General features: G+C 39.9%; 2 protein-coding genes and 1 pseudogene across 3 annotated transcripts in view; 2 read left to right on the top strand and 1 right to left on the bottom strand.

Annotated features, from left to right (window-relative positions):
- Atp6v0d2 (ATPase H+ transporting V0 subunit d2) overlaps positions 1–6,944 on the top strand; it is a 73,824-nt gene extending 66,880 nt beyond the window's left edge. For both annotated transcript variants that reach the window (XM_059255660.1, XM_059255659.1), the window contains exons 6-8: positions 2,160–2,336; positions 3,564–3,638; positions 5,352–6,944. In XM_059255660.1, the coding sequence (XP_059111643.1) occupies positions 2,160–2,336; positions 3,564–3,638; positions 5,352–5,513 (414 nt within the window). In that variant the 3' untranslated portion in view covers positions 5,514–6,944. The remainder of the gene's footprint in view (positions 1–2,159; positions 2,337–3,563; positions 3,639–5,351) is intronic.
- Positions 6,945–43,399: 36,455 nt separating this feature from the next.
- Positions 43,400–60,393, bottom strand: Slc7a13 (solute carrier family 7 member 13). The gene is made up of 4 exons (XM_059255657.1): positions 59,703–60,393; positions 55,630–55,761; positions 47,294–47,655; positions 43,400–44,004 (listed from the first exon to the last, which is right to left on the bottom strand). The coding sequence occupies exons 1-4, from the start codon at positions 60,391–60,393 to the stop codon at positions 43,750–43,752; spliced, it is 1,440 nt and encodes a 479-aa protein (XP_059111640.1). The 3' UTR covers positions 43,400–43,749.
- Positions 60,394–60,777: 384 nt separating this feature from the next.
- Positions 60,778–62,287, top strand: LOC131904556 (voltage-dependent anion-selective channel protein 1-like; annotated as a pseudogene).
- The last annotated feature ends 9,802 nt before the right edge of the window (positions 62,288–72,089 follow it).

Below are 72,089 nucleotides of genomic sequence, written 5' to 3'. Positions count from 1 at the left end.
GTTATACACATGAACTCACCGCAGCTGTGGTTACCTACACAAGACTTGCGTGAGATCATCTCAATTTAAAATCCCAGGGTGGACACAATAGACTGCTGGCAATGGTCGAGAGACAGCCCGAACTGACCTGCTCTGGTGATGGAATGGCCAAACACCCTAATTGTAGTGCTAGAAACCCCATCCAACCTCTGAGGGATCTGGATGCAGAGATCCACGGCTAGGCCCCGGGTGGAGCTCCGAGAGTCTAATTAGCGAGAAAGAGGAGGGTTTATATGAGTGAGAATTGTTGAAACCGAGGTTGGACAAAGCACGGGGACAAATAGCCAAACGAATGGAAACACATGAACTATGAACCAATGGCTGAGGGGTCACCAACTGCATCAGGCCCTCTGAATGGGTGAGACAGTTGATTGGCTTGATCTATTTGGGAGGCATCCAGGCAGTGGGACCGGGTCCTGTGCTCATTGCATGAGTTGGCTGTTTGAAACCTGGGGCTTATGCAGAGTCGCTTGGCTCGGCCTGGGAGGAGGGGACTGGATCTGCCTGGACTGAGTCTACCAGGTTGATCTCAGTCCTCGGGGAGGCTTTGCCCTGGAGGAGGTGGGAATGGGGGGTGGGCTGGGGGGAAGGGGAGAGGGGCGGGAAAGGGAGAAACAAGGGAATCCATGGCTGATAGGTAGAATCGAATTGTATTGTAAAAAAAAGAAAAAAAATCCCAGGGTTGAGTAGAGAAGAGTACCTGAGGTCCAACCCCTAGCTGAAGAGCTATTGGTGGTTGATGTGGCTGCTGGAGAATAGAGTTACTTTTCTAGAGGAGTGTGGCGTTGCTACTGGTAGGTTCCCAATGCCCTGGTGGATGACCTCACATCTATTCATATATGGAAAGCACGAATTGGACTCAGCAGTTCGAAAGGTAAATGTGTGTGTGTGTGTGTGTGTGTGTGTGTGTGTGTGTGTGTGTGTGTAGATATATATTTCAGGATAAAAAGAATAGAGGAAGATGGAAGAGTTAATGTGGATATAAGAAAAACTGAGAAACATGGAGAACAAAGGAATAGGAAAGAAATCTCAAGAAAGACAGCATGATTACAGGAAACAGGACTGATGGAACAGGAGCTTAGCAGCCTATGGTATTCAACATAGGTCATCAGTACACACTAACCTACTTAAGGATCATAAAGAATCAGGCCTTACAAACAAGATAAATCATCCCAAGCCATATGTTTCTTAGCTACAGAATCAGAGATGGTGGGTCATTAAAAAAAATTCTAAACCATGAAAATAAAGATGGTCTATAGTATAAAGTTTTATTCTATAAAATGAATAGGACTAGGGATATGGTTCAATGGTAGAGCTGGTATGACATGCATGAAGCCCTGGATTGGATGAAGGATAAAACACTGTGAAGTGGGTACTGTCAATGGGCCCTGCTAAGGTATGCCACTACGAGAACACACCACATGCAGCAGAGTTAGTGCAAGATGTTTGTTGGGAGAGGGGGGATGAGGATGATGAAAGAGAAAAAGGCTGTCTCAGATTGCGGACATGAGAGAGACAGGCAAGCAGACAGACAGACAGACAGAACAGGCAAGAGGGCAAAAATAGAGAACTGTGACTGACTGACTGACACTTTTAAGGGGTGCACAGGTTGCATCAATGAGCCAGCTTGGCAGGAACTAACATTGGCATCATCAGCATCACAAACAGTAACAATAACACCAACATAGTGACAGGAACAATTAGAAGGGGTTACTAATATGTAGTGATGCACATTTTTGTTGTTCAAACACCCTGGCAGACATTTTTACCTGCATTGCTTTATCCCTTCCATGGCTGCACTTGAGTTGCACTATTACCACTTTTATGGAAGACACATTTATTACTCTTGTGACCTACATGAGAGAGCAACATGTAACTCATTGCAGGAAGCCTGGGAAATAAAGCTTGGTAGGGTTTCAAGAGTCATAGGCCATCACAGGGCTGTGCAATTTTCCCCCAGCAAACAAATTACTCCCTTTCAAGACTACAGGGACATTAGTAACACATGCCTACACTGTAATTAGACATGGGAAGTGGATCACTTCAGAGATGCAAGTCTGCATGTAGCATGTGGTGTAAAAGATTATTAGATTTGCTGCTCTCGTGTCTTTTCCTTTCAGTTTGAGGCCGACAGACGTGCTTTAATCATCACTCTGAACTCATTTGGCACTGAATTGAGCAAAGAAGACAGAGAGACCCTCTTCCCCACCTGTGGCAAGCTCTATCCTGAGGGGCTGCGTTTGTTAGCTCAAGCTGAAGACTTTGAGCAGATGAAGAGAGTAGCAGATAATTATGGAGTAAGTGATTTCACCAGCACCCTGAGTGCCTTGCATTTCTTCAGCACAGGCCCTTTAGAAGCTCACACATCCATTCAGACACCTCATCCAAAGTGATATCCAGATGGCAGCAAGCAGTGCCTCTCGCTGTAATTATGCCTCCCAGAGAAACACTTCAAGTTTCCAGTCCAAGCTGGTGCCTTTTAAGAGTCCTGCCAAGAAAGCCCTGGTTTAAATCTCCCAGGAGTGGTTATCTGAGCACGTCTTGAAGTACCTTATAATGCAACTTCCCCAAGAGACTGCAGCAATTTCCTAGAAGTGAGAGTTCATGTCAAAGTTGCATAAAACAGCCTGACCTCAATGTTCCTTTCAAGTACCCACTGGGGAAACAGAGTCAGAACAGAACACAAGACTACATGAGCAGGGACTATATAAGAATATGGAATACGTGTGGGTTTTCGCAATCCCTTTGCTGAGTGGCAGAAACGGGGAGAGGAAGAGAACCGCTCTCTTGCTTTTCCTTCTCCTGCTCTCCTCAGCACTATAAGACAGGCTGGAGTTCCTCACACATGCCTATTCCTCTCACCCAGACCCACTTCCTCAGCTTTGCGGGTAGTCACGTGTATATCCTGCAGTTCACTTCCTCAGTTTAAGAATGACCCTGGTGTTTCCTTGTGGGTTTCTGAATCCTTCCAGTAAAACAGTCAGCAAACAGTAGACATAAACCTCCTTAGTATTTCATCTATAATTGTGGGCAACGCTTTAGTATAATGTTAAAATTGGAGCTTCTCCCGAGTTTTCCACTCTTTCTGCACTTGAGATTCCATGACGTGTATCAGTTGCCATCTCAAGGAACTCACAAACCTATACTGATCAAACTGTAAGAGTTCACTGAGTTCAATGTTTTTATGTGTGAAAATGACAATGTATATTGAGAAAAACATAGCTTTTTCCCAGTGCTTGTAGTCCATTCAGCCCACAAGTGAGAAAGTGAGAACTTTATTCACCTCTTTGGTTGTTTGGATTTAGGGAGAGGGGGAATAAGAGGTGTCAGAAAGTGAAAGCCTTGACCAAAAGCATTCAGTACAAATTTTCTTTAAAGCACACACACACACACACACACACACACACACACACACACACATACACACACACTACCAATATCTATATTGCTAAGAAAATGTGTTTCTATGCATTTGTAAGAAATGAAATAGCCTTTACATTTAAACTCCTGTCTTTGTTTTTCAGATTTACAAGCCTTTGTTTGAGGCTGTAGGTGGCAGTGGGGGAAAGACATTGGAAGATGTGTTCTATGAGCGAGAGGTATGGCAGAAGTGGAAATGTTATGGTTTAGATGCTTTTGTTGTTTTTATCATGGCTTTTAAATGTTTTCTCACTTGGAGTTTCTTTTTATACTTCATCAGGACAATTGATGCTTTTCAGTTAACACTATGCATTATCACTTCCTTAGAGGGTTAGAGCCTTGCAGCTCATATATAGTTTCCCATAAATATTCCCGGATAGAATGTATGTTTAGTGGAAGCTTTAGAAGTGACTTTTCCATAGTTAGTAGCTCCAAAAGGAAAGCAAGAATGTCCTCACAGATATTAACTCCTCTCAGTTTAGTTCTTCTCATGCCCTAATCCATGTCACCTGTAGGAAGCATTTATATATAGTTAAAATGCAGGCACAACTGTACCTACTTGGGAATTAGTCATATGGCAATGCAGAGCCTAGATTATTCCCTTTCCCTAAAAAATGCAGATTACTTAATCACTTGTAGTCAAGTCCTTAGCTACTGTACTATTTTATAAAGAAAATTTTTATTTTTTCCCAATCAACTTGGTTTCCATAAATCTAGAGAATTTTTCTAGTATATTCACTTGATGGCCCACCTATGCCTACCTGATTGAAATTAATAAAGAACCAGACTTCAGAGTTGGGATGTCACTGTGTGCATCTTGGGAACTTTTTCTATACCTAGACTTTGGGCATTTTCCAACAGCCCACTTTCATAGAAAGAAATAGAAACAAGACAAATAATCCAACATATTAGAGTTTTTTGGGTTTTTTTTGTTTTTTTGTTTGTTTGTTTTTTTTTGTTTTTCGTGACAGGGTTTCTCTGTGTAGCTTTGCGCCTTTCCTGGAACTCACTTGGTAGCCCAGGCTGGCCTCGAACTCACAGAGATCCGCCTGGCTCTGCCTCCCGAGTGCTGGGATTAAAGGCGTGTGCCACCACCACCCAACCATATTAGAGATCTTTAAAAATTACACAGTCTGTACCAGTACCACAAAGGGGCCATCAAGGAATCTGCTCTTCTCAGGAAAAATGAGTGTCTGTTGTACAGAACAGGGGTGGCCTCCACTTCTCACTGTGTTGCTTAGGGTTTGCAGAGCAGCAGGATGGACCACCTACCTCTTCTGCTTTCTTTCCATCATAATATCATAATGGAGCAAAGTGAAAAAACTGTTCAATTTGCAACTTTATTCTGGTCTTCAGGAATTTCATTTTCTTTTGCTTACTTAATTTTGTAGAACAAAGCAATGCAGTTGCATGGACTGTAGTTACAGAGCACCTAAAAATAAAGCTCACAATGTCAGACTGAATTCAGAACACTGTCACACTGCCCTGAGAGGCAGACAACCTTAAACATCTCTTCAGATTTTTTAAAGTAGTGTCCAAGAAGGAATACTTTACCTAAATTAGGTTAGCCCACCAACTGAAAGCCAGATATATAATACTGCAAAGTTAACATACATTCCCCAAACATACCTTTCTTGCTTGCAGTGCTAGGAAGCAAAGCTTATCTTGTTAGTCCATAAATTTACTTTTTAAGTTGATACCTTCTACATTTGTCCATGTGACACTTCCTTAAGATGTGTTAAGTTACCTCTGTTCCCACTATTGGTCTAACTTACACTTAAGAACAAATGAGCACCATAGAAACAGAAAACATTTCTAGCTTGTGTGTTACTTCATAAATGTAGTATGTTGTAGACCAGCTGATGGTCCATGTCATCTTTTTCCTTCCTTAGGTGCAAATGAATGTGCTGGCATTCAACAGGCAATTCCACTATGGTGTGTTTTATGCATATGTAAAGTTGAAGGAGCAAGAGATGAGAAATATCGTGTGGATAGCAGAATGCATCTCACAGAGACATCGAACTAAAATCAACAGTTACATTCCGATTTTATAAGCCAGTGATGAGGCCCCAAATGTAGAAACTTATGCCTGTTGAAAGGAAGTTATTGAGGGAGGAAAAGGGATTGTGTCTTACATTATCTAGATTATACAACAGTAAGTCTTACCTATCTCCTCTCCATGAATTGCACGTCCCCTGGAAGTCTAGTAAACTGAACTTAAAACAAAATATTCTCTTTTTATTTTCAGCAAACCTGAATCATTTTTGCACATTTATGTCTCGTTGCTCACTGACCTTACACAGTCATTTTAATTGACCCTGTAGTATTTTTCCTACTCTCATTTAGTTATGTTAAAATTCTATCTAAATGGGTATTTCACTCTTCCTTTTTGATTCTTCTCCCCAAACTCAAACACTGAGTGCCTGATCTACTTTTTAACTGAAGGTTCCCCTCCTTGTAGTCACAAAACTGCAAAGCTGTGTGTAGCCAACATATACCACATTTGGTGAATAACATTATCTTCTTTTCCCCCCAAGACACTTGAATTAGTAAGCCTGAAAAAGACAGAGTTCCAAGATGATAGAGTTGCTAAATTTGCTAATATATATATATATATATATATATATATATATATATATATATAGAGAGAGAGAGAGAGAGAGAGAGAGACAGAGACAGAGACAGAGACAGAGACAGAGGCAGACAGAGAAGCAGAGAGATAAGCAAAATATATGGATATCTATACCTGTGGTCTGTCACACTGTTTTCAAGAGGAAAATTCCACAAATTATATTTTGTTCCTTTAGAAGAAAAAAGTCACAGATTTAGTATGGTTGCTTCATAAAACCTGGAACCAGTGGAGAGGGCTGCTCAGAAAAGTAAAATAGTAAAATATGTCCCCAATCTTTTCTCTAAATAGCAAGAGTGTTCTTAAATATAGTCTGTATTTGCTATGCTTCAAGAATTAAATATGCTCAGTCAACAAGACAACTCGGCCAGTAAGGGAGCATGCTGTCTACCTACCTGAGTTCAATCCCTGGGAGCTCACATGGTAGAAGGTAACTCGGTACTACAAGATTGTCTCTAACCTTTATATATTCAACACACGCACACACACACACACACACACACACACACACACACACACACACGAAACAATTGTAAAAATAAAATAAAATAAACATGCTGAGCTAATTTGAACCTTCTTTGTATAAGCATACTTAACAAAGTATATAAACGTACTGTCTAGAATAGCATGCATTAACTAAGGAGCACAATATTTTTCTGTAGAAAAATCATCTATAAGTATAAGGAAAAATAATGATTTGTTGAACTAAGAAGAAAGCCAAGTTGCCTACTTCCTGACTGCAGGTGCAATGTATCCAGCTGCTTCACGCTTATGTCACCATACCTTCTCAACCATGGTGGACTGTACTTTCAAACTGTAAGCCAAATAAACCCTTCCCTCTCTAAGTTGTTTCATTGGGTATTTTGCAACAGCAACACAATGAAGTAACTAATATAGAAAATTAATACTGAAGTGGCTATGATAAGCTTTATTATGTGATTCATGGGCCTTTAAAGTTGGTTTGTGGGAGAAATAGATTTGGGAAGTTATGGATGCATCTCACAGAGACATCGAACTAAAATCAACAGTTACATTCCAATTTCATAAGCCAGTGATGAGGCGTCAAATGCAGAAACTTATGCCTGTTGAAAAGAAGTTATTAAGGAAGGAAAAGGGATTGTGTCTTACATTATCTAGATTATACAAAATCAGTCATATCTATCTCCTCTCCATGAGTCTCTCCTCTAGAACAGCCCCAGAATATTCTAAGCAGCACTTAATAGGCCATTCTGATATGAGTTTGAAAAAACAGAATGCTCAGAGAAATCCAGACTGTAGAGTCCTCATCTCACGTGGTTTCTAATGAGTACTTGGCTAGAAGTCATTCATGTGGATATTGTTTTAAGGAATCTGGCTCTATTCTGCCTGTGTCATAAAAATGTGACAGAAGCTGAATTCAAAGGGACTTGACTGTTCGCTTGGTAGGAGAAATTTCAGGAAAGTACAACATTCAGACCATGTCATGGTTACTACTCATTGCTCTTATCAGGGTCTACAATGAGAGAAAGCAACAAGAACAGAAAGACATGAAAACATGCATTCAGGGTAAAAAGGAGTATGAACAAACTGGAAATTACAGACAAGATAGGTGTAGACAACACAGCTATATTTGCTAAAAAGAGTAGCACCATTAAAGGGAGCCCTCTTGCTCTACACTAGGACAATTAAAAAGGTGCCCTGAGGGCAAGATCCAAATGGTCAAAGGATCCCATCTGTGAAAATTAAAGTTAATTTGAAAGGAATATGTTTGGCTGAGAATTCCAGGAGAACTGAAGGGACTCTATGCTCAAACCAATTCCCTGGGGAACTGTTTGGGTTCTCTTGTTGTTGTTTTTGGTTTTTTGTTTCTCAGGATCAATCTCAAAGGTACAGAGATACTGGTGCAAAAGTGGGCCAGAGATTGCCAGGCAGGATACTTCATAAGCTAGCAGAAATCAGTTTGCATGCATGAAATATATAAAAGTGATAGAGCCAGGGATTCTTGCACCAATGATCTAGAAATCTACTGAGGCCAAGCAAAACTTTGCAGGGTTGCATTCCCCTACAAGGAGGTTCTGAGGGACAATTGTGTGAAAGGAAGGTAAAGGTGAGGTTTTAATGGGGTCACTAGAATGTTATAGATTCAAGGATTATGGGATATCTGCTGAAGAAAGCTATAGACACAAAGTGCAACCAGTCAGAGATCATAGGTGCTGGAGACAGCAGAACGGGAGAGGCAGGGATGCCAAAGGCCATTGGAGCCCAAATTATTCTATCATGAGCCTCAGATGCTGGATATGGGGAAACAGTGGTTGGCATTTTCCCTTCTGAATTTCAGCATTTCTTTTATATACTTCTGTTCTTCATTTTTGAAATGGAAACATTTATTCCATGCCATTAGATACTGGACATATGTAACTTGATTGTTTTATTTTGTAGGGCTTACAATTAGTAGATTGTCTTGAGTCTTGAGAAGAGAGTGAACCATAGCAAACAAGAAGACAAGAATTTATTTCCTGTTCTAAGCGAGGGATTTTGGTTGGCTGCATAGGCTTTTTATTTCCATCTTTGTGCTTGTTTTAAGACAGTCTTGATATGGCGCCATGGCTTGCCCTTGATCTCCATGCCTTCGGATCCTAGTATTCAGATTACAAACGTATGCCACTACAACTGATGTAGTCTGTTTTTGGAGCTGTCACCTTTACCATTCTTCTCCCTGTGCTGCTGCCAACACTTCATTAACCTCTCGGTTTCCCTCTCTGTCATCTGCTGCACCTCACCTTGCAGTAGTGCAGTCTAGTGAATTCCACCCTCAGATTCCTTTCAATCAGCAGCCAGCCCTACCTTCTGATTCATACCTTCTGCAGACTACTCACACCCTGTCTCTCCTCGCTCCTTTTAGCATTGCCATCATGACTTTACAAGACCTCCTTCCAACTATCTGTGGTCAGAAACCTGTTAGGACTAAAATGAGGTTTAGCAGTTGTGCATGTAAAGATATTTACTGAACATCGAAAAAGAAACACCATCATATAATGTGTTCTGGTGCTTCAGGGTTGCACAACAATGAATGAGGCAGTAGAGGAGGCCTGAATCTGGGGAAGCTTGACTTAAGGATGGTGTTTTTGGCAAGGGAGGCATTTGTTTTGTTTTGTTTTTGTTTTGTTTTTGTTTTGGTTTTGGTTTTTGTTTTGGTTTTGGTTTTGGTTTTGGTTTTTTTCGAGACAGGGTTTCTCTATGTAGCTTTGAGCCTTTCCTGGAACTCACTCTGTAGACCAGGCTGGCCTCGAACTCACAGAGATCCACCTGCCTCTGCCTCCCAAGTGCTGAGATTAAAGGCGTGCGCCACCACTGCCCAAATGGAGGTATTTGGTTGGCCATTCTAAAGCAACCAGGCTAATGTGCCCCATCTCACCGGCTGCTCAGCACAGTGGCAGTGTAAGATGACATGGAGAACAAGAGAAACCTTTGGTCAGTGATGACTGCATGCTAATCAGCTCTGAAGGCTTCTTTAATATTAACACTTGGGATTACCACTTTGAAATGTTTTAGATCCACAGAAAAGAAAGACATGGGATGCATTGGACTATAGTTCAGCTGTAGTTATCTGTTTGGCTTTGTTACTTTCAACCAAAACTCTCCTTATTATGAGAATCATATTATGATTTATTTTTAGTCATTTTTTTCTCCACACACACATTGCTAGGAAGTATATATGATCTTATCAGAGGACATCATTTTAAGTGATTTCATCCTTTATACTTTACAACAGTTGAGTCCAGGACTTTCAATGTCATTTTGGATGATAACATTGTCATAAAACATATCTTCTATATACACAAAAAGAAAACACAAAACTTACACTAAGGGACAAATCTTCTTTCCTAAATCATTTCTTCTTCACATCTCATTATTTCATCTGGGCTCTCATCAGTTATTTCCCACCTGCTTTTCTGTCCTCAGTCACCTTGTGATGTAATTTCCAGTTTCTACCACTGACTAAGGGTTTGACTGCTAACTGAAGTCCAACTCACTAGAAAGTGGATCAGTGAGGATGATGCCTGGATGCCTACACTAGGGAAAGTGAATTGGAACTGTTTTTATAAAGGAAAGAGAATAAGTAAGAAGGTCCATGTGAGACCACTATGGGCACTAGTACCTTACAAAGGAGATGCTCCTCAGACAATGATGAGTCTACCAGATTCACAAGTACCATTTAATACCTGTAATCACTGACCACATGGGAAGCAAAGTAGGAACTCCTCAATAATAGCTGACTTCGGCACCTGAAAGATTAGTTGTCCTAGTGGTTAGTTACAAACTGTAGCATGCATGTACCTTTCTTATAAACAATAACATGCACATGGCTTTCTTACAAAACAGCACAAGATTTATAAACAATAACATGACTGTAGCAGAGCCACTAATACTACTCCTAATCTTCAGCCGTGAAAGTCATCATTAACATCTATTTTGTCAGTGCTGGGAATTGATATTATATGCTAGACATATGCTCTACCACTGAGCTACACACCTTTCTTACCCTTTTGAGCAGTAATTTCACATTTTCAGTAATTTATACATTTCTATTTTGTAAAGGGCATGGGGTCCTCATGCCCATAGATAGCACTAGGGAATGTTTAACATTTAGACTTGTCTCCATGGAAAAGATGTGCATACCTTTTCCACCTAGAAGGCTGGGAGTGGATGTAGTTAATAGGTAATCTGCTATATGTAGGGCCAGGCCACGCCAAAATCCAGAAACTATTAAGTTTATTTCATACTCTTCCTCCCTGTACCTTTATCTTGAGCATTGCTTCTCAGTCAATAGAGCCCAAGCTTAGGGGGTGTGTCACATGTACTTTGTAGCTTGGTGAACTCTACCTCTATACTATCTGTATGACTGAGACCACACAACATCCTAGGTCCTTAAGCTATAGAACTCATCTTTATGGAAGAGGTCACATGTGCTTTGCAAAAGAGTTTTGATATAGTCATGCCTTAAACTTTCTTGTGCACATGGGGTTGGGATAATTGTCACTAGGAAGCTTTTCTCCAAAATTGTGCTGTACTTCAACATGTCTAAAATAAACTGCCTGGCCTCAGACTCTAAAAGTTAGAACCAACAAGGACTAACTAAGTAGTATTGAACTGGATTCCCTTCTTGCCTCTTGCAGATCATTACGCTGCTGGCCATGGTGTTTACAGAGACCCCCCCCCGCCCCCCCTCCACTATTTGCTTTTGTAGGTTTTCTAAAACTAAAGCATTCAATTATCCAAAGTGAACTTGGCTATTAATGCATGACTCACCATGTATTATGCTGTCTGCTTTACATTTGGGGTTGTTTGAATTTAGACTTTAAAACGATTTTGTTTTTTAAGAGAGGTTACTAATGTCTTTTGGGTTATCTCTGTAATATCATCACGAACTTTTAAAAATTAAGAAAGTTTAGGAGGCCAGGCCTCTGTCCGTTAGGTCACTGGGCAAAAGATATTTTAAAAAGAGAAAGGAAGCAGAGCTGAGGGTTTGCAGAGTTTTGTTTCATTTTGGATTTTATCTGTTGCTTTGTTTTGTCTTGGTATGGCCGTGCAGGAGAGCAAACTAGCTTTGTGCGTGTGAGGCAAGCGCTGCACCACTGAGCTGTATCCACAGTCAGACTTTAGTAACGTTCATGATAGATTTTTAATTCATTAGCATATTTCACAATATTTGAAGAGACCTGGAAGACAAAGGACCATGACTCTCACTCCAACAGTCTAGATCCTCTGATTTACTCTGATGGTATGATATCTGTAGTACATGCTGAATAAATCATTCAGAGCCTCAGAAACCTGTTATGAGAAGAAAAATGTGGGGAGGGCAGAGGAAAGGACAAAATCATGTACATAAATATAAAGTGTGTGCTTTAAGGAATCAACACTACAGTTTACGCCCTGTGCTGGGTGTAATTTGTGAGATATTAGCCTTACATTAGCAATGAACATTTTAACATCAGTCCTTAGAATAAATTTAATAATTTGGATTCACGTGTAGTTTAGGAATCTGATGACAACTAAGACATAGTCTCTTAGAATAATGAATATCTTCTTTATAGCCACAAATTTTTGCCTAAAATCTTTGACCTGTTTATGCACTCTAGGGTACAAAACTCAATTGCAGAGGCTGAAGAAGGAAGAAAAATCTCACTTTAGGAAGAAGTGGATGGAAAGGATTTTAGTTGTAAAACCGTCGGCCTGTGAGAGAGCTCAGCAGGTACAAGGGCGAGTTCAATGCCCAGGCCCCACTCGGTAGGGAGAGAGCAGGCTCCACAAGCTGTCCTTCGACTTCCATGATTGCACCGTGGCGTTTGTAACCCCCACCCACCCAAAAGTACATCAAATGCAAGCACTCCATATACTCTTCTTAACCGAGGGTAAGATGCTCTTATCTACTGAGCACTCCGTATACTCTTCTTAACCGAGGGTAAGATGCTCTTATCTACTGAGCACTCCGTATACTCTTCTTAACCGAGGGTAAGATGCTCTTATCTACTGAGCACTCCGTATACTCTTCTTAACCGAGGGTAAGATGCTCTTATCTACTGAGCACTCCGTATACTCTTCTTAACCGAGGGTAAGATGCTCTTATCTACTGAGCACTCCGTATACTCTTCTTAACCGAGGGTAAGATGCTCTTATCTACTGAGCAGAGCAAGCAGGCTTCAAGGAGGAAACCCCTGTGGAGGTGGAAAAGTACTCCACACCTGGCCAACAAAGTGAAGCACGTCAGTCAGGAAGAGGGCGGAGGGTGGAGGTCACAACCGTTTTGAGCTCAAACTAAATTGAAATTATGATTCAAAGTACCTGTAACTTAAAATTGATGTATACACTGGTCCTGGTTTTGGCAAGAATAACAATGAAATTTTGTGAATTGGTTAAGATAAATGCTCATAAGAGATATTTCCTGAAGCTTATCTCTAGAACTGAATAATAAAGTGGGTAAAATTACTTTCAGGGCTTTATTGTCGGTAGAAAAAGAAAGTTGCTTTCCCCTACTGCCTCGTTTTAACCTAGAGATGAAGCAGTTCCATCTTACAGTCATCTATTTGCTTAAAGCTGAGCAAAATGTGTCAAGTGGGAGAGTAGGACACGGTCTGGTCAGACACGGGACCTCCTCAATAAACACTAGAAATCTAGGAAAAGCAGTTAGAAACTTCAGTCCATCTATTTCCAGAGGGCAGCATAAGCCTCCGTGTTGAGGAAGTGGCCTCTGCTGTTCTGGGTGAGGCCACTTTCAGGAAAGACTGCAGAGACAGTAATTGGTTCAAATCGGTAGCAGCTGGACACTGCTGACCCCGCCTGAGCCCCACAGAGAGGCTGAACTAAACACAGGAGTGGTTTGAAAATGTGGAAACTCAGCAGGAAGGAAAAAAAGGAAAGCCTCTGTAAAAACAAAACAGAAAGCAGAGCTCAGTTCAGAAGAAACCTCAGCAGAGCATGACTCAAAAAACAACAAGAACAAAAACTCCAGCTCAGATCCGTGAGAATTGCCCACTTAAAGAGATAGTTTAAGAAAAGTAGGCAAAAATCTATCTCATTGATGTCAAATGAAAAGCATTAATCTCTTTTAAGTCAACTTAACACTTTAATAATTTCCCCCTTTTCCTTTTTCTTACAGTTTTGGGCTTTTCCTACGTATTTATCCACCAGGCTATAATTATTACAGTGTAAGCACTTTATGTAATTAGGGAAGAATATACTCGGAACAAGAAAATAAAGGCTACCTTTAAATGTAACTCAAGGGCACTGTCAGAGCAAGCAGACTCAGCCTCTGAGGAAGTCAGTGTCAAGGCTGTGGCTCAGCATCAAAGGGCCCCTGAAAGCAAGGACTTGAGCACTCTGCTGGGCTTGAAAGACTCACCTCAGATCCAAAACCCTAACAGAAAGTCATTTCCACCTCTGTGGATACGGTTATAGACACAACAGAACAGCACTCTCTTCAAATAGAAAGTGTCTACTTACTGCATAAACTGATATAAATTGAGAGGTTTTCTTTTTAGACAAAAAAAAAAAAAAGTGAAAACAGCCCCATTAACTTTTAGGAATCAAGTAATACTGTCAAGTGTAAGCCCAGATCCAGAATTTAAGAAAAGGGCTTTTTAAATATTCATTAAAAAAACAGTAATGGAAAATACATGACACATTTATTTTTAAATCCAGAGTATTTCAGCTGTTGTGTCAAAGCACACAGCTGTTCCTCCTGTGGGTTGCAGGGTGCAGAGATGTTCATCTTGCAGCCCTCAGGATGCTATTGCCTTTAGTATCCACCAACCTGAATTACCTTCTCTGTCCACCCGAGAGTGCTGGACCAATGTATCATTTTATTCATATGCAATGATGTGGAAAACATCCAAGCCATTTCAACCAAGAAAGATAAGAAATTAATAACAAGGCTTTCTCCCAAGAGATTGATATCAGGACCAGCAGAGGCCATTTTTATGTTCTTATTATACCCTTTGTGGACTTCAAAACACTCGTCCTTCACAATGTGTTTGCACATTCTTGAGATTAGCATTCATCACATTATCTGTATCAAAATGAGGCACTCTTTGTCTTATAGCAAAAATCAAACTAAAAACCAACAAAATATCTCCATGAGTAAATTAACATACATGATTTCATCTTAAAAATGATTTATTAGCTGGGAAGTGATGGCACACACCTTTAAGCCAGCACTTGGGAGGCAGAAGCAGGCAGATCTCTGAGTTCAAGGCTGGTCTGGTCTAAAGAATGAGTTCCATGACAACCAGAGCTACACAGAAAAATCCTGTCTCAAAAAAAAAAAAGATTTATTTATTTTTACTTCATGTGTATGGGTATTTTTACATGCATGCTTGTGCACCATGTGCGTGCAGTGCCTCTACAAACCAGAAGAAGGCATTAGATCCTCCTGAACTGGAGTTACACACAGTTGTAAGCTGCCATGTGGGCGCTCAGAAATGAAGCCAGGTCCTCTGAAAGAAAAACAAGTGCGCTTAACCACTGAGCCATCTCCCCATGCCCAATATACATGATAGCTTAATGTTTCTATTATCCACCAGTATGCTCCCATGGTCATATCTTGAACTAACAAACTTAGTATACTACTCCCAGTATCTTTTGTTTCTTTATTCAATATAGCTTGCAAAAAACCACTTTATTTCCTCATTACTATCTTTCATAACAAAAATCAAGAAATAAGTTGTGTAATTGAATTAGGATGCTGGAATATAGGCACAAATGGATGTTTAGAAATGTAGAGAACATCTCACTTAACAATGCTCAACTTAGAATTTTCACCTTTTGCCCTACTTAAGTATTATTGGAATAGTTTAAAAATACATTTCCATTTTTTCTAGAACTTCAGTTGTTTATTCCACCTGACTTTGAAAAATTGATTGCAGAAAATGAAATACAGTTGTCTAAGTAATATAGTATACAAAAATAACATCTTGATTTCTGAGAAAATGCACTTCTCTGCAGTTCCTGAGTAGATCCAAATTATGCTACTCTAGGCATCAGTGTTTACTCAGGGGTTTAGCTGAAGGCTTTGAAAACAGTATGTTCTAAACCTCTGCCATCATTTGTGTCCCACATCAAGGCTGCAATGATTCCGACTCCTCTCACCTGGCATTTTCCTTGCATGTTTGCTTTTCTGATTTATTTACCACCACTAAGCTGCATTTTCTATAAAGACCTGGGACATATGTTACTTGTTGTTATTGAATAGCTACTCGAAGTCAGACAACCCAAGGCCACCATTATGCTAAACTTGGGTTATTTATAGAAACCCATAGATTCACAGTTGGTTTTACCTCCTACATAGGAACATAGTCAAGAAACACAGAACTGGCTACTGGCCTGATTCAACTCTTCTCTTCTCATTCAAACTCTCTGTTCACAGTGGGACAGAGTGGAACAAGAAAAGTCAGGCTCCCCTTCCCTTTCCTGTCTTTACATTGCAAGTAAAGTCCACAGACCTGAATAAAGCCTCTCTCTCTACTGAACTTCAACCAGTGAGCAGGATTCAATGACAACAGCATGATAAAATACAATCATCAGTCAGAAATATGAGAGTAGCAAAGGAAAATAATTAGCCTATAGTCTCAATTGTGCGTTCTAGTTCAAGGTGCCCTAACTTACCACATTGGTAGCACGGAGTCATTGATGGCTCCTTGCTCCATTACCCCACAGCCACAGCACTTCCCTTTGGTTCAAAGTTTTTAAATGTGTATAAATTCTACATGAGAACAGCACTTCTGCTCATCCATGTGGTCAAGACTATGAACCAGATGGATGGGCTCACTACAGTTGTGGCAATCTTTCCTTTCTCTTGAGTTCTTTGTAGTCCTTGACAATATGACTGCCTCTACCACATTTAAAGCAGGCATCTTCCAAAGGATCACAGTCCTTGGCAAAATGACCAGCTATCACTGCAATAAGAGTGTTCTGGAAGAGAAGAGAAAGTAATGTGGAAAGCTCTGCTATGGTTTTTCATTCCATAACTCAAACCTCCATGAATAGGGCATTCCCTAGCTCACTAGCAAGATCATTTACATTGGAAGTTCTTGTAGCTTACTGATTATGACTGCAGTCGGAACTTCTGAATGACCTATCCAAATGGCCTGCAGCATTGGAGAGTCAGATACAGTACCAAGGAAGGAGTTATTTCCCATCTTTATGAGTGATATGCAATCAGGAAAAAACAGAGTTGGGGGCTAGAGTATGTCTCAATGGTAAAACCCACACCTAGTCTACACGAGATCCTGGGTTTGATCTCCAGCACAGCAAAAAAAAAAAAAAAAAAAAAAAAAAGAAAAGAAAAAAGAAAGGAAGCCATAAACCAAATTTTGAATTTTGGCATTCTCTCAGGCAGGGTGATAACTTCTCATGATGCCAGACAAGGTACAGAACTAGAGCTCCCAGTCAGCATTGTCAACAGCCAACACTCTACAGGAATTGTGGCTAAGCCACATTGTTCAGATACATTTTGCTTTGTAGTATTTTCAATTTAAGATTGGTTGAATGGGACATAATACCATTAGAAGCTGACGAGTGTCTTTAGGATATCATAGCTAGAAACGATAGTACACTGGGGTAATTTGACAGCCATTGGAGTATTTAATATGACCTGAAAAAAGATCCCTGTGAAATAAGTTGAAGCTGGTCACCTGGATGATTGTCTCTGGGAGTCTTTAAGAGTGTGATTCTCTAGCTGAAGAGAGTCAGGATGAGAATCCTGATTGGAAGGTAGTAGAACTTTTTGTAATATAATGTGTTTTGTTTTTTGTTTTTTTTGGTTATACTTTTATCCTGGGTATTTATACAAAATACCTTTTTAAAAATTCATATAAAAACTTAACTAGTATGGTCAAAGCTTCATATGTTATAGTGGAAACCAAACTCCTGCCTTCTAGAAGAGCAGTTAGTATTCTTAACTACTGAGCCATCTCTCCCACCCCATAGGGAATACAATGTTAAAGAAAACTGACTTTCTTTCTCCTAGCACCTATCAACTACCAGTAATTCTCAACCAGTTATAGTTCCCATGCTAGACAGACAGACAGACATACAGACAGAGAGTTAAAATGGAGTAACCCTTTAGCTGTGTACAGTGGCATATATCTTTAATCCTAGAACTTGGGAGGCAGAGGCAGGTAGATCCCTGGGTTTGAGGCCAGCCTGTCTACAAAGGAAATTTCAGGACAGCTAGGGCTACACAGAGAAACCCTGTCTTGAAAAATAAAATATAAAAACAAAAAACATGAAAGAAAAGAAAAAGAAAAAAAAAGACAGAGAATGAAGTTGCCCTATAACTGGGCAACAAGACCCCTACTAAACACCACAGGCTAACAGATGAAAATCCCAGTGCTGGAAATGGGTTGCCTACTTCAGAGACATCAGCCAATGAGGATTCCCAGACTTTGCAGACTATTATCAATGCTTATTGGTTATCCAGAATATGATAGTAAGACCCTACTGCTAAAGACACCACATATTTGAATCATAGAACATGGACGAATCAAGCTAGTACTGACCAGGAAGCTTCATCACTATTGGCTAGCTTCCATCATATCCTTGAGATATGATATCCCTTCACAGGGGCCATGCCTATCCAGGATTCCCATGCTGCCACCCAGGACCATGGTGACATCTGGCCCAGACTGCTGCTGGGGGCCAAGTCTGGGTTCATGGCCCTGCTGTAGCTCTGAGTTCATGTCCATGGCTCCTGTTGCCACCAAGGGCTATGCAGAGGTATGCTGTCCAGGCCAACACCTGAGGCCATGTTGGTCTAAGAGGGTCAGGCTACCACTGGGGCCATACAGACCTGGGTGGCCTGTACTGAGGTGTTGTCCAGGCCCTAACTGCAGCCATAGGCCATGTCTGGGTCCAGGGCTTAACTGCAGCCAGGGTCTATATCGATGTCCGTGGCTTCTGTTACCACCAAAAGCAGAAAGGATAGGGTTGCACAGAGTTGGCTGCAGCATTAGGGAGAACTGGCCTTGCCCCTCACCAACTGCACCACTCTGGAGAGCAGTCCCCCCTTCCTCCCTCCCTCCTCACAACCTGTGGCAGGTGGGAGAGCTGGTCCTGAGGTCATGAGAATGGGAGAATTGGCACTGCCTGCCGTTGGCAGCAGCATTCAGGAGAGCAGGCCCTGTACCTCAGCTAACCCTGTTGTACAGTACAGCTGACCCTGTTGGCAGGGGCACAGATGAGCCAGGCTTGGGGGCGTGAGAGCAGGAGAGCTGTCCCTGCCCCCTCCTTCACATGCCATGGGGTAGCAAGGATAAGGGAAATATGCCCCCCCCCCAAACCACCCCTTGCTACCTTGGACAGAAGGAGAGCTGACTTCAGGAGCATGAGAACCAACCTCAGCAATCCAGAGAGGGGGCCCTACACCTCACCTGGGAAAAATGGTGGAGCTGGCCCTATGTGGTGGCCCTAATTACTCAAGGTCAGAGAATCTGAGCTTGCTTTACCCAGCAGAGCTGCATAATGGAATGATTTGGTCAGGGGCGTAGTTACCACGTGTTTTGAAGGGTCTACACTTGGGTGTACATTGTGCTTTGATCTTGAAATTGGGAGGTCTTTTGCCTCTCCCCTTGACATTATACAAGAACCCCTTTGGAATAAACCTCAAGGTGACTGGCTTTTGACCCAGGGCCCTCCTGAAGCTATCCTATGTCTCTGCCTTTCTTATCATCTCTTTCTATCTTTCTATCTATCATTTCCTCATTCTCTCATCTCCCCAAGAACCCTTCGACAGGTCGGAGCTGGACTCCGACAGACTGGACCACCACAGTCCTGGTGGTGTGAGTGTGATGAGCGGGACCTGAGGGTGTGAGAGCAGGAGAACTGGCCTGCTCCTTGCTGTCTGCTGCACTTGGTGAGCTAGCCAAGGCAGTGCTGGAGAGCTTGCCTGGGTGGTGACAATAAGGAAAAGCTAGCAGACTGACCAACCCAGCTACCACTCAGGCTCAGATCCAGGACTTTGAGGAAGCCTACCCCAACATCCACCTGATCTGTGAGCTGCTGGAGTATGTGAAGGGGCTGGACCTGCAGATCAAAAGCTGCAGGATCTCCATGACACAAGGCATGACACATGACATAGGATATCGAAGAGGAGTCCCAGTGAGAACGAGAAGGTGTAGCAAAAGCCAGACCAATGACTCATTGCAATGAGCACTTACAAGTAAAGATGTATAGACTAAGGGAATATTGTGTGACTCACTATGCCACACTATGGCTTCCATGCCGAGATTTCTTTCTAATTTGTTCATTTTGTTTTCTCATTTTGGTTTTTTGGTTTTATTTTTAAATTTTGGGTTTTTGCTTGAGGGGGGTGGAATTGCAAGAGCAAAGGGCAGAAGCAAGGGGACAGAGAGATGGGTGGGATCTGGATGTATGATATGAAATCCACAAAAATCAATAAAAAAATTTTTAAAGGTAACTAAGACAGGAGCCAAACCAACACTTCTTTTGTTCTGTTGTCAGTCAGGTCTCCAAGAGCGGTTACTGTTGGGAACCCATATTGGCTCCTTTAATGCTTCCTCCACTAGTCATGCCATTGACTGGAATGGATCAGCAGTTTGCTGACCATGTGGTTCACCTTGGGATGGGGGTGCATTTCTCCCTCCAGAGACTGGTTTTCAGGGTATGCACTTGTAAGTTCAGCCTCTGGGGTCTCTACTGCCTCTCTGGTGAAATCAGAATTTTAGGACCCCTTTAGAGGAGTTCTATCATCTCCTGGGTCCCTCCTATTTTTACAAGGAAAGAGGCCAAGTACTGGCTATCCTTCCAGTCCCTTTATCCTGTTTGACTTCCAGGATTTGGCCCTTGAACACTCAGAAGGAGAGTTTCACCAGACAGCACAAGTAGTGAATGTTCACTTTAACCTTTACATAACATTCAGACAAAGGTTAGACGAAAATAAACAGATTTTTTAATTAACATGAAATTAGATGTCAAGTGTTTTGACTCTTACATATATAAATATTAATATAGTCTTATTAATGTAGACTTCATCTGTAAGTCATAGCCTCCAAAGATCATTGATTCTGTGAAAAATCAGACATCCTATTAGATGAACCTAAAGTAAAAGAGGAAATTGTTTTCTCGTGTCACAGTTGGACCTAGGCTTCAAAACTATCATCTCTGCCTTTCCCACGCAGTGTCAGGGAGGTCAGCAGCAGTCCAGCTCACAGTCTCCTGAGGACCCAACCCAGTGGGATGAGTCCCTTTCATCCAATAGCAACAAAAATGCAGATTTGCTGGTAATGGGGCTGTCAAAGCATCTCAGATAAGCCTTGCCAATTGTGATATTTATTAGTCCACTAATATTTAAGAAATCAGGAAAAATTATTTAATATGATCTTAACTTTTTCTTGTAAATTACTAGAGTGATAGGAATATTACCAACTTTAATTATTCACCTCACAAATATTTGTGCATTTGCTGAGCACTGGGTCATATGCCAAGTGTAACTGAGGACTTCTAGTTCAGAACAATGTTCTAACTGCTCAACCATAATTTTTTGTGTGATGCTAGCTACAAAAAATGGTTTATTGACAAACTCAAAGAAAAAAAACACATGATCATCTCACTAGATGCTGAAAAGGCATTTGACAAAATCCAACACCCCTTCATGATAAAGGTCTTGGAGTGATCAGGAATACAGGGAACATACCTAAACATAATAAAGGCAATTTACAGCAAGCCAACAGCCAACATCAAATTAAATGGAGAGAAACTCAAAGCAATTCCACTAAAATCAGGAACGAGGCAAGTCTGTTCACTCTCCCCATACTTATTCAATATAGTACTTGAAGTTCTAGCCAGAGCAATAAGACAACATAAGGAGATTAAGGGGATACAAATTGGAAAGGAAGAAGTCAAGCTTTCCCTATTTGCAGATGACATGATAGTATACTTGAGCAACCCCAAAGATTCCACCAAGGAACTGATACAGCTTATAAACACCTTCAGCAACATAGCAGGATACAAGATCAACTCAAAAAAATCAGTAGCCTTCCTATATACAATGGACAAAGAAGCGGAGAAGGAAATCAGAGATACATCACCCTTTACTATAGCCACAAATGACATAAAATACCTTGGGGTAACGCTAACCAAGCAAGTGAAGGACCTATATGGCAAGAACTTTAAGTCCCTGAAAAAAGAAATTGAAGAAGATATCAGAAAATGGAAAGATCTCCCATGCTCATGGATAGGCAGGACTAACATAGTAAAAATGGCAATCTTACCAAAAGCAATCTACAGATTCAATGCAATCCCCATCAAAATACCAACACAATTCTTCACAGACCTGGAAAGAATAATACTCAACTTCATATGGAAAAACAAAAAACCCAGGATAGCCAAAAGAATCCTGTACAATAACACAACCTCTGGAGGCATCACGATCCCTGACTTCAAGCTGTACTATAGAGCTACAGTAATAAAAACAGCTTGGTACTGGCATAAAAACCGACATGTGGACCAATGGAATCGAATTGAAGACCCTGACATTAATCCGCACACCTATGAACAAATAATTTTTGACAAAGAAGCCAAAAGTGCACAATGGAAAAAATAAAGTATCTTCAACAAATGGTGCTGGCAAAACTGGATATCAACATGTAGAAGGCTGCAAATAGATCCATATCTATCACCGTGCACAAAACTTAAGTCCAAGTGGATCAAGGACCTCAACATAAATCCAGCTACTCTGAACCTGCTAGAAGAGAAAGTAGGAAGTAGTCTTGAACGAATTGGCATAGGAGACCACTTCCTAAATAGAACACCAGTAGCACAGACACTGAGAGAAACAATCAACCAATGGGACCTCTTGAAACTGAGAAGCTTTTGTAGAGCAAAGGATATGGTCAACAAGGCAAAGCGACAGCCTACAGAATGGGAAAAGATCTTCACCAACCCCACATCTGACAGAGGACTGATAACCAGAATATATAAGGAACTCAAGAAATTAGACATCAAAATGCCCAACAGTCCAATTAAGAAATGGGCTATAGAACTAAACAGAGAATTCTCAACAGAGGAAACTCAAATGACTGAAAGACAGTTAAGGAATTGCTCAACATCCCTAATCATCAGGGAAATGCAAATCAAAACAACTCTGAGATACCACCTTACGCCTATCAGAATGGCTAAGATCAAAAACACTGAAGACACCTTATGCTGAAGAGGATGTGGAGCTAGGGAAACTCTCCTCCACTGCTGGTGGGAATGCAAGCTTGTACAACCACTTTGGAAATCAATATGGCGCTTTCTTAGAAAATTGGGAATCCATCTCCCCCTAGATCCAGCTATACCACTCTTGGGCATATACCCAAGGAATGCTCAACCACACCACAAGAGGACTTGTTCAGCTATGTTCATATCAGCATTGTTGGTAATAGCCAGAACATGGAAACAACCTAGATGCCCTTCAACTGAAGAATGGATAAACAAAATGTGGTACATATACACAATGGAATACTACTCAGCAGAGAGAAACAATGACATCATGAGGTTTGCAGACAAATGGATGGATCTAGACAAAATCATCCTGAGTGAGGTAACCCAGACTCAGAAAGACAAACATGGTATGTACTCACTCATAGCAGGATACTAGATGTGGAACAAGGATGACTGGACTGCTACTCACATCACCAGGGAGCTACCTGGAAAACAGGACCCCAAGAAAGACACGGGGATCGCCCAATGACAGAGAAATGGAATGAGATCTACGTGAACAGCCTGGACATGAGTGGGGGTAGTGAAGGGCGAGGGTCGAGAGAAAGAGAGCTTGGGGGAGCGGGAGATCCCAGCTGGATCAACAACAGAGAGGGAGAACAAGGAATAGGAGACCATGGTAAATGAAGACCACATGAGAATAGGAAGAAGCAAAGTGCTAGAGAGGTCCACAGAAATCCACAAAGATACCCCTACAACAGACTGCTGGCAATGGTGGAGAGACAGCCCGAACTGACCTACTCTGGTGGTGGGATGACCAAACACCCTAATTGTCATGCTAGAAACCTCATCCAACTACTGAGGGATCTGGATGCAGAGATCCATGACTAGGCCCCGGGTGGATCTCTGGGAGTCCAATTAGCGAGAATGAGGAGGGTTTATATGAGCGAGAATTGTTGAGACTAAGGTTGGATAAAGCACAGGGACAAATAGCCAAACGAATGGAAACATATGAAATATGAACCAATGGCTGAGAGGTCACCAACTGGATCAGGCCCTCTGAGTGGGTGAGACAATTGATTGGCCTGATCTGTTTGGGAGCCATCCAAGCAGTGGGACCGGGTCCTGTGCTCATTGCATGAGTTGGCTGTTTGAAACCTGGGGCCTATGTAGGGTCGCTTGGCTCGGCCTGGGAGGAGGGGACTGGCCCTACCTGGACTGAGTCTACCAGGTTGATCTCAGTCTGTGGGGAAGGCTTTGCCCTGGAGGAGATGGGAATGGGGGGTGGGCTGGGGGGAAGGTGAGGGGGGCGGGAGGGGGGAGAACAAGGGAATCTGTGGCTGATATGTAGAACTGAATTGTATTGCAAAATAAAAATTTTAAAAAAATGGTTTATTGAGTTTTTAAGTTATAAATATTAAGAATTATGCTATGACATAGATCTCTCTTACTAACCATATGTCTTAGTTATGGTTTCTATTGATGAAGTAAACTCCATGACCAAAACAATTTGGGAGGAAAGGGTTTATTTTATTTCAACTTCCAGGTAACAGTCCATCATTGAGGGAAGTCAGGGCAGGAACTCCAGCAAATCAGGAACCTGGAGACAGGAGCTGTTGCAGAGGCCATGGAGGAGTGCTGCTTACTGGCTTGCTCCCCATTGCTTGCTCAGCCTGCTTTCTCATAGCATCCCAGACTACCTGTCCATGGGCGGGGATGCCTGCAGTGGGCTGAAGTCTCCCACATCAGTCATTAAGAAAATGCCCCACAGGCTTGCCTATAGACCAGGCTGATGAAGATATTTTCTCAATTAAGATTTCCTCTTCCCAGATGACCCTAGCTTATATCACATTGACAAAATGTCAACAATAAACACAACATACAAAATCCACCGTGCTCTCAATTCTACTAACAAAAAAAAATTTTCGTTTTTAATTGTTTTTTCTTTGTTTTTTTTTTTTTCTTATGCGTATGGATGTTTTGCCTGCAAGTACAGCTGTGCACTGTGTATGTACAGGGACCGCAGAGGCTAGGAGAAAGCATCAGATCACCTGGAATTGCAGTCATAGATGGTTGTGGCCACCGTGCGGGTGCTGGGAATCAAACCCAGGTCCTCTGCAAGAGCAGTCACTGCTGAGCCATCTTTTCAGCCTCCAAAATGTTTATCTAATCTAGCACCTAAATCCAATTCTTTACCATCTTTTGCCTAAATTAGGGCCACAGAATTCTAAGTAGTGTCTATTCTTTCTTTTTTCAACACATTGTCCTCTTTACACCCGAGAGGAATTTTAAAAAACCAATATCCTGTCACTTCCTTATTTAAAATTCTTTCATGGCTTCCCATTTTATTTAACATCAAATCAAATATTTATCACAATGCACATGGCTGAGAATAGTCAGTTCTTTGCCTGCATTTTTATTCTCTTCTCCGCTTGGCTTCCCCATGCCCATACCTTCACTCTTACTGGTCTTTTCTGAGATTGACAATCCCCTGAGCTCATTTTGTGGCTATCATACATGTTCTTTATCACTTTTCTGTTGGAATTTCTTACTCTGGATTCTCCCCACTTTTAAGGGGTTTTTGGTGTGTGTGTGTGTGTGTGTGTGTGTGTGTGTGTGTGTGCATATGGCTGTGCATGGGTGGATGGCTATACCTGCCGGGGAAGTGTGTGGAGGTCAGAACACAGCTTCATGGGATTGTTTCTCTCCTTCCAGCTTTATACACAGACCCTAGTAGTCAAACACATCACCCAGGTTTGTACAGCAAGCAGCTCTATCTGCCGAGCTGTCTTCCCAGTCCTCCCCTTAGGTTTTAGCGTCACTGAGTTACCATGCTGCCCAACTCTAGAGGATACCACTCATGTCTCGGAATTGTGCAAGTCTCAGTTACATAACAACACTGCATAACGCCCACTCAAAAAGTCCTCCAATCTTAAGGAGGTATTTTGTACTCACCTTCCTCAGAACACTCTGTCTTTGACTAATAATTCCAACCTCAGTTTGTAAAAGCTGATATTTTGCTTTATAATGTTGGTCTTGCTTATCTAACCATGTTCTTTGAGAGAAGAAAATATATATTCTAGATTACTACTGTACACTCAGTATTTGGCCCAGAACCTGGTATCTGGTAGCATTTAATATATATTTTAATGAACAATGGACAGATTATTCCCACTATAAAGTTTAATTTAAATCATAGAAGAAAAGGCAAAAGCATAGCTAGGCAAATGGACCTATACATTTCTATTGGCATACAAATGTTTTGCTGCCCCCATGTAGGGAAGGCAAAGGAACTGAAACCCAAAGATTACCACTCTCCTACTCAGTGCCCACAGAGAAATACATCCTCGGGACCCCAGGATGGTTTGCCATAGGACCCCACTGTTTTCTTTACTGATGAATAACTGCAAATTACTACACTGCTCACCAAAAAGTAAGCATCTATCATGTGTTTGTTGAGTGAACAAATTCCCATCTGGGCCAATTACTTCACCAGCATCACAACTGACCACTGCCTCAAGCATCTCCCTTAAGCATGGTATTCATTGAGTGTGGGGGTTGGGGATAACCAGGTCACTCTGTATCTACAGGGACATTTGACAGCATCCTACCAGTCAAGATTCAATAGAAATGAGTTAGCTAGAAACTATTCAACTAAGTAAAGCCTTATTCCCATGATCTACAAACACAAGCATCTGCAGAAGATCATTGAAAGAACAGGTAAATTCATTGAAAGTGCTTCATGATGTCTCACCCCTTCTGCAAATACCAATCCAAAACTGACAAGGACCCTCAATCTAGTTTGCTTGCCTGTTCAAACACTCAACATCCACCACAAAAAAACTGATGGGAGCAGACACAAAGACCCATAGCCAAATACTAGGCAGAGCCAGAGGAACCCCACAGAAGAGGCAGGATTGTAGGATCCAGAGGGGTCTAGAATACTAGGAAAACACAGCCCACAGAATCAACTAAGCAGGGCTCATAGGGGCTCACCAAGACTGAAGCAGCAACTATGGACCCTCTAGAGAAACAGAGGGGGAATTGATGTGGGGGAAAGGGGAGGGAAGGGGAGGGACTGGGAGGAATGGAGGGAGAGGAAACTGTGGTCTGATATAATTAATGTATGAGAGAAGAGTACAAGCTAAAGAAAAAAGAAAAAACCTCACAGGACTCTAAAATATGTAAATAACTGGTTAACTCTCCCTCTGATTGAGTCCATTTAAAGTGGGGAAGGGGAAGAATGAATTTTCAAGAGAGATTTACATTGCCTGCACTGTCTGTTTATTCAGTGAATTATATTATCTCTCTTTCAAAGTGTTCCAGGCAAGCAGATTGGAGCAGAAGCTTTCAGTATTAACAATTAATGAATATATTAAGGAGCAAAAGACAAATGATGTAAGAAAAAAGAGAAGGATAGACATTATTTCAAACATTTGCAAATGGCATTTAAGGTTAATTCCAAAGCCCTTGACATCACTTAGTCCAATGTTTGTGCACCAACTCAAAGCCACAAACCTTTCCTTCCGTCAAAAACAGATGTACAGACAGGATGCTCTTGAGCTAGAGGAATATGTATCAAGATTTCCATAGATAAGTGTTCTGGGAGTCTCATGTTTACTATGTGCTGTGAATCTCTTTTGATTATTAGGTAACATTTAATCATTTTTGTTTGTTTGTTTGTTTGTTGAGTAAACAAATTCCCATCTGAGGCAATAACTTCATCAGCACCACAAATGACCACTGCCCCAGAGGAGGCAAAAGTGGGACTCAGGGCCTGCCTTAAGCACAGTAGTCTCTGGGTAGGAGTGGGGACAATAGCCCAATCACTCTGCATCTGCAGTAAATTTGACATTACCCTGCCAACTAGGATTTTGTGGAGAGATGTGTTAGCTAGAAACACATCAATGAACAGTTTTCTTCACTTAAATATGGAGCTCTTGGGGCAGGAGGGAAGGGAAAAGGGAGGGAGATTTCAATATGGACTCATTTAGGCATAGGCTATGATTAAAAAGCAATGTTCCAATACAAGCTGAACGTCACATGGATGCAGTCCTGTGAACTCTGTAACTGCAATTCTCTTTCAGGGTAAGGAACGCTTGAACTACACAGATCATGTATCAGCACTATTTTCTCAATGGCATCCTCTTTGCTTAAGCACCTTAATAATAAACCAGTTCCATAGGCCTCATTGCAAGCCAAGAGCTTCGAGAAGGCCATTCCCTAATGAACCAGCTGAGTGACTCCAATTCTGTGGTATATACATAAACAGGAAGGCCTATGGAATGGGACCTGAATTGTAAAAGATGAAAGTATTTTGGATGTGTGCTTATATATCTATTCATGTACTCACTAGAATCTACTTGATAGCCATGGCAAAATATCCCAATAGGGGAATACCTCAAAAACATTGTTTTCTTCGTTATATAGAAGAACAGAGGTTTGAAAGACCAAATTACTGATTACTTCAGAGATCAGAACCTTTCTTCACAGTCTCCTTTTGCGGTAACTGGAAGATGTCCAATCTCAGAGCAGCCTCTCGCTTCTCAGCCTCTCACTGATCTATCTTTCAAAACGAACTGCCCTCACTCTGCCAGGCTAAGCCCAACTGATAAAGTCCTTATAATAAATACTTCAACTCATGTTGGCTATGAAGCAAATAAATACAATCAAACTCTAATAAATTAATTGATTAGAACAGAAAGGAAAGCGAATCTACGAATCAGAGGAATTTGGATCTTTCACTTCTGATTTTAGTAGCCATGAGGCCTAAGGAGAGTTATTGAATATTTTGGATTCAGTTTCTCCATCTGTGAAAGTGACATAAGTATGTACAGGTTTTGAGATTTCTAGCATATCAGAATTAAATAATATGTTTAAAGGCTAGAACACAGCCTAGTATAAAGTAGGTGCTCAATAAAGGACCCATTTGTACCCACTTGGGATAGCCTTGCATTACAAGGACTTGTGGCAATTTCACTCATTCAGCTAAACATACCAAGAAAGGGAACATTGCCTCCTTTCTGCTCTGTACCTCCTCTAGCTCATAGCATGGCACTGCTCAAAGAATTATACCTACTTGTTAAGAAAAATGGTAAGCTTGATGTTGATATTGCAAATAGACACATACATAATTGATATATATGATTGGTTGGTCGAATGATTTATTTAGAATAAAATTATTTCAGTTTATTCCAAACTTACAGGTATTGCAGATTAATTCTAAACAGTGAGAACTCCATCTTCCTTATCCACCTGCATCACGCTGCCCGGTTCCCTTTGCACAATGATTTTTCCTGTCACTAGTCTAGGCCTCCTTTCCTAAACATCCTGGGGCTGTTTCTGAGCTTTTCTTGCAATTCCAGTTATTTATCTTCCAATTCTCCTTCCTCTCTGCACTCTCAAGTCCTTCATGACACTATATGCTACCATGACAACTAAGCCCTTAGTTACATCTGTTTTATTTCCTGGGACTCATGGCTCCTTTTCTTTCACTCTCCTTCCCTTCTATGCCTCAAATAAATCTGATAGAATTTTAAATATAGTGTATTCTCATAGAAATTTAAGGGTTTTAATTTTTTTAATTTATGTGTGTATGTACACATGCATGTGGGTGTCCACAGAAGCCAGGGAGTGGGGAGGATCTTAGGCGCTGGGGTAGCAGGCAGTTGTGAGCTACCTGACATGGGTACTGAGAACCAAATTTGTGTCTTCTGAAGAGTAGCAAAGGCTCTTGACCGCTGAGCATCTCTCCAGTCTCTCTCTTATAAAAATTTAAATGACTGTCTCATTACTTTCTTGAACACAAGCCTCTACACAGAGTATGAATTCTTCCTAATGGGTCAGTGTGCCCCACTCACATAAATAAAACAAGGTTGCTTCTGAGTTTACTAAGCTGTCCACAGCAGCTTGCTTGTGTCTAAATGACTGTGGACAAGCACTCATTTGTCTACGAAAGTAGTCTAATCCATCTTTTTAAAAGTGTTATCAGTGGATCCTCACTGTCAGTGTTACAGTAGTTAACTGTTTATAAGTTTTCTCCTTCCCTTTGCCAATTGCATCCCATTAGATGTTGTTTACTGGGTGCCATAGACTGAGTTTTTACTTAGAATCGTTTCTAAAATAAGAGTGCCTGGGGACCAGAGCAGGCTATAGCACCTGCACTTTGTCATGTTGCTTTGAATTCTCAGTGTACTTTTTAGCTTGATGGATTATTGTTTCTTGGGAGTTGCATTTACTTTGTTAAATAGCTGCTGAGTATGTGAAGAATTGGAATAATATCCTTGTTGACAGGAAGTAGAGGAGCTGAATCAACAGACAGATATGTCCTCTAAATAGGTCTTTAAAAATATCTTGTGACAATATATAGCAAGCTTGGGTGTCGGACGTCCCCTACTGCAAACTGTATTACAAAACCTTGGATTGCTTCTGTCTGCTGAATATGTGTGTGATATCAAAAGAGTGGAAGATATTTTCTTCCCAATGTTCTGCCAAATCTCAGCTTGAAGTTAACAATTTGTCTGAATGCGTTTCTCCTTTCTCTTTTATTTGGATAAATATGGAGGTTCCTATTTGTTCTAGTTTGCTTTATACAGCTGTGATAGAACGCATAACCAAAAACAACTTAGAGAGGAAAGAGTTTATTTGGATTACACATCCTGGATCACTGTCTACCACTGAAGGAAACCAAGGCAGGAACTCAAGCAGGGCAGGAAGCTGAAAGTAGGAACTGGAATAGAGGCTGTGGAGGAATGCTACTTATTAGCTTGCTTCTCGTGGCTCACTCAGTTTGTTTTTCTATACAACACAGTACTGCTTGCCAAGGGAAGTCATAGCTCCCAGTAGATCAGGCCCTCCCACGTCAATCATTAATTTAAAAAATGCCCCACAGGTCAGTCTACAGGTCAATCTGGTGGAGACATCTTCTCAATTGATAATCCCTCTTCCCAGATGACTCTAGTTTGTAGAATGCTGCCAGTACACTATCACACATGGTTATGTTTACAAAGGACCATATCTTAAAACCTCTCCTTATTGTGTAGAAGGAAAAGTCACAGTGCTCCTCTAAGCTAGTTAGTGAGGAAAGGCTCACTGCTGGCTCTTACGGAAAGATCAGAGACTATGTAAGTCAGACTAACTTGTCCTGATTGTTACTGAGAGACCAATATAAGCCAAAATTATTTGCTAAGTTGACATAGAACATTAAATTTGAAATGGAAAGTCTATTAGTATCTTTCTTCCTCCCCCTCCCACTTTTTTGGGGACAGGATCTCTCTATATAGCCACAATGTGGCCTCAAACTCATAAATCACTACCTCAAACTCTCAATCTCCCTCCCAAGTGCTAGAATTACAGGTATGCCCAAATAGAAAGTCTATTTTCTGAAAGGGAAAAATGGATTCTTTTGTGAAAATAATTAAATAAATGACACTTAGAATAAACTATTCAACTTGAGTCTGTGTGATTTGTGGGGAAATACTGTTGTGAATTTCTACCTGTGCTGTGTTTCTGTTAAATCTAATTTAATAGATATGAAATCTCTGCTCAATGAGCTTCACACTATAGGTTAATAAGACTCTAACACTAATCCTCACAGCACAAAATCAGCCAGTGATGTAGTTCTTTTGTAGTTAATGCTTAGATTAAGATTGCTTCATCTGTAAGCCAAAGAAACTGACTTTAACTCAACTTAGGGAAGCAAGGGAGTGTGCTAAAAAGGGCTGCTTTCAGAATGATTGGTTTGCAGTGCCAAACAGTCAGCCCTGAAAACATACACACAAGTGACATCATATGGACTCAACAGTTCCTATTTGGGAATATATATTTACATGCAAATAAAAATTGATGAAAATAACAGTTGATGAAAAAAGAGGTCATGAATTTGAAGTTTAGTGGGGAAGAGTATATGGGAGAGTTTGGAGGGGGGAAAGGAGAGGAAGAAATGTTGTAATTAAATTACAATCTCAAAGGTAGACAAACAATTTTTTTTAAAAGGAAAAGCAGGATACATAGTCAATGAAGAGAAAAGAAATGGAAACAGATCTAGAGACATGATCACAATTGTTTGTTTGGAATTTCTCTGTTGGACATCAATGACTCAGTTTCTTAAACCTTTGTTTCTTCACACCTCAATTCATTTTCAAATGCTTGGGAAAGGAATACCCTTTTGGCCAAGATATATTTAGCATCTCTGCCCTTGGATTAAATGCCAAGGACTTGAGCAGACCATAAAAGGGAAGGCAATATCAACAAGGCCTCTCAGAAAGTGATGGTGGCCTCAAGGCAACTCCAATTTGGGGTAATCATTATTGGTAAGCTCATAGCTCTGCTCTAGCTCCATGTAGCTGAAAGCAGAACAATGTTTTTTCTTGTATCTCCACCTTTTCAAATGATCACTTTCAACATTTTATGGAAGGACATAAGTGTGCTTGGAAGAAGATGACACTCCTAGTATGGGAAGATTGACTCCTACTCAAATAGGAGAAGCAGAAGTAGTAGTGGTGGACATCAGAGCAGATATAATGAGGCTTTGCATATACTTAAGAAGTTATTAGGACCTTTGATGACAAATGTCAGCATATATGCTCTTTTCAGGGAAATTTTTCCTAAGGGAAGTGAGTTTGGGTTGAATTCAGGATATGTGGATTTTGTTTTTTCTGAAATGGAAAGATTATGTGCCCTATAGAAAAACTGTATTACAGAGCATACTACATACAAGGAAAGACTACAGCTGATTTTGGAGCCTCAAATAATTCAGTACTGGTCGAGCTTTGAAATTTGAAGAAGATTATAAAACATGAACCTGGAGGGAGACACAACACACTTTCTCAAGTTTCTATTATGCATCATGAAAATGAATGGGCTTGAAGTTTTAGACAATGTAAAGCCTTTTAGGGTTTGAGATCTATGGAAGTGATATGATCAAGATAGTTTTGGAGGGCTGGAGAGATGGCTCAGCCATTAAAGTCTAGGCTCACAGTTGAAAGTATGAGCTTAGTTTTGGAATAACGATGTCAGCAGAAATGTAGAAGACTGCTTGAATAAATGAAGACTGGAGCTAAGACCATTGAAGAGATGAAGAAAAGTGATTTTTCTCTCTTGCTAAAAGACTGCTTAGTGAGGCCATTAATTGAGTTAAAGAACCAAGGAGAATGCTGAATTCATTCAGAGGCCAAGTATATGCGTGAGTTTGTGCTGAAGAAAGGATGGAGTTTTGTATTTCTGTGTCAACAGTACAATATAGCTGTCCAAAGGGTGGGCATTGATATACAACACTTAGAGTAAGCACAGATGATGGAAGGATCCTTGGAGATAATGATTAAGGGACAGATAAAAGAAAATTGAGTTGGAGGATCAAGAATAATAGGAAGAACAGTAGAACAGTGAGGAAGAGATTCACAGAAGCAAGCAGAGGAATGGGAAGCAGGTTTCAAAGAAATGTATCCCTCAGCTAGGATTAGATATAGCAGCCGGTGACAGTTCTTCCTCTCATAGAATAAGTGTGGAGTTAAGCAGCTGGTCCCTGCATCAGGCTCTGTCATCATCTGATTCCTTTTACATCCTACTCTGCATCTTATAGTCTAAGATCCTCCTGGAGATCCGACCCAGGGCTAAGGAGAACAATATCCCTTTAAAGATCTTTACTCAGCTATTCTACTTATAGTTAATTGGCAGCACTTCACCCTGGGGCTTTAGCTGACTTCAACAGAGGCTGGAAGTGTAGGCAGCTCTGTTTCACTAAGGAAGTAGGGGTAAATGGATTCCAGAAAGCACCTAATTAGATGCTAGGAAGTTTGAATGGCACTGGGACTGGACCCCTACTCCACAATCAATAGCCTGTAAAACTAAAGGTTGAAACTGTAGGACTTCAATTACTAGTCAGAAGAACCAGACCTGAGTTCCATCTCCAAGCCCTAGAGGAGACTAGAAAGCAAGCAGGAGTAATTGTTCTAATAGGTGACAAATGAGATTTGCGCTAGCTAGTTTTATGTCAATGTGACACAAGCTACAGTCATCTGAGAAGGAACCTCAACTGAGAAAATGCCTCCATAAGATCAGGCTGCAGACAAGCCTGAGGGGCATTTCCTTAAGTAGTGATTGATGCCCCAGTCCATTTTGGGTGGGACCACTCCTGAGCTGAGTTCTATAAAAGTAGGCTGAGCAAGCCACAGAGGGCAAGCCAGTAAGCAGCATTTCTTCCTCCATGGTCCCTGCATCAGCTCATGCCTCCAAGTTCCTGGCCTGTTTGAGTTCCTGTCCTGACTTCCTTCAATGATGAACAGTGTAAGCCAAATAAACCCTTTCCTCCTCAAACTGCTTTGGTCACATTGTTTCATCACAGTTAGCAGCAACCCTAACTAAGCAAGACTTCAAAACAGAATTAACAAGAAGTGATGAAGAAGCTCACTTCACGTTATTAAGACAGCAGTCCATCAAGAGGCTATTACAATTTTAAACAAGACACCAAATACAGATACACCCAATTTCATAAATTTCATAAAACAAATATGGATATAAAGACACAGATTCACCCCAATACAATAACAGTGAGAAACCTCAACCCAACTCTCATCAATAGACAAATCACCCCAACCAAAAAAAAAAAAAAAATCAGGAGAGAACTATCTCAGTTAAGTGACACCATAGATTAAATGCACACAAGAGACATCGGCATTGACAGAACATACCATACAATGTAGAATACACATTGTTCTCAGCAGCTCATGGAACTTCTTCTAAAACAGATCACATAAAGGACACAAAGCTAGTCTTGACAAATATAGGAAAACTGAATTTTTAAAAAAATGTTCTACCTGACCACAATAGAATAAAGAGAAATCAACAGCTAGAGAAAATGCAGAATGTATACAAAGCCATGGAGATTGAATGACACGCTCTTGAATGATGATAGGTTGTTCAAAGAAACAATAAGGGAATTTTAAAAATAGTACAATCAAATAAAAATGAAAACAGTGTACTGAAACTGATGCAATACGATGAAGGCAGTCTAAGGAAGACATTTATGGGTGCAAGCACCTGTATTTAAGAGAGAAGGGTGTTTCAAATAAATAACAGTGCATATTAGAGACTTGAAAAAACATGAGCAAACCAAATCCAAAGTAAGTAAACAAAAAGAAACAATTAAGATCATGGCAGAAGTCAATGAAATGGAAAAAGCAAACTAAAAAGAATTAATGAAATAAAGCTGAATCTTTGAAAAGATAAACAAGATCAACAAAATTAACCAAAACATAAAAAAGATGCAAAACAATAAAATTGGATATGAAAAGGTTAACATTATAACAGACATCAAAGAAACTGAGAAAAGTTTAGAACATATTTTATTTTGACTAATTAGAGAACCCTAAAAGAAATAGATAATTTTCTAGATGGTTATGACCTACCAAAATTAAACTGAGATGAAATAAATAATTTAAACAGATCTATAACAAGTAACAAGATTGAAGCAATAATAAATAAAAATTCCTATATAAAAAGTCCAGACCCAGACCCACATAGATTCTGTCAGACCTTTAGCACCAAAATTTCTTAACCTGAGGCAGTCAGTGAAGACTATCTTCTGCCTCTTACAGATCCCCATCCCACCTCCTTCAAGGGTGGTGTGCACAGACAGCAAAGAGTACAAACAGGAGGTATTTTATTTGTCACTTCAGGAAGGACAGGCTTTAAAGTGACAAAATGATGGAAAACAGACTGCCAGGCAGGATTTAAAAGAAACAGCAGTGAGATGCTTTCTGAGAAAGTGTTTCAACTCAAGAGCTCTCAGGAGCTTTGAGGTGTCAGCTCAGAGCAGCCCCCTGCAGCCTTCAGGTCAGGATGGAAGCTTCCAGAGCAGCAGGTCTGACTCCCGCAGGGAAGTTGAATATCTCAGGAGCAGCAGATCTTGAAAACTGGGAGCAGCTGTAGGGATGAATTCCGTCTTGCCGCTAAATGCAGACTCTTGGAGGCTGAGGCAGGAAAAAATCCCTCTTTTGCAGCCACTGGTGGAGTCCGGGGGAGGTGAAGCAGGGATGAGACTGTGCAGCAAGCCTCTGGAGTGTCTGTCCCCACTAAGTCTTCCCTCTCCAATGAGTGAGTCACCTAGGAGCCAGGCCCTAAAGTATTCAGGCTTCTCCTTCTGCAGAGAGCAGGAGCCCCTGGAAGGTGGGCTCCTAGTCAGAGCCAGGGGTTGAGAGCCAGACTCTGAAGTGTCCCTTCTCTGTTCCCTCTTGCAGTAGTACTTCTGGGCTTGCTTGCTTAGAACATCGAATTTTATAGAGGTGTCAGTTGGAACATAATTGGCTTAATGCAGGTAGGTATCCAAAGAAGGTGAAGAAATGAGACGAGTAGGAGGAGCTAGCAAACCTGGTTGGGGGAAGAGGACGAATCCTGAGCCTACCAGAAGTCAACAATCATGTCTGCTGGTCTTTGTCTCCATCTGGATCTTTGACACTTTTGACATACTGTTAAAGCTAGTTATTTTGTGAGGTATTCGTAGACTGAAATTATATCATGACTATATTTATATTTCCTTGGGACACCAAGTAGCACATAATAATAGTCAGTAAGTATTACTGAATACATGAACAAGTGGATGAGTCATTCTCCAGAATAATTGTTTACAAAAATGTATCTGAGGAGCAAGAGGTAACTAGACTATGGTGGTGTGAGTAGGAACAGCTCTCTTAGGCTCATAGATTTGAATGCTTAGTCATTAGGGAGTGGTGATACTTGACAGGGACTAGGAGGTGTCACCTTGTTGGAGTAAGTGTGGCCTTGTAATAGGAAGTATGTCACTGGGGGTGGGAGTTGAGGTTTCAAGGGCCCAAGCCAGGCCTAGAGTCTCTCTCTCTCTCTCTCTCTCTCTCTCTCTCTCTCTCTCTCTCTCTCTCTCTCTCTCTCTCTCTCTCTCCTGCCTGCTGATTGGGATGTACAACTCTCATCTACCTCTCTAGCACCAAGTCTGCCTGTGTGCCTCCATGCTTTCCACCATGCTTCCCTCCAGAATGATGCTGGACTAAACCTCTGAACTGTAAGCCAGCCCCAGTTAAACGTTTTCTTTATAAGACTTGTTGTGGTCGAGATGTCTCTTCACAGCAATAGAAACCCTAACTAAGACATAGGCTAATACTTCTCCACCACCCCTATAGAACTTAGAGTCATCTTAGAGCCACAGCAGGACTTTTATGGAGTAACAGAGTTTGCTGTTTAAATGGAACATTTAGAAATAAAGAAGAGAGAAAAGACAATGTCTGGCATAGCCTAAAAAAAGAAAGAAAGAAAACAATAACAACAAAAACCATGGTAATTCATATATAGACATTAAAACACTTCTGTGTTTCTTACATGACTGGTATTCACTAGCTGTCAAAATTAATGCATAGTTTCGTGTGGTGAGCATGTCTGTGTGTATAGGATCCTCACTACATGTAGGGCAAAGAAAGTAGCATTTCCTCAACTTTCAGTGTTTTCCATCTAGGAAAATTCATGTTCAACATGAACTTGGCCAAGCTATTTAGGGAGTGTCAGCACAGATCATTTTTCACCTTTTAGAGTCTTTCCCACCCTCGCCAAGAGTGTTCCTTCAAAATGAATGGCATAGCTGCAAAAGGTATTGACATGGAGAAGAGTGAAGAACGGAAGAGATCATGGTATGATTAAGCGGTGTGGTTCCTTCTTAGTCTGTCTGGGGCTATTGCATCAAATACCATGAGTCCATGTGATTTATAAACAATGAAAATATGGTTCTTGCAGTTCTGTGGCTAGGAACTCCAAGACCAAACACAAATATGGTGTCTTTTGAAGTCGACTTTCTCACTAAGGGTCACATTTTCCAAGAGATTTGCAGTATGGTTTAGCACCCCCCACCTCTCTGATTGTTGAGGAAAGTATATTTGAGGAACATTTGGTAGTTCCCACATTAACCTAAACAAACTACTTCCAAATGATTCATTTGCGGTGGGGGAGGGGCGTCTAATTTTATTTTATCCAAAAGCTTCTAAAAGACATTTGACCTCATAATAATCCCTTTAGCAAAGAAATTAAACACAATTTGGAAAACCTGACCAGAAGTATTAGGAGAAATTTATTAAAATTTTTGGTTATTTGATGTCCAGGCTTTTTATAACTCTGTGTGGATAGTTGTGGAAGACAGATTATGCTGCAAATTGCTTTGCTTGTGGTTGCTGTATCCTGGACATAGTTTGAGTATGTTACTATTGTTAAATATTAAAAGGATAGAAACTTGGTTGGCCATGGTGCTTAGAAGTGGGGGCCCCTGAATAGTGACTAGAATTTGATAAGCTCATCAGGGTGTGGCACCCATGTTTCAATCCTGGTGGCTTGGGAGGGATGGAGGGACAGAGGGACAGAGGGACGGAGGGAGGGAGGGCATACATGAATGCATACTCCGCATCCTTCACACATAATGTTGTGTACCACCTGAAGCCCTTGCCAGTAAAAAGACCATCACCAGATGTGGGCCCCTTTGAATTTCCAGAATTACAAGATATAATAAATAAACTCTTTGTAATAGAGAGCTTGTTTCAGGTAGTTTACTATAGTAATAAAAAGTTGAACTGCACAATGTCAATACAAATTCATTTTTTTCTACTTTGTATTCAAAGCTCAAGAGGCTGGTCATAGTAATACACACTTAAATCCCAGCATTTGGGATGCTTATTCAGGAGAAGGATGAGTTTGAGGATAGCCTAGACTAAAACGTAAGACCCTGTTTCAGGAAAACACACATACAATCTCGAATGAGTTTTCACATCTTACCAATTTTCCAATTAGCTATAAGTGCAATCTTTAATACATGTTCATTTTACATTTGACTAAGAGTCACAGTTTTAGCATTTTGAAAGTTACGCCTTTGTAACAAAATGCATCCCTTCATTTTAGAAGGTTATAATCATAAATAAGAAGACAGACACATGTACCATAGATATTTACATGCTTGGACTGAGTCAGGTCTCAATTGGACTGAGAGTTTATTAGACAGGATTATTACTGCTTAAAGAACAGATTTCAAGGAAGAATTCCAACTGCTCCCTTTTGGTAACAGAGACAGCAATCCAGGTGGCAATGTTACAAACAAATATATGAGATGGAGCAGTGAATCACAAGCTAGTCATATGTACATACATACATACATACATACATACATACATACATACATACATAATACATACATGCATAATACATACATACATACATACTTCATACATACATACATTCATATATACAAGTTGTCAAATTCCAGAACAGAAAAGAAGGCACTGTTGTTTATCAGAATAGGACAAAAGATAAATGGGTAATTGTCTTCTTGGACAGTTTCTCTAAATTTCATAACTTATTTCATAATTTATCAGTTTGTCTACTTTTGTCGCAGATAGTGAGAATGGGTAGACAAGGAATTAGCTACAAGGTGCCAAGAAAAACTGTAGCTTCATCTTGGAAGCTGTGTCTCTGATGGACAGAATGAACCTTTGTGGTTAAACATCCTTGATGTTGCAGGTACATTCTTCCCCATTGCCACACATGCAGATGAAGGGTTTGCTGCCTCAGAAGACCCATCCTCATTGTGACATCATGTGCTTTGTGGTTTTCATTCCACCTTGTGGGCTTTTTAACAAGACTGTGGCAAGAAACTCCTTGAAGAGTGAGATTTGGACCATTGTGATTTGGGAGGTAAAGGAGGGGGGCATTTTACCTCTCTGAGTAAGTTATCCATCTCATGAATATTTATAAAAGCTTATTAAAAATCAATATCACATTGAATAAGAGGGGACACACTGGGCACCCTTATTTTATGCCATATGACTCTGGGCAACATAGCAAGGCCTTGTCACAAAGGGAAAGAGCAAGGGGGTGGGGTTAGAAATTAGAGGAATTCTTGGTACATGTACAGTGTAGATGAATGTCAAAGTCCCTTGGGTGGTGTTGTTTGTTTTTGCTCTTTTGGTGGGCCCAACAACCAGCTCCCAAATATACACACAGATGTAGCTAAAGTTTTCCTGCTTGGCCCACAGTCAGGACAAATCTCTCTCACCTGCCAGTCCCACAGCCGCTCAGACCCAACCAAGTAAACACAGAGACTTATATTGCTTACAAACTGTATGGCTGTGGCAGGCTTCTTGCTAACTGTTCTTACAGCTTAAATTAATCCATTTCCATTAATCTATACCTTGCCACATGCCTCGTGGCTTACCGGCATCTTCACATGCTGTTTGTCATTGCGGCGGCTGGCAGTGTCTCTCTGACTCAGCCTTCCACTTCCCAGCTTTATTCTCCTCCTTGTCCCACCTATACTTCCTGCCTGGCCACTGGCCAATCAGTGATTTATTTATTGACCAATCAGCAACACACTTGACATACAGACCATCCCACAGCACACAGAAGCTTATTATTACTTATAAATGCCTGGCCTTAGCTTGGCTTGTTGCTAGCCATCTTTTCTTAAATTATCCCATCTGTCTTTTACCTCTGGGCTTTTTTCCTTTCTCTTACTTCTGTATATCTTACTCCATATCTTGCTGTGTAGCTGGGTGGTTGGTCCCTGGAGTCCTCCTCCTTCTCTGACTATTTCTTTTTTCCTCCCAGATTTCTCCTTCTATATATTCTCTCTGCCTGCCATCTCCTGCCTTGCTAGTGGCCATTCAGTTCTTTATTAGACCATCAGGTGTTTTAGACAGGCACAGTAACACAGCTTCACAGAGTTAAACAAATGCAACATAAACAAAAGTAACACACCTTAAAATAATATTCCCCAGCACTTGGGACTCAGTGACTGTGACTTTTCAATAGCATTGTTCCATGAACAGCTTTCCCCCTCAACCACAGAAATAGCCCACAATCTTTCAACAGTTTTTCTGAAGCGAGAGGAGCTACAATATTAATTCATTCAAAGCCATAGCTCTAAGAGTCAGCCTTCAGCTTAAAATATTTAAATAGAACTTTTCTACTTCTTTCCAGAGGGCTTCCTACAAATCAGTAATTGCTTTATGTCATTTCCCTTACACTGACCTGAAGAAACTTTCTGCTAAATAAGCATAAAAAAATCACAGTTTCCAGCTACTGCTTGTTTTTAACAAAATATAATTGTATGAATTTTTCCCCTTCTCTTTCCTCCTTTTGACCCCTCCAATGTGCACCCATTGCTCCCTCTCGAAATTATGACCCCTCTTTCTTTACAGATAGAAAGAAAGGAAGGAGGGAAGGAAAGAAGGAAGGAAGGAAGGAAGGAAGCAAAGAAGGAACGTGCCTGAATATATAAATACAACCTAATCTGTCTCTTTATTGTTACTGGTACATATATGATTTCAGAACTGACTACTTGGTATTAGATAATCAATTGGGGGGGGGTCATCATAGGGAAGACTATTTCTTTGGTTCTTAGTCTTTTGTACTTCTTCTTGTAGGAATTGGACCCCATGAGATTTTCTTCTTCTAGTTTGTCTATTGGGGTTGTACTTGTTCAGGTCTTATGCAGACAGCCATGTTATTGAGCTATCATGGGTGAAGCTTCCCTGCCATTTCCAGGAGACAAGATCTCTTAACTGTTGGGTTCTGCTTTGTAACCTACAACATCTACAAAACTTGCCATCCAGCCTTTTAAAAACTCCAAAAGGAGAGTGGGCTTTGAGGGCAGGGATGACATCAGAAAGTATGTAAGCCAGGATTTTTTAGTGAAAAACATTTTGAGTGCTTCCTGTGAACAAAAGAAAATATTATCTTTCAACGATACATTTTTCCTTTAAAAATACAGAACTATTGTGATAAGATTGTAATCAGCAGTCAATGAAATTCTGGATGGAATTCTGCTTGTGCTCAGTAAGAGCCTTGAGACTCAGAAAAGAAAGAGAATTACAGAAGCCACTGGCTTTTATGAGGAACACCTTGTCCTGGTACATTTCCTTTGTTTTAATGAGTTCTTGTTTATGGCAAGACACTGAATGTGTATTACATAAATTGAAATTTGAGGCTAGAAAAGTATGCAATATTATTAGATAAAATTCCAGACAAGGTGAGACAGACTCTAACGTTAATCCAATTCCAAGAGCTTTCCTACAAGGCGCTCCAGGAACTTCCCATGATGCAACAGACCACTTTATCAGCAGGAACACAGCACAGTGTTCTGTGGAAAGTTTATGTTCTAGCATTTTCCCTGCTATCTTAAATTGTTGAGTTTTCTACAGCACTCATTTGGATTCTATGCCTGTTACTTCTAGCAATTTAGAATAACAAATGGTCACTGCATACTCTTGACACTTGTGACTTCACATATCCATCCGCTTTACCCATTCATTTAGTAAATATTTGTTTTATATTTACTGTTCTTGTGTTTTTTCAATTCTGTAGAACATTTTTAAAAATTTGTGCATGTCTCCAATTTGCATGCCCACCTTAGGCTAAATCATGGTTGTTACTAGTGTGGTTATTTAAAAAAAATAAATAAAATAATATAGGGGCTTTATTTTAATATAATATTTGGCATTTACAATGTGTTAATCACTAACTTTTTTATTTTCAGTCTATTATTTCATTTAATTCTCATTTTAAGAAAACCTACTCATAGCTAGGTTTATGACTGTCTTCTCAGATCTTGAGACCCTGAGACCAAAGTACTCTAAGTATGAGGACAGCCTAGGATCCACAGTGAGACCCAGTCAAAAAGGAAAGAAACAAATACAACTCAGGGTATAAAGTCCAACTTACAGATGATTAACAGGTTTTAAAGAGAATGGTTACTATCTTTCATCACTGTTGTGGTTTGAATGTGAAATAGCCCTCACAGGTTCGAATGTCTGAAAACTTGATTCACAGCTGCTAGTGCTCTTTGACATCCTCATGGAACCTTCAAAAGGTAGAGTCTTGCTGGCTGAAGTGAGTTGCTAGGGACCAGCTTTGAGGCTTTGTGGCATGATCTGGCTTCTGTTCACAGTCTGCTTCCCAGACAGAAGAATGTGACAGCCAGCATCTTGTTCCTGCCACCATGCCTTCCTGACCAAATGAGCCACACTCTTCTGTCACTGTAATGAAAATAGGCCCTTCCTCCTTTCAACTGCATGTGTCAGGGTATTTTATCACAACAATAGGGAAGGTAACTAACATAGTCTCTACTTCATTTGGCCACCTTGACTAGTTAAAACACTTTGGGTTTGAAGGTAAAAAACTTGGGAAATGTGTCTGTACTTGTTTTTCTGTGGCTGTGATAAAACACTGATCAAAATTGCCTTGGAGAAGAAAGAGGTTTATCTTAACTTGCAGATCATAGCCCATCATTGAGGAGGTAAGGCAGGAACAGAGGCAGAGGCTCTGGCTGCCAGTTCAGGACTAGGGAGGCCGAGACAACAGGAGCGCTGTGTGGAATTCAAGCCAGCATGGGCTACAAAGAGAGAACAGTCACAAAAAATAATATTGACAGAATTTTTTTTTACTTTCGACCACTAACTTTTATTATAAGAACACATTCAGTAGAAAATGGGTGAGATAAACAAACAGAAGAACGAGAAAGACATCATTAATATGTGAAGCTACACAAACTAGGAATTTTATTTTTTGTTAAAATAAAGGTTTCATTATAGGTAACACTTTCTTCTCTATTTTTCTCTTTTTTAAAAAATGTGCATGGGTGTTTTGCCTACATGTATGTCTGTACACCATATGGATGCAGTGCCTGCAAAATCCAGAAGAGGGCATTGGATTCCCCCGTGACTGAAGTACAGATAGTTGTGAACTTCCATTTGAGGGCTTGGAATTGAACCCCAGTCCTCTGGAAAAGCAACTGGTGCCCTTAACAGCAGAGCCTTCTCCCCAACCCCTTTCTTTTCCATTTTAAAGCCAGGAACTTCCTGGGTACTTTTGTATGCACCATTTCAGTTTCAAGAGTTGCCACTACTACTATTCTAGCCTACACTTAACCTTTATCTGGAACATGGTGTGGTTATAAAAGGCTATTACTTTCAATTTCCTACTTCTGACATTTGCTCATCAGACACATCAGGGATGCAAATATTAAACAGTAATTGCAGATAGCAAGTCAGCTTCTCAAACCAAACCAACTTCACTTTAAAGTGTATCAAAGGCACGTAAAACAGCAGTCCACTGAGAAGGAAGAGGAGCACATAGATGTAATGCATCTTTGGAGACTTGACAAGGGGAATCAAGACCAAGCACAGGCTGATGGCCATTGCTATGAATACAAATGGTAAAAACACCTGAAAAGATAAAATTAAAGAAAGTGATTAGATATGTAAATTCACATGTGATAGCTGAATGTTCATGTAAGTAAAAATAATGTGACATTGATAATAAAAAATAGGCTAAGCAAGCTTTTGAGTTAGATCAATATGCTCAGGACTCATAATGCCACAATAAAAGGAAATGCTGGAGACTGTCATCAGAGAATGTTGGTTGGAGGGGATGAGAATCTAGCTTTGACTCTTCATGAGATGGTCATAAGCATATGCTGATTATTATGACCACCTGCAGGCATGAACTTATTCAGAAAGAGTTTCTAAGACTGCTGGGGGTCCTGGCAATCTTCCATAGAACATATTTCACGTCAGTAAGTAAGTCAAGAGAAAAACTATTTTTACCCTCTGTTAATCAAGTTAATATCAACAGTTAAATATTAGTACTGCATAGGTCTCACAGATTAAGAAAAGAATATATTAAGACAAAAAAAATTTATCTGAAACAATTCTATTTTTGTTTTGACAAAAGATTAAGAATTCATCCTTGGTACCTGGATTGTGTTAGGAATGTAAACATCCCACACTTAATATTGCTACATTTCCCTTGGTTTTTGTTAGTTTGATTGTTTGTTTGTTTCTCTTGAGAGTACCACTAAGTAGCTCACTTTGGCCTTGAACTCATCATTTTCTTGCCTCCATCTCCCAAAAGCCTCTAAATTAACTTGAATTATAGGTCTATACCACTTGGCTCTAGATAATCAAGTTTGAGATGTCTATAGAAGACATGAATCTATACTCTAATTGTATACTCTAGCTGGTTGAAATTATGGAAGTTTTTCACCGAGAGGATCGTTCATTTGAGTCTTAAATAACAGTCTCTTCTTAATTGTTTAAATGTTCTTTGTTGGGGAATATTATTTTAAGGTGTGCTACTTTTGTTTATGTTTCATTTGTTTAACTCTGTAAAGCTGTGTTACTGTGCCTGTCTAAAACACCCAATGGTCTAATAAAGAATTGAATGGTCACTAGCAAGGCAGGTGGGGCTGGCAGGCAGAGAGAATATATAGAAGGAGAAATCTGGGAGGAAACAAGTAGCCAGAGATAGCAGAGGACTCCAGGGGCCAGCCACCCAGCTACACAGCAAGCTACGGAGTAAGAAATAAAGAAAGGTATACAGGAATAGAGCAGGAAAAGCCCAGAGGCCAAAGACAGACAGGTTAATTTAAAGTTAAGAAAAGCTGGCAAGAAACAAGCCAAGCTAAGGCTGGGCATTTATAATTAAGAATAAGCCTCTGTGTGTGATTTATTTGGGAGCTGGGTGGTGCCCCCCCAAAAAAAACAACAAAAACAGCCCTTAAGAAAGATAACTTCATATCTCACAGCCCAGATGTTTATCAAATAATTGAGTGAAAGATATTAACACTCCCAAGGGAAGACAAAAAATACTTAACAATTTGTGCTTAAGGTTGCCCTTACCTTCCTTTTCGAGCAAATGTAAGTCGAATATAGTATAACAATAGCTGTTAATGTTATACCCTGGATTTTTGAAATGCCTTTGCTGTATAATCCACCTAAGATTCTTAGGAGGCAAGTATTGACTGTGTCTATTGTAAGTACAAAAGAAACTGAGGGTCGGTGGTGAAATAACCAGAAGAAGCTTAGAAAAGGTGATAGGAAACTAGACCTGAGCCCAAACTATAACGATTACCTTGTGTTTCTTGATGTACTAACAATTCATAACTTCCCTTCAATTTACCTAGTCAGTGATATAAGCGTGAGTCAGAAAACAGCAAAGAAGTAAATGATTTTAAAACATACAGATGTAAATTAGAAAAAGAGGACAACCTGAGGAGGTGCTCCTAGGGAGCTCATTGGCGTCAACCACACACTAGACACATCGGGGGCTTCTGTACTCACCCTCTGGGTGTCACTGCCAGTGCACCAGTTAGCATTCACTAAGTGTCCAGATAGATGATAACTTGTCTAAAACTGGGGGCCAAGTTGTAGTGGGTAGCTGTTCCAGCTTTGACCTGGAAGTACTACCCCCACTGAGGCTTCCGGTAACTGTCACACCTATGAGGCGGAGCTAAGAGAGGAACCCCTAAAACCCGAGATCCAGATGTGCTGGCTCTCTTGGTTCCTGGATCCTGGACTCTGGAGGTAGACCGAGGAGAGTTCTCCAGAGAACACCGCTAGACTGCACTTCACCTTTCCCGGACCCTGTAACCTACCCTTTTACTTGTAAGTTACCCCACAAAATAAACCTCCCTTTTAACTACATGGAGTTGCCTTAATACTTCCACCAATACTAAGTCTCATGCATTTCTGTACTCAGAGAAGAGAACCTAGGAAGGCGCTTGAAACATAGTCACATAAGTTCTCAAATATCCAAGAGTTGTTAGATGACAGCTGAATGGAAGAAGTAGAAGCAAAGATTGAAAAGAAAAGATAGTGGTAAATCAACAACATAGATGATGAGGACTGATGATGATGATTGTTTCCCCTCTCCCTAGGCTCTTATATTTTATGCTGAGAGTCAAACACTCCACAGAGATTGAGATCTGACTCTTGGCTTCATTCTGTGCTGTACGAGCTTAGACAAGTAACGTTCTCTTCTCTAATATGGATATAATGGGAAGGGTAAATTTTGTACTACAGATGATCCTGTATTTGGACAGGCTACTAGCCAATCAAGACTATTCCATTATCCACATAGGTTCTCTCCTCTGATAATATCCTCATGTTGCCAAGTTTTTGCTTATTATCTTTCCTGTTATGAAATAATGTTCTCCTTTTACATGACATATTTCTCCACTTGACTAGCAGCAAGTTTACATAAAAATAATATAGTATTTGATAATAAAAAATAATAAAGTTGAAAGGAAGGAATCTTTGAAGATCAAAATAAGCTGATATTTCAGAACAGTAAATATATTCATGACTTGACTTGACTTTCTGTCAATCATTTGCTAAATCTGCCCTTACTGTAGAAGATACAGCATGTATAAATAGCTATGTAAGTAAACCAAGTGACCTTAGGTCAAATGACTCCCAATGATCTGTTTCACCATCTGAAAATATCTGCCTTTGTTCTCACTAACAAATCCTTAGATTGAACCTAAGAGATTTTTTTTTATTGAGTAAAGCCTATTCACCATGAACAGAATGAAAATGAAGACCAGATTGCTTGTATTTGTTTCACAGTTTGCTGAGTAGTAACACTTCTGCTTAGAGATCTTCTGAATATACTCCTCAAATACAGTCATATACCTTATTTCACATAGAACAAATTTACCCAGCCCACATTTACCTTATAAGGTCTGTGTAGATTGGGCTCCTGGTACCTCAATTTCAGGATTCCCATCATGGTTAACATATTCCAAATGGAAGCAACAAAATAGAGATAATTTATCAGTTCAATTAAATTTGTTAAGACGATTGCAGTGGATCCTATACTGACATTTAGAAGCACAGCTATGAAGGGGGATGAGTGAACATTAAGGGTACTAAACATCAAGGGCAGCTGGCCATGCTCGCCTGCAGTATATACCATTCTCGCTGTCTCAAGTACATTAACCACAAGGTTGCTAAACAATGAGGCAGAAATAGCAAAGGGAACAGTCCATGTTAATTGGGGGATGACTCTGTCAGTCCATGTAAGAGCCACAGCATCTACAGAGGAAAAATAAATACAAAAAGAAGTGTGTTAAAAAGAGAGTGAGAGAGAATCTAATGATAACCTTTATACAATAATATTTCACAGATAAAGCATAAATTCTAAAAAAAAATCTATGAAGGGAATTTAACTTTGTATTTCCTTTTTCATATTTAGATAGTATCTTAGAATTGTACCCATTTCAGTTCATCACCCAGCATCATGAATGGTTGATTTTATGTCTTCCTCAAAGACCAGGAACTTTATGAGGGCAAAGACCCATCATATCTCTTCTATAACATCAGCAATTTACTCCCTGACAGACACTGTAATACTGAGTTTTCAATAAATACTTGAGAAATGCATTAATTGTGTTGAGTGAATAACAAATGCATGCTTAAGAACTAAAACTAGCTAGAATGCTGATAAACTGAGCCAGTGTCAGAAAAGCAAAACACTCTACTGATAGAGTATAAAACTCACCCAAACCATAGCACAGTGTAAAATGCAAAAAGTGGACATAAACTACACCCAGATGAAAAATATTTCTGATGCTTGAGACTTTTCTAAGCTATAGACCAATGGTTTTCTAGAAGTGACTTTGCTCTTCGGGGGTCACGTGGCAATGTCTGGAGAATTATCTGACTTCCCATAACTGGAGAGATAGGAGTTTGTGGTTGGCATTCTAGTGGATAGCACCTGCAGATGCTGATAATCATTTTGTGATGCTCAGGACAGTTTCAGTGAACTGCATGATACAGGACTTGGACTATAGCTCAATGGCAAAGTACTTGCCTATTGTATGTGAGGTTGAGTTCAATACTGAGCACTCCAAAACAAAGTGGTCCAAAATGTTTATGGTGTTGAAATTCAGAAACCTTGCATTAAAGAACGCATTAGAGCATATTTTAGAGTTGTTATTTATATTTTAAGGCCAAAAAGACATTATGAACAGTAACTCAATATGTCAGTCAATATAAAAAATACAAATAGACAAATACAAGGGGATTTGGAGGAGGGAAATGAGAAAGCAGACATGATCAAAATAACATTGCATACATGTACAAAAATCTCAAATAATAAAACATATTGTTTAAAGAAATCACCAGTAGACAAAAATATCCATCATCTTTTGAGTCCCATTTGTACTATGAAAATATATGGTAAGACAAATCATTCCACCCCTAAGTTCTGTTTTCAGTGATGTGAGCAGAGCAGAGCTTAATGTCCCTTGGAGGTAGGTGTCCTCTGAGCTCATGAATTTGTTCACAGGTAGCTAGTTTCCAGATGAGTCACCAATACGTCAGCATTCTGATGTATAACATAAGACTCTTCAAATATAACTGAATTAAAATATTATCAACAGTTCTTGTCCTTAAGATCTTAATTTTTTGTTGAGACGGGGTTTCTCTGTCTAGCCCTTGCTGTCCTGGAACTGGCTCTATAAACCAGGCTGGCCTCAAACTCCCTGCCTCTGCCTCCTATGTGCTAGGTTTAAAGGCACGTGCCACCATGCCCAGCAAGATCTTAATTCCTAACCAATGTTTGTTAGTTTAGAAACTAGATTTTCTGTATAGCCCAGGCTGATTTCAAACATACAGCCCTCTTGTTTGGGTTTCTAAATGCTAGAATTACAGACATGTGGTGCCATGCTCAGCTACTAACCCATTTTAAATAGTCCTACCTGTCACATCACCTTTCTTGTGAGTGTTATTCTACAACAGTGGGTGGTACTTAAAAATATCCCATTGCAGTTCTTACTTATTCCAAATAAGGTCTTGTTGTTGGACACCTAGACCTCCACACACTGCACATTTTCAGATATGTTTTGAAATACTTCCTTCCCGTACTGCACAGGAAATCTTCAGTTTCTCGGTGGACATTCTACAATCATGATTCCAGAGGAAGACCATGTAGATCTGCCCACAGAGTCTCGAAAACTAAATGTAATATTTCTGCATGATCTTTAGTTCTATTCTACAAGTGGTTTTTTGTCTCCTTTTTTCTTCCTTTCTACGTTTTTTTTTATTTAAAGTTTTACTATATATTTACAGTTACATATATATACACATATATGTTTTTAAAAACGTAAAATGAAGCTGGGCAGTGGTGACACACACCTTTAATCCCAGCACTCGAGAGACAGAGGCAGGCGGATCTCTGTGAGTTCGAGGCCAGCCTGGTCTACAGAGCGAGATCCAGGAAAGGCACAAAGCTACACAGAGAAACCCTGTCTTGAAAAACCAAAAAAAAAAAAAAAAGTAAAATGAACAACACTGAAGCCTACAAAGTCAAAAAGTGCCTATCCTCACCAAGTTTTCATTCATGTGTTCCAAATGTAAATGCTGCTAACATCTGTCTGATTCCCTTTTCAGGGTTTCTCTGTAATTACCCCTATCAGTCTGTGAGGACTGTATGCTTGAGTTCTGTGTGTGCACATGTGTGGGTGTGGAGGTGATTGTGTAATTGAATGCTTATGCTTGCTTTTGCTCACTTTCCAGTGTATCGTGGTCATATTAGTACACATACATACATATAATTATTTTAGTTACTTCTCAGTACTCTGTTAAATAACCATAAATTATCTCCTTTTCTACATTGATAGATTTTTTGGCTGTTTTCAATTTCTTATTAATGGAAATGTGCTTTAGAGCTGAACTTCATGGCAACATTCCTGTGATAGGAAGACTGAAGAGTGGATCAGAGTTTCCAAGCCAGCCTGGGCTATATAGCAAGATTATACATGCCCCTCAAAAGAAAAATGTACTTTAGTAGAAAGAGACTCATAAAAAATAATGTGAAATAATTTAATGCATGATATCCCTCATTGACCATAACAAGAAATTATTTTAAAATGTCAAAAATTGCTCATGCAAATTCTTCCTTTCTTTTTGATTATTTATTTATTTATTTTTTAAATTTTGAGACAGGATCTCACTAAGTAGCTCTCTCTGGCTGATCTAGAACTACCCCTGTAGATCAGCCATGCCTGGCTTCCTTGCCTCCAATTCTTGATTTTTCTATACTTCTCTTCAGAGTACATTCTTAGAAGCAGGATTTGTGAGCATGCAATTCTTTCTTTCTAAATTTTGATTTTATTTATGTATTTCTATTGTGTGTATTGGAGAGAGAGAGAGAAAAGTTGGTCAGAAGACAACTTTGAGTTCAAGAGTCAGTTCTCTTCTCCCACGGTGGGTTCCAAGGATCCCGCTCAGGTCACCAGGGTGTCACAGAAAGTGCTATACCCACTGACCATCTCACTGGCCCATAAGAATGTATGTTCTTAAATATGAGAAATACTGCAAAGTTATCATCCACAAATGATTATATCAATTTACGAGTAACTAATTCGAAAATTTCCACTTACAGTTCAAATTTCTTAACGCAGCTAGGTATTTGAGACAAACTTCCTGTAGGCTGTCTGAACAAGGAAACACTCTTAACATCTGTTTCCACATCACTTCTTAACAATTTAGATTATCTTGCCCTATGTTCATATCCCCTATCTTAAGTGTGGCTCAGAAACCTCTAGAATACCATGTGAGCACATTGTGAACACCCTTTCAGCAGGGCTTCTGGAACTCTGGTCTTCAGATTGAAAAGGTTGGCACTAGTTATCCTTACCACACTGTTTCCACCCTCGAATTCTAAACACCCTTCTTTTCTCATGTATACAACTTTCACAATGAAGACTTTTTTTTTTGTTAGTTGTTTGTCTGGGTTTTTTGTTTTGTTTTGAGATAGGGTCTCTCTCTATGTAGCCCTGGTTGTCCTGCAACTTGCTGTGTTGATTGTAGACCACACAGACCTCCCTCCAACTCACAGAGATCCACCTATTTCTGCCTCAGGGGATGGAATTAAAGGCACCCAGCTTAAGAACTTTTTTTCTTAAGAGAACAATAACTGTTGTTGGAATTTATTAGCAATAATTTGGAAGCAGGACAGAGTTCTGACATCTACAAATTAAACACATTACATGTGACTACCTGTACTCTTTTCTATATAAACCACAAAAACTACTATTATCATAGATTCCAATGTGCCTCAAATTAAATGTAACATCAGTTCACATCATATTATAAAAATCCACATTCCTTTGGAAAACTTTCACATATTTGTATATGCTTGATTGATTTCTATATGAAAACATGCCTCTCACCCTTCCTAACTTATCAGGAGCTTATGTCTTGTTGGTAACTATCTCTGTAGTTATATAAATCATGCACCCCATAAGGCACACACACAAAAAAAAATCACTCACAACCTCATCCCAGCTGAGTATCATTTTTCATTGGTTCTTCCCTGTGTTACATGAAACTGTAGACTCTTTTCCATTATTAACACATCATAACCATTGTCCTCTAGTGTCCATCAACAATATGACCTTTAAAAAAAACTCATAATGGAGCCAGTGTGGTGGCTCTGTAGGGAAATGTGCTTGCTGCCACACCTGAAGACCTGAGTTCCATCCCTGCAACTCACATGGTAGGAGAGAACCAACTCCTGCAAATTGTCCTCTGACCTCCATATGTATAATATGGGCACACTTGCACACACAAAAAAATGTGAATAAATGTAATTTAAACATTTTTAAACAAGAACCCAGAATAGTCTATTATATGGACTTAGCTGAGTTATTTATTTCAAACGTATTGGATATTTTGGTGATCTTTAATTTTGTGCTACCATGATTGATGATAGCCTTCCCTAAATATATATATATATATATATATATATATATATATATATATATATATATATATATTTCTGATTATTTTCTCAACTTGAATTTCTAATGCAGTAAAAGTACATGTATTCAAATTTTAAGGTAATAATTCTGATTTTAAATCAAGTCTGAATATTATAAGCCTGAAAAAGGCAGTGATAAAAAACAAATTATAGCCAGATGGTGGTGGTGCATGCCTTTAATCCCAGCACCACCTGGCAGAGCCAGGAGGATCTCTGTGAGTTCGTGGCCAGCCTGGTCTATGCAGCAAGATCCAGGACAGGCACCAAAACTACACAGAGAAACCCTGTCTCAAAAAACCAAAACCAAAACAAAAAACAAATTACAAATAACAGTTAGATGATATAGATATGATAAGATGAAAGGGTAGATTATTGAATCTATTTTTAAAGAACAACTTGTTTAAAATGTTTTACATTGCTATGGATTTTAGTTTATTAATACAAGTTTAAACTTCAATTTGTTATACTGTATATATATTTCTATTCTTGTTTGAGGTATTATGTTTAAGTAACTCATTTAGATTGTAATGGATAATTAAGAAGTATAGATTAACAATTAGTCTTCTATGATAGTCAAACTTTTAGCCATGTTAGTTAAGTTTTCTGGGTATACATAGATATAATTCAGTTAGGTAGGTAATCTTCAAATACTTCAAAGACCTACAGAATATTGCATTTAAAATGTTTTAAAAATTTAGACTTTCTGGACAATGAGACATGTCTGCTCCTGGCAGCACCAATTTACTTCAGAGAGGAGGATGGGCATTGAAGACACTCCATACGGAGTTTATCTTCTTCTTGACAAAAATAGCCATTTGGGCAAGAAACTATTTTTGCCTGTACTGCTTGATCGACTGGACATACAGGACCCATAGGAAGATGACCACTGAACTTTGCTTAGCAAAATGGTCCTTCAGGTTCCTGCTTCGCAAAGGAAACTGCCAGACATTCTACAGGACACAGAGAGAAGTGACTGAGAGATTCTAGGCCTGTGGGCTGAAGACAGATGCCCCAACTTTACAAAAGAACATTAGGTGACTATCCAGGCTGCCAGCTGTCTCTGTCTACTCTCACAAGACTCCCGAAAGTTGCTTGCATCCTTTTCCCCTTTCTCAGGTAATATTATATCCTTCTGGGGTCTTTGATGTAGCTGAAGACTAGAGATAGTTATAATTTCCTTAGTTATCATAAGAGATAAGTTAGATATGAAACCTTAGGCTCACAAATATAGTATAGATAGGATATCTTCTTTAATTTTGCCAAATATGTGGAAGTTAAAACCTTCCTTTTTGAAAAAAAAGAAAAGGGGAAGTGCTGTGAGACGTTCTGTATGTTAAATGTGTTGCTCTGATTGGTTAATAAATAAAACACTGATTGGCCAGTAGCCAGGCAGGAAGTATAGGTGGGACAAGCAGAGAAGAGAATTCTGGGAAGTGGAAGGCTGAGTCCGAGAGATGCTGCCAGGCACCACCATGAAAAGTGAGAGATAAGGTACCGGTAAGCCATGAGCCACATGGCAACTTATAGACTAATAGATATGGGTTAATTTAAGATATAAGAACTAGATAACAAGAAGCCTGCCACAGCCATACAGTTTATAAGCAATGTAAGTCTCTATGTGTTTACTCAGTTGGGTCTAAGGAGCTGCGGGACTGGCGGGTGAGAGAGATTTGTCCTGACTGTGGGCCAGGCAGGACTGGAGAAAACTCCAGCTACAGTTGGAAGCTTTCTGAGTTCTCCATACAAGCTCAAACTTTTTTGCTTCCTATAAAATTATTACAGTTGTTATGACATGCCAGAGAAGATTTTACAATTCTTTAATAATCAATATAGCCAAAGCACTGGCAGTAATAATGAATGCCAGCTTTAGTGAACCATGGCCTCAAGGCTCACTGGCCAGTGGCCCTGGCCACAACCATAGCTGACATTTTAAATGAACCCTGACACAGCTGAGGTAGTTAATGATTCAGTGCCTGTATTTGCCCAGGGTTGCATTTGGTTTGTTCCCACAAAGGATTGATTCTATCTCATCTCTCATGCCAATGATACCTAGACTCTTAATGAATCAACTCTACTGTGGCACACTACCTGGCAGTCTTCTGTGGAGTAGTCATGTTGCAATTGAGGCAACTGAGGGGTTTTTATTCTAAACCTTCCCTGAAATTTGATATCTTCCCAAGTAAACAAATGATCATGTGGAAGAACTTGGGAATACTGAACACCCTGATTTTACCACTGTACACTGTATACAATATAATAAATTACCATATGATACTTTACAAATATGTATATAAAATACTTTATAAATATAATTTCAGGTCAGTAAAGAGACTTACCTCCAGTGACTCAAATACTCACCAAAACAAGAAAAGTTGCTCAATACTGCTTAGTCCAAAGCTACTGGGTGGCAGGTTTATCTCAGAAGGTAATCATTTGAGGTGTGATGTGGGTGTGAGAAAACAGCTAGTCTTCCATTTTCCCTGTGTTTTCACTTTTTTCAAATTTCCTTTTTCCCCTTGTTTCTGATATTCCTCTTTAAATGACTGTTCATTTCTCTTTGAAAATTTCTTGTTCTCCTTTTTGAAAAGGGTCTCTCTAAACTAGATGTCCTCTAGCCTCAGCTTCCCAAGTGTTCTAGCAGGCTCTAGATCACAGGCACATACCATTATCCCTGGCATATTCTTTAATTCTCTATTCTTCAATTTGAGCTTTAATCAAAATCTCAATATATTTAGGATCCTTTGTCAGCATAAAATTTGGAGTTACTTAAGATGAAAAAATCTATTTTACATATTAATAATATTAATTATAGTCATCAACTGACCATTAGTGTTTACTCATCCAGCTGTTAATATCCCTTATTTCAAATTGGTCATTCTTAGTGTCACACAGATTACTGAGAATCAAACATTTGCAAGCATTAATAAATATAATTACCAGGTATGTTGTGTTACTATGCCTGAGATCATGCAAACAGTACCTAATATTTTGAATCTGTGTCACCCATCTGCACTATATATACCTTTTCCACATTGTCAGAAAACGCATAGCTATGCTTGAAATGAATCTCCCTTCTAAACCAAATCAAACTCTCACCACCCTGTTATTAGCACATCATGAATTGTGAATTGAGTTTCTGTATAGAATAATGACCAGGATGCAGTTATCCTGACTGCCAAAGTGATGTTTAACTGTACCGAAGGACTGTATTTTATTTACTGTCTTGCTGTTTGTGTACAAACCTGAAGCGAGAATTTCCCTGGGCGTCAGAACTGCCAAGTAGGAAATGTTAGCCAGTAAATACACCACAGTTACCAGAGGCAGTGCTGTAAATATGCATTTAGGAATTGTTTTGTTGGGTTTCTTCAGCTCCCCTATAAAGCATAAAAGAGCAACATCAGATTTGGGAAAATATTACTTCTTAAACTTATGTTTAAAATTGTACTTGTGTCAAGTATTGGACTGCATTCTTTCCATTCATTCTGCTACCACACACACACACACACACACACACACACACACACACACACACACACAAACACACAGAGGCAAACTACTGCACACTTATCTATCTCTTAAGGCATTGGAGTTTGAGCTCATGGTACCTGTTCCATTTGCAACCTTCCCCAATCTCCACGCTCCTTGAGGAGGAAGTAGGCACTGATTCAAACAGTAGGAATAGAATGTTGAACAGAAACTTTGTAAGGTTTAACCTCAATAAGAAGAGCTCCACATTAAGCAATCACATAAACAAAAGATAAAGTCCTGAGTATAGTAAGTGACTATGAAGCAGAAACACATGCTGTAGGGACAGGTCATGTAACAGTTTGATGGACCCTTTTGCTACTTCTGTTTAATTGGTAGCCTGGCCTTTTAAAAAACACATCATTCCCCTTCTTGCTAAAGTCCCTGTTCTTTTGTATTAAATGTTGTTTCTTAGCTGCCAACTTGGCCACTGCTTCTCCTTCAAAACTCAACAAAACCATTACCTCTGAGAAATAAGAGGACACTCCCTGGCCAGCAAGATCATCTCATTAATATGATCTTAAGGCAAATACTGAAAAAGATTAAAGAGTCAGTTTCCCTCTCTGGTTTTTTTAAAATGATTTTTAAATGATTCAGCTATTTTTTTTATTAAAAAAAAGAGAAAAGAACAAACAAAGAAGCTTGGAGATGTGGCTCACTAATCAAGTATTTGTCTAGCATGGAAACTAACTGGTACAAACTGATGAAGCATAAGAATAAAGAGTTAACAGAGATCTAATGTAACTCTGCCTGCCACTTACTGCTTGTGGGCTTTGACAACTATGGCTATTGGGGTTGCATATTGTTTAGCTCTATGTTGGAAGTGTCTTAGTCACAGTTCTATTGCTGTGAAGAGATACCATGACCAAGGAAAATCTTATAAAGGAAAGCATTTAATTGGGGGCTTGACCACAGTTTCAGAGGATTTGTCTCTTATCAAGTCAGGGAACACTGTGCATACAGACAGGCATGGTGCTGGAGCAACCACCGAGAGCTTTATATCTTGATCCACAGGCAGAGAGAGAGAGAGAGAGAGAGAGAGAGAGAGAGAGAGAGAGAGAGAGAGAGAGAGAGAGAGAGAGAAAGATACTGGGCCTGGCATGGGCTTTTGAAACCTCAAAGCCAACCTAGATACACTTTTTCAAACAAGAACACACCTTCTAATCCTTCTAATTCTTTCAACTAGTTCCATTCCGTGGTGACTGAGCATTCAAATATATGAACCTATGGGGACCATTCTTATTCAACCACCACAGGAAGAAATTATGAGACAATAAATTTTCACTCCCAGTGCCTTTAAAAATGGTATTGTTGGCCAGGCGGTGGTGGCTCACTCCTTTAATCCCAGCACTCGGGAGGCAGAGCCAGGTGGATCTCTGTGAGTCCGAGGCCAGCCTGAGCTACCAAGTGAGTTCAAGGAAAGGCGCAAAGCTACACAGAGAAACCCTGTCTCGAAAAACCAAAAAAAAAAAAAAAATGTATTGTTGGACTAGATTATATCACATTGGTACAACACTTGCCTAAAATGTGCAAAGGGCATATTTGGTGCCCAGCACACACCTATGCCTCCTCATTCACAGGCTCTTGTTAATGCCTATAGTTATTAGTTTAACCTTTGGGACAAGCAAGAAGGCAACTGTAAATTAGCTACACTTTCTCCTGGGCCTTTTACTTATTCTCATTACCTATTGGGTTTGTAGAAAGGTGACAGAGATTAGAATTTAACTTATAAGAGACTTATAAAATAAGAGGTTATTATTATGACAGTTTATAATAACATCCAGACAGGCAGTGAATATCCTTGGGCCTTGATAGTTAAAAACAAATTGTTCTGACACCATTTATCAGATGCTGATAAATCACATTTTGTAAGTAAAAGTGCTATTTAGAAGTCTTAAATTTTATTTAGTAAATTAATTGCCACAGCACACATTGAAAGAATGCCACTTTAAGTCACAAACTTCAGGAGCTCTATCCCAGCCTTCTTTTCTTAGTTCTTTACTTTTAGCTCAGTGAATACTAACTTTTTTCCACAAAGCTCATCAATATCTCACTTAACCAAGGAAGCACATTCCAATCTCTTCTCAGACTCTTCAACTCTGGAACATTTAGCTTTGTGAATAGAGCCCCCTTTTTGGACACAGGAGGACTTATCTTTATGATTCTTTAAGCTTTTTCTGCTTTCTTACTGGATCTACTTCTTCTACCTACTGCAGGAAAGTTGACATCATCCAGTCATTCACCCCCAATCCTATGCTCTTCCTCTGTCCACTTGCTTTAACATTCTCATCCATCATCAAGGCCATTAGCCATCAAATGAAAGCAGTTTTATATTCCTGCAGTGCATTACACAAACTCTTTGTGTTTCTGGTTTTCGTTCTTATTTCTCTGTGGCTGGGAAGGTTTTATTCTATTCAAATTGCTAGTCTGTTGTAGTTAGTAACAGTGGAAACTGGTCTTTTCTTCTACTGAACTTACACAGTAATAACATTGTTTCTTTATGGTCAGTATTAAATACCATATACAATTTTTATGACAAAGAAGTATACTGATCTTAAGACATGATAACCATTTAAGACATGATAACCATTTGAAAGATTAAAAGACAAAGTGTAGGTAGGAGAAAATACTTGCTATGGTTAGGAAGCAGGGAGAGAATTCATGAAATTAAAGGGAGTTTTTTTTTTTTTTTCAAGACTCAAGTCCATTCATATTTAACCTAAAAAAAAGCAGAGCTGGTAAAGTAACATTTAAGTTGGGGGGGTAACATAAATGAGTGTGAAGAGACCCTGGCAGTAAGAAGGGAAGAGTACAGAGTTCAAGGTCAACTTTACAAATGAGAAGAGGAAGAGTATGTTATTGAAGGGGAAGGCATTAAATCTTTCCTGGGAGCCATCAAGACAGCTATGATTCTCTTGTGTTTAAAAAACCTAAAAAGCCCAGTGAATGAGCAAAGCAAAGTCCAGCCCCGATGTTCTTTCTGCTCTGAGATTCTGAGTGAGCAAGGAAGCAATGCTCCACAAGATACCAGCTACAGCAGCCCTGCACTTCCCAAGATAAGCAAGAGCTCTTGAAGGTGCAAGGAGCTTGTCTGCTTCATGTGTCCAGGAGGGCCAGGCTGAGGGGTAAGGAGACAGAAGCCTTTCAGGCTCCTGTGACCACTGGTACTGGTAATAATCCTAACCATTTTGTTTTGTTTTGGTTTGGTTTTGGCTTGTGCTAGGAATCAAATCTAGGGCCTCAGGCATGCTAGTTACTGCTGAGATATGTCCCCATCCCATCACCCAATTGATTTATTATATGAACATTTAAGAATACATTCATTCATGAAAGCAGAAAATGTTATAATAAATATATGATTCCAAAATAAATAAATAGAAATAGTGAAGAGCCTACAGTGTATCATACCCACTCACAGCACCAACACAGTCTGCTTTTACATCATTCCTGGATCCACAGTTTCACAGGAGGAAATTGTTTCCACAATCTGAGTGTTCATGCATTAACAGAAAGAAAACTACATTAATCAGGAGCCTCATACTTCTGGCCCCCGGGGGGGGGGGGGGGGGGGGGGGGAGATGAAAAGGAATTTTTTGTTCCTTTGTTTTCATAGAGGTTTGAAATGGATTGAATCAGAAGAAGAATTAAGAGTAGTTGATTTAGGAAGTCAAAGTAGAAGGTCATTGAATTACTTATTTAATCTGATAGTTAATACACAATGAAAGATGTTCATTTCATACATGCAACATAGCAGCCATAGCTTGATTTTTTTTCCCAGATTGATAGATACCTGCTACAAATGAAAGGCTTTCCCCACCCGAAAATGCAAAGTATCCTTGGAAGACAGCTTCTATAATCTGAGAGATCTCTGGAAACTCTGCATCAAAAGCATTCTGAAGCCTTCCCGCAGTCTCCTTCTTCCCTCTCACCAGCATGAACACGCCACTGAGGGAAATGATGCCCAGTATGCCCATCTTCAGCACGGTACTCACTGTCTGAAGCCATGACAGCTCTTTCACACCACGAGAATTCAGAATTCCCACAATCCACAGCACCGCCAGGGCAAGGCATTTCTTTGGTAGATTGGGAGCAGAACAGCTGGGATAGAAAGGCTGAATGCCGTACTCGGCGAGTAGCAGTGCTTGGCCAGCAGCTACTCCTGGGCCCAGAAACAAGGTGGTCCAAAGTCTCAGGAATGCTGTGGAAGGGCCGAAGCATCTCTTGATAAAATAGTAGTGAGCCCCAGTGTATGGGAAGGCTACCCCTATCTCTGCGTAGCAGAGAGTGCTGGTCATGGACAGCACCGCACAGACAGCCCAAATACACAAGGAGACTCCCACATTCATGCAAGAGTACTCCAGCACCCCCTTGGGGGACACAAAAATTCCTGCACCAATTATATTAATAATTAGAAAATTTGTCCCCCAGAAATATCCAAGTTGTCTCTTCAGCTGTATTTTCTTCTCTGTATCCATTGTCATCCAGAGAAATTTACATTCACTAAATTACAATTTGTGAATGTTTCTGCCTATAGGTTCATGGATGCTCTGAAATATAATTGTTCTGCCTTTTTTGTTCCATTTCCATTAAATATGGTCTATTTTCAATAATTAACAAAGTATCTATGACACATTTAAGTGCAACAAAACAGATTACCTATAAGGGTTTAGTTTGACTTTTCTTTTAATAATTATCAGAATAAGGAATTTAGTTGAAAAGGAGTTTTAAAGAAACCAGGGCTTTGGAAATGGAAAGAAAGAGCTTTCTTGTTAAAGCTAAAAAAAAAAAAAAACAACTTGGCTATGTTGGGTACACACCACATCCTAGGACAAAAGAAACCATCAAGATTAAGTGGGCAGCCCTGCTCTCCCAGCCTGCTCGCCGCAGCCCCCGCCGTAGCCGCCGCTGCTCCCGCCGTCACCGCCTCCGAGAAGATGGCTGTGCCTCCCACATATGCTGATCTTGGCAAGTCTGCCAGGGATGTCTTCACCAAGGGCTACGGCTTTGGCTTAATAAAACTTGATTTGAAAACGAAGTCTGAGAATGGATTGGAATTTACCAGCTCAGGCTCCGCCAACACAGAGACCACCAAAGTGAACGGCAGCCTGGAAACCAAGTACAGATGGACTGAGTACGGGCTGACGTTTACAGAGAAGTGGAACACAGACAACAAACACCCTGGGTACCGAGATCACCGTGGAAGACCAGCTCGCGCGTGGACTGAAGCTGACCTTCGATTCATCCTTCTCGCCTAACACTGGGAAAAAAAAATGCTAAAATCAAGACAGGGTACAAGAGGGAGCATATCAACCTGGGCTGTGATGTGGACTTTGACATCGCCGGGCCCTCGATCCGTGGCGCTCTGGTGCTTGGCTATGAGGGCTGGCTGGCTGGCTACCAGATGAATTTTGAGACTGCGAAGTCCCGAGTGACCCAGAGCAACTTTGCCGTTGGCTACAAGACAGACGAATTCCAGCTTCATACTAATGTGAATGATGGGACAGAGTTTGGTGGCTCCATTTATCAGAAGGTGAACAAGAAGTTGGAGACTGCTGTTAATCTCGCCTGGACAGCAGGAAACAGTAACACTCGCTTTGGAATAGCAGCCAAGTATCAGGTCGACCCTGATGCCTGCTTTTCGGCCAAAGTGAACAACTCTAGCCTGATCGGCTTAGGGTACACTCAGACTCTAAAGCCAGGTATCAAACTGACCCTGTCAGCTCTGCTGGATGGCAAGAACGTCAATGCGGGTGGCCACAAGCTTGGTCTAGGACTGGAATTTCAAGCATAAATGAATATTGTACAATCGTTAATTTTAAACTATTTTGCAGTATAGCTACCTTCAGAATTTAGTGTACCTTTTAATGTTGTATGTTGGGGATGCGAGAATTGATAAGTACCACGTTAGATCTCCAGGCTAAGGATGACTCGGCTTTAAGGTGTTTACCATTTCAGAGGTACAGCAAAAACCCCATTCCTGAAAGGGTCCTTTTAGCTGTAGACGTGGGCTGGGGAGGACCCCCTCTAGAGATGTCAGGCCCCAGGTGGAAGCTGGGGATGTGCGGGTCCTTTGTCAATCTGTAGAGTCCACAGATGAAATTGTGACTTCCCGAGCACTGGTGTCCCGATCCTAGCTGCTGAGAAGCATGCACACACCTGTGTGAAAGGGACTGTTTTAGACAGATCTCCGTGCCCTCTTCCCATCCTAGCCCATCAGTTACCTGTTTTACACCAAAAGTACTCTTCTGGTTAGCTATTTCTTTTGTGCCATTTTAGGGTGGAGAGGGTGGGCGTGATGGAGCCAGTCATTCAGGACTTAATTCTTCCTTGTGGTGTGGTTTTTCTCTTTCTTTTTTCCTCTCTCTCTCTCTCTCTCTCTCTTTTTTGCCACGGCACCAGAGTATGAAACAGCTTCCGGGATCTCCAGCTTCAAGCTGTGCAGGTGATTGTGGTCACACCATGACAACACTGGGGATCTAAATGACCACTGTTAGAACCTCACCACTCTATTTTTTAGCAGTTTAATGGGTACATTATAGAGTCTTCCATTTTGTGTGGAATTAGCTCCTCCCCTTCAAATGCTGTAATTAACATCACTTAAAATAAAACTTGAATAAAATATTGAAACCTCAAAAAAAAAAAAAGATTAAGTGGGCAACTTAAAAGTCACAAAGAAAGACATGAAGCAGAAGAAATTTCAAAGCTGAGAAACCACTAAGTCTTTCTGTGGGTATTGTTTGTTTGTCTGTCTGTCTATTTGTAACTGGGTCTTGATATATATGTATGTATGTATGTATTAATATATACATATACATACTTAGACATATGGCAGGTCTAAACTTATAGCACTCTTCCTGCTGCTGCCTTTACATTACAGAAGTTACCAGCATATATCACCATACCCAGCTTACATGACTACTTCAAACTCTGCAGTGAAATAAGAAGGGAGATTAAGAAAGAAACAGAATGAAAGTACATTGGAGAATACAGAGCCTTTTCAGTGAGACAAAATGTAAAGTGCCTATAATTACAGCTACTCAGGAGGTTGATGCACAAGGACTGTTTCAGCAGACTTCAAGGCACAGCACTCCTAGCTTCCCCAGGTGTGGCTCAAGTATGAGTCAAATGCTCATGAGTGCAATATGGCACCGTGACGTGCTCAGAAAGATACAAATGAGGACTCCTCGGTGATGTTCCCACAGTGATAATTCTGTCATGTATACAGAGTTTAAGAGCTGTGGGAACATGAACTCCCCCATCTAGACTACTCTGGGGACCAGGGCAGAAGTGGAACCTCTGCAAAAAAGTCTTGCTGGATCAATTCCTTCCCAATATGTGAGGTCGGAAACTCCAGACAGCCTCCACTATGTGATGGCTAGTTGAATCAAGAACCACAACCACGGTCCCCCTAGACATGTGTTAACGGAGCTATGCAAACAGGACTACTGCACAGTAGGCCCTGCAGGTGGGACACGAGCCCAGGAACTTGATCTCCAGGTTGAAGACAATGGTTTCTCTCTTGGGTTTTGAGCATAACTGGTGCCCCTTTTCCTTTGTGCTCGCCAGTTGTCTCTCTTTGTCTGGATTCATCTGCCCTATGCCTGTTCCAATACGGCATTTTGGAATTAGAAGGTTTATTTTTTCTCATTTCATAGTTTCAAAACAAAAGTGAATTTGTCCCAAGATGGTTCATGTCTTGACTGTGACCCATAATCAATTCACATGATCAGTTTTTTGAGTTGGCACTAGAATGGGTTGATACTTTGAGGCTATTAGAATTGAATTAATGTGTTTGATCTGTGACTATGGCACATTTTCGGGGCAGAATGCTATGGTTTGAATGTAACCTTTAAGATTGTCATGTACTGGAAAATGAATTCCCAAAGTTACAGGTCAATGTTATTGGAGCAAGCCTTTGGAAGTTAAGGTTAGGTAAGATCGTGAAGGAAGAGTCCCATGGCAGCGTTAGTGGCTTCATAAGAAGAGAAAGAGACACCCAGGATAGTTGCTTTGTCTTTCTTACCAGCTATGACAGAGTGAGAATACCCTTGCTGAATGCTGAGCAGACACTGGAACCATGATTTTATACTGCTTGGCGACCAGAACTAAGAGCCAAGTTCTTATAAATGACTTGGTTTTCATCATAGCAACAGTAAACAATCTAAGTTACTATATAAAACCCAGAAACTTCATTAACCAAGGAAGATTGAACTCATACTACAGATAGAGATTGAAAATTAAACACCTTCACACAGAGCCTGGAGGGATTTTGTCCCTGACCCCTGTATATTCCACCTACAAATCATTTACTACCCATGCAAAATTTGCCTACAGCTGCCTCACTCCTGTCTTCCCTATGTAAGATCAAACATCTGGGTCTTCTTTGTGCTTCATGTTCTGTATGGCTCCTTTATCCACAAATCCATATGGTTTTTCTCCTTTTAATCCATTTATTGCCTATTCGTTTCAGCAATCTCAAAGATTCAAACCTTCCCTAGGAGAGAACAACATAACCTTTTCCCTACCAATGTCCTGTTTCCTCCTTCCCTTCTTCCCTCCCTTCTAGTCTTCCCTTCTTGTTTTTACTTGTGTTTTGTTCTGGTGCTGGAGAGAGAACCCAGGGTTTTGTGCATATGAAGCACCTGGTGCATCACCGAGCTCCACTCCAGGCCCTGTCTATACAAATAAGGAAAGAATCATTCCACATGAGAAAATCTGACAAGGAAATCTGGAAACTTATTTACCTATTTTAATAAATTACAGATTGAGAGCAAAGGTTTACTTTTTATAAAGAGTTATTTTTGAATTAGGGCTCTTTCCACAATCTTGCTCTGATCTTTGGAATCTAGTTAAATAATGTGCCCTTAGATTTTTCAGACATCCACTTAAAAAGAAATATTGTTAAAATGCATTCCTTCAAGCTCTCTGTTGGAACTTTCCAGATTAAGAAAGAAAGTTGTTTCTCTCATTTGCATACCACCTAGGTGTCCCATCTTGTGGAGGAAGACATTGTAAATTTCCTTTTTTTTTTCCCCCCAGAAAAGGCTATTTTTCTTATTCAAGTAACTGCAAATAAGAAACCAGAGGGGGAATCCCAGGCCTGGACAAATACTGGCCACCCCCCCCCCCAGAACAAGGAGAGAAGGTGATCCTATACTCTTCCCATCAAAGTGGGTCCCCCTCCTCACTCTGCTGCAGCATCCAAGGAGCAGACTCCATCTTCCCTGGCGTGGGGTGGTTGGTAACCAGCCTGCTGTGCCCCAGCCACTCTTCCCCCCAGAGTGTCTTGGGGAGACCGCAGACAGAACTGGAGGATAAACTTTTGGCTCTGGTAGCAGCAGCTATGGTGGGTGTCTAAGAATGAACATTGAGCAAAAAAACAACACAGCTGTCCAGAGGTAGCTTGTGAACAGAGGGAGAGATGGAACCAGAACCTTGGGGGGCAAGCGGGAGCAAAAGGAGGGGGACAAGGCTGGCTCCTAGTGCCCCACTGGAGGGAGGGAAGCAGCCCAGAATGGGAGACAGGGAGGTGAGTCTGAAAAACAAGGTGGAGTTAAGTAACAGTAACCATTTTCCCTAATCCCATCAGTTTAAAATATTTATTACGTATCAAATTATGGTACTTAAGTCCACCTTATTTTTCAGACATTGGTGGGGACATATAATTCATCTGGTAGACATGATATTAAAATACAAAATGCTTTATACATATGAATTAAAAACATGAGTACATAATAAAATATTAACTGCTATATGTATTTTTATATTTTTATTTGATTTTTTTTAGTTTTTCAAGACAGGGTTTCTCTGTGTAATAGCCTTGGCTGTCCTCGAACTTACTTTGTAGACCAGGCTGGACTTGAACTCACAGAGACCTGCCTGCCTCTGTGATTAAAGATGTGTGCCACCACAGCCCAGCTTGATTTGACTTTTAAAAGCTCCCTCTAAGCCCTATTTATTACGTTTTAAAATAAGGATGTGTTAATTAATCTTTTTAGGTTAGCATACATTGTATGGAATCATGTAACATCTCCATACATATGTGTCATTATATTTTGATCCTATTTGCTCTCCTCCCACACTGCACTCCTCCATACCCCTTGTCCTTCTCTGGCTATTTCCCTTCCTTTCCACTGGTAGTTATCTCTACTTTCATGTCACATATATTCCATTACCTTCTCTTTTCTCTCCCTTAACAGATCCTCCTCCTCTTTGGAATTCCCTTTCTAGTTTCATGACCTAAAGGCACACACATACACACAAACATTTGCACTTATATATACAACTCATATATAATTTTAACTTTAGGTTCAAAGTATGATAGAAAATTAATGGGATTTGCCTTTCAAACTCTTATTTTGACTTCTAGTTCCACCTATTTTCTTGACAACATAATTTTATTTTTCTTTTTGACCAAATAAATTTCCATAGTGTGTATTAATATATTTTCTTTATCCATTCATCTGTTCATGGACATCTAGGCTGTTTCCATTTCTTAGTTATTGTGAATAGAGCAGCAATAGACGTGGATGTGTAGGTATTTCTGTGACATATCAGCCTAGAGTACTTCAAGTATCTATTCAAGATTGGTACAGCTGGGTTATATAGCATTTCTATTTTAAGTCTTTTGGGAAATACCCATACTTATTCCCATAGAGGCTGCATAAGCTTACGTTCCTGCAAGCAATGGATAAGTGGTCATCCTTTCCCACAGCCTTGCTGGAAATTGTTGTTATTTGTTTACCTAGTGCTGGTTATTCTGACTAGAGTGAAATGAATCTCAAAGTAGTTTTATCTTATATATTCTTGATGGCCAAGGATATTAAACACTTGGAAAAATATTTTTTGGCTACTTGTACTTTTTTTGAGAACTGTCTATTCAGTTCACCAGCCCATTTATTCAATGGGTCATTTGATGTTTGTTCCATTTTTATTTTTGCAGTTAGTTCTTTGTATATGCTTGTTGGCCAAGATTTTTCCCTATTACATAGGCTATCTCTTTGTTTGGGAAACTGTTTCCTTTGTTACACAGCTTTTAATTTTATATAATACTATTTGTCTATTCTTAGAATTATTTTCCATACTGTTGGAATCCTTCATTTTCCAGAAGTATTTGCTTATGCCCATAAGTTTAAGTGTTTTGAAGAATTTTTCATTTATGTGAATGTATATATGTGAGTGTATGTCATGTATATACAAGTGACTGTGGAGGCCATAAATGGCATTAGATCTCCTGGAGCTAGAGTTATAGGAAACTGTGAGCCACTTAACCTGGGTTTTGGGAACTTGGATCCTCCAGATGAAATCAATGAAATAGAAACAAAGAGAACAATACAAAGAAACAAAGAGTTGGTTATTTGAGAAAATAAACAAGATAGACAAGCTCCTATCCAAATTAACCAAAAGGCAGAGAGAGAGCATCCAAATTCACAGAATCAGAAATGAAAAGGGAGACATAACAACAGACAACGAGGAAATCCAAAGAATCATCATAAACCTGTACTCCACAAAATTGGAAAATCTGGAAAAAATGGACAATTTTCTGGATAGATACCACATACCCAAGTTAAATCAAGACCAGATAAACTATTTAAATAGACCAATAACCCCTAAGGAAATATAAACAGTCATTAAAAGTCTCCCAACCAAAAAAAGCCCAGGACCAGATGGTTTCAGTGCAGAATTCTACCAGATTTTCAAAGAAGAGCTAATTCCAATACTCTTCAAATTGTTCCACACAATAGAAACAGAAGGAACATTACCAAACTCTTTTTATGAGGCTACAGTTACCCTGATACCCAAACCACACAAAGATGCAACAAGAAAGAGAATAACTGGCCAATCTCCCTCATGAACATTGATGCAAAGATACTCAACAAAATATTGGCAAACCGAATCCAAGAACACATAAAAAAAAATTCCACTATGACCAAGTAGGCTTCATCCCAGGGATGCAAGGATGGTTCAACATAAGAAAATCTGTCAATGTAATACACCATATAAACAAACTGAAAGAAAAAAACCACATGATTATCTCATTAGATGTTGAGAAAGCCTTTGACAAAATCAAACACCCGTTCATGATAAAGGTCTTAGAGAGATCAGGAACATACGGAACATACCTAAACATAATAAAGGCAATTTACAGCAAGCCAACAGCCACCATCAAAGTAAATGGAAAGAAACTCAAAGCGATTCCACTAAAATCAGGAATAAGACAAGGCTGTCCACTTTCCCCATATTTATTCAATATAGTACCTGAAGTTCTAGCTAGAGCAATAAGACAATAAAAGGAGATCAAAGGGATAGAAATTGGAAATGAAGAAGTCAAACTTTCACTATTTGCAAACGATATGATAGTGTACATAAGTGATGCCAATAATTCTACCAGGGAACTCCTACAGCTGATGAACTCCTTTAGTAAAGTGTCAGGATACAAGATTAACTCAAAAAAGTCAGTAACCCTCCTATACACAAATGTTAAAAGGGCTGAGAAAGAAATCAGAGAAACATCACTCTTTACAATAGCCACAAATGATATAAAATACCTTGGGGTAACACTAACTAAACAAGTGAAGGACCTGTATGATAAGAACTTTAAGTCTCTAAAGAAAGAAATTGAGCCAGGCGGTGGTGGCGCACGCCTTTAATCCCAGCACTCGGGAGGCAGAGCCAGGCGGATCTCTGTGAGTTCGAGGCCAGCCTGGGCTACCAAGTGAGTTCCAGGAAAGGCGCAAAGCTACACAGAGAAACCCTGTCTCGAAAAACCAAAAAAAAAAAAAAAAAAAAAAAAAGAAAGAAATTGAAAAAGATATCAGAAAATGGAAAGATCTCCCATACTCATAGATAGGCAGGATTCAGGGTTATGGATGATGGTTATAGGGTTGGGGTGGAAGTATTCTCCTAAAAAAAAAAGGGAAAAGAAGAAATGGAATGGACAGGTATAAGATATTATGGTAGATTATTGTATATACTAGTTAACAAATTTAGTAAAATAGCAGCCTTAGATAATTTGCACTGTAATTTGCACTGTTATGGATTCTTATATGTTGATACAAATGTAAACTATTTTTATATTCCTGTTTAAGATAATTTGTATATTGATACAAATACAGAACTATATTTGTTATAATGTACATATATTTCTACTCTTATTTGAAATATTTGTATATTGATACAAATGTAAATTTATATCTGTCATACTTTATGCATGTTCTACTTCTGTTTAGGATATTCTGTATATTGATATATATTTAAGATTATTGTCATATTGTATATTGCACTATATATTCCTACCTCTGTTATAAATATCTTGTGTATTGTCACAATTTTGAAGTCATCGTTCTTTACCATACATTTGCTTACAGACTGTTTACCTTGTTTACATGAAACCTTAGTCCTTAGGTTATTTCGGTAGATAAGACTTACAGATTTATAGTCACCTATAACGGTCATCTCTATAGTTACGTTAGTTAGGTTATCCAGATTTACAGATACATAGGTCGGATGGACAGGTAGTCTTCAAACACTTCATGGACCTAGAGAATATGACATTTAAATAACTTAGAATTCTGTTGACGTGAGACACAATTGCTCCTGGCTGCACCACTCTGATCCCGACAGAATGTTGTTGGGCTTCTAAGACATTTCCAGTCATAAGTTTGTCTTCTTGGCACAAAATGTCCTACTGGGCAAAGAACTGCCCTTGCCTCAACTGCTGACAATATGAATGCTGTCCTTTCTGGACAAGTGGGACACAAGGAAAGTGACCACTGTACTCTGCCAAGACAGGGTAAGATGGTCTTTCAGAATCCCTGCTTCTGAAAATGGTCTGTCAGATACTCTAGGCCTGTAGCCAATTTGAATGCACCAACAATGCTGAGAAACATTAGGTGACTGTCCAGGCTGCCAGCTGTCTCTGTCTACTCTTACAACATTCCCGAAAGTTGCTTGCATCCATCTACCATTTCTCAGGTACCATTATATTCCTTCTCAGGTCTTTGATGGAATTGAAGACTAGCAGTTATAGTTACGACTTAGTGTATATATATATATATATATATATATATATATATATATATATATATGTTGATACAAATGTAAACTATTTTTATATTCCTGTTTAAGATATATATATATATATCTTAGATAGAACATTTTAAGTTTTAGATTCAGGTTCTTTAGGATAGGACACCTTTTGGAATGATCTTTGTAACATACTATTTACCTACGCTCTAGACTTCTCTGGATTTTAGTATGTGTTTCTTGCTTAATATTGTTCGCATTGATTGTAGTTCCATCTTATCTAGGTCATTATCCCTCATTACTCCTGGACAATATTTGATAACCATTCCTTTGTATATAGCCTTGTATTAAGTTAGAACCCTCTTATTTAGACAAAAAGGGGGAGATGTAGTGGGTAGCCATTCCAGCTTTGGTCTGGAAGTTCCAACCCCCATTGAGGCTTCGGTAACTATCACGCCTACAAGGCGGGGCCAAGAGAGGGCCCTGAAGCCCCGAGATTGTAATGCAGCATGCTCTCTTCCTGCTGGGAGCCTGGACGCTAGAGGTGGACCGAGGAGAGTTCTCCAGAGAACACTGCCGGACTGCACTGCGTCTTTCCCAGAACCCTCAACCTACCTATCCCTTCATTTGTAAGTTACACCATTAAATAAATCTCCCTTTTTTTTTTTTTTTTTTTGGTTTTTTTCGAGACAGGGTTTCTCTGTGTAGCTTTGCGCCTTTCCTGGGACTCACTTGGTAGCCCAGGCTGGCCTCGAACTCATAAATCTCCCTTTTAACTACGTGGAGTGGCCTTAATAATTTCACCAATAGCAATCCTACCAAAAGCAATATACAGATTCAATGCAATCCCCATCAAAATCCCAACACAATTCTTCACAGACTTGGAAAGAACAATACTCAACTTCATATGGAAAAACAAAAAAACAAGGATACTAAAAAAAAATCCTATACAATAAAGCAACCTCTGGAGGCATTGCCATCCCTGACCTCAAGCTCTACTATAGAGCTACAGTAATAAAAATAGCTTGGTACTGGCATAAAAACAAACATACGGACCAATGGAATTGAATTAAAGACCCTGACATTAATCCATACACATATGAACACCTGATTTTTGACAAAGAAGCCAAAATTATACAATGGAAAAAAAGCAAGTATCTTCAACAAATGATGCTGGCGTAACTCAATGTCAACATGTAAAAAATTGCAAATAGATCCACATCTGTCACCATGCACAAAACTCAAGTCCAGGTGGATCAAAGACCTCAACATAAATCCAGTTACACTGAACTTGATAGGAGAGAAAGTAGGAAGTATGCTTGAACACATTGGCACAGGAGACCACTTCCTAAATATAATACCAGTAGCACAGACACTGAGAGAAACAATTAATAAATGGGACCTCTTGAAACTGAGAAGCTTTTGTAGGGCAAAAGACAAGGACAATAAGACAAAAAGACAGCCGACAGAATGGGAAAAGATCTTCACCAACCCCACATCTGACAGAGGACTGATCTCCAAAGTATATAAAGAACTCAAGAAACTAGACATCAAAATATTAAACAATACAATTAAAAAATGGGCTACAGAGCTAAACAGAGAATTCTCAAAAGAAGAATCTCAAATGGCTGAAAGGCATTTAAGGAAATGCTCAACATCATTAGTCATCAAAGAAATGCAAATCAAAATGACTCTGAGATACCACCTTACACCTGTCAGAATGGCTATGATCAAAAACACTAATGACAGTCTATGTTGGGGAGGATGCAGAGCAAAGGGAACACTCTTCCCCTGCTGGTGGGAGTGCAAACTTGTGCAACCACAGTGGAAATTAGTATGGCAGTTTCTCAGAAAATTGGGAATCAATCTACCTCAAGAACCAGCCATACCACTCTTGGGCATATACCCAAGGAATGCTCAATCATACCACAAAGATACATGCTCAACTATGTTCATAGAAGCATTATTTGTAATAGCCAGAACCTGGAAACAACCTAGATGCCCCTCAACTGAAGAATGGACTAAGAAAATGTGGTACATATACACAATGGAGTACTACTCAGCAGAGAAAAACAATGACATCATGAAATTTGCAAGAAAATGGATGAAACTAGAAAATACTATCCTGAGTGAGGTAACCCAGACTCAGAAG

This window comes from Peromyscus eremicus, chromosome 2 (assembly GCF_949786415.1).
Source record: "Peromyscus eremicus chromosome 2, PerEre_H2_v1, whole genome shotgun sequence".
NCBI classification, from domain to species: domain Eukaryota; kingdom Metazoa; phylum Chordata; class Mammalia; order Rodentia; family Cricetidae; genus Peromyscus; species Peromyscus eremicus.
Note: the sequence above shows the minus strand (reverse complement) of the source record. Positions and strands in the feature narration are given on the sequence as shown.

Bases quoted from the DNA above. Each gene is read 5' to 3' on its own strand.
- Slc7a13 (XM_059255657.1), bottom strand. From the start codon at position 60,393: ATGACAATGGATACAGAGAAGAAAATACAGCTGAAGAGACAACTTGGA. The intron at 55,762-59,702 runs GTATCTATCAAT...TATGCTTTATAG, and splicing joins AAGCCTTTCATTTGTAGCAG to GGGAGCTGAAGAAACCCAAC. The intron at 47,656-55,629 runs GTTTGTACACAA...TTTCCTCTGTAG, and splicing joins CAGGGAAATTCTCGCTTCAG to ATGCTGTGGCTCTTACATGG.